This window comes from Calypte anna, chromosome 12 (assembly GCF_003957555.1).
Source record: "Calypte anna isolate BGI_N300 chromosome 12, bCalAnn1_v1.p, whole genome shotgun sequence".
NCBI classification, from domain to species: Eukaryota; Metazoa; Chordata; class Aves; order Apodiformes; family Trochilidae; genus Calypte; species Calypte anna.
Genome location: NC_044258.1, coordinates 2,792,352 through 2,864,440, shown reverse-complemented (window position 1 = coordinate 2,864,440; position 72,089 = coordinate 2,792,352). Strand labels below are relative to the sequence as shown.

The following is a 72,089-nucleotide window of genomic DNA, read 5'->3' as shown; positions in this document are numbered from 1 at the left end:
TGGTTTTTCATCTGTATTCTGTCTGAGGCAAGTGAGTACATTCAGAGAACCATAGAAAGCTATTCACAGTACATAAGTTCTCAAATCATGAACATTAAAGACACTTTAAAGTGTTAGCTTCCAACATTAAGGAAAAGTTTAAGTAAATTGCATGTGACATGTCCCTATTTTTTTTCGAGAGCAAAGTGTTGCCTCACTTGACTCTAAAAATGCACTTCTTGGAATAGAAAGCTAAACCGAGGAGGTTTTGTTTATCATATATGTAAAAAGTATATCACGTTTCTGTCTTTCTTGCACTCTCTTCAACTAGAAGAAAACAGAAGGAAAAGCCTTGATTGAAGGTTAAATGGCATCTATCCTCTCACTGTTGCACCAAATTATTTCTTATGTGCTTAATGCACTTACTTTGAATCTGAAGCCTGGAGGTTTAACTTTGGATGTCTTGAAATAAAAGTACTCTTTGGTGATGAAAAAAGCATTTGCCTTCAGGTTGGGAAAAACTTAAAGTAACGTCATCTTGGCATGATTAGAGCTCACATGTACTGCTGACCCAGGGGCATGAATCAACAGGCAAGAGGCAGCACACACAATAAATTCATTCTCTTGCTTTGGAGAATGCAGTTGTAGCAAGGTGAAAATCCCTCCAACAAGAATAATAAAGGTCATAATTATTAAGAAACCCAAGGATAGAAATATTTGGGAGTGTCACTACAGTACTTACAGTATTCAGGGCCTGGTGTGTGCGCATGAGATTAAAAGAACTTACTTTTAATCAATACAAAATCAGAGGCCATCCTGAGGAGTGAAACTTAGTTTAAGGAAATGATACTATGCTTATAGGCTTGCAGAGTTTGCACTTCAATATGCAGTAGAGTTAACCCATGTATGTCTGAAGTATCAGGCTTTTAAAGTAGAGAATCTACATCCCCATGCTGGTTATTAAAGGTGGTCAGGTCAGCCTTCCCAGCTTTTGAAGAAGGGACCATCTTTTTTGTGCTACATAGCATGAACACCTTGGCCCTCTACCTGGCCAGGCTAATTCATGAAGTAGTAACACTTATTTTCACAGAAGAACTGAATTCTTGTATTGATTTCTAGCCTTGATTCTGTTAATGTATTGAAAACACACTGATTTTCTACTCTTACTACTTTTCTCTTCCTTCCCCTTTCTTCCCATCCCATCAGTTTCTAGCAAGTGCTGGAAAAGCTGGAGATGGGGTGAGGGTGGGTCCTTGACTTTCAAATACCCACTCTACAGCTGTGCAGGTGTGTGAGGTCTCCCAGAAACACTGACTTTCATGTGTCAACTCACATGGACTTTCCTGTATCTAATTTCGGTCTCTGTGTGTTTGTGTGTTTCCTCCTCTGTGTGTGCTTAAGATATGGGCAGATCTCCACCACAGATGCTGTAGCATCCACAGGGAAGTTGCAGAAGTGTTCCCATAGCACAAAAGTGCCCAGGAAGCCCTGAGGGTTGGGAGGGCTGGAGCAGAGAGCCCGGCTCTCTGCTGGACTTCAGGCACCTGCAGACTCCAGATGATTGCTCAAAAGCCATCACAGATCTTGCATAATTACCAGCAGTGCTGGCACAGGGGCCAAGAGAGGCGTCAGCAGGTTCAGCAGGACCTGTTCTCGCTGTAACACAGGCTGATCCTGCCTTCATGAACTTGGCAATTAGCAGCATCACGTCTGCAGGGCCTGGGGCTGCCTCTCTTGGCAGCTTTCTCACCCATTGGTTACTCCACATTTCTCAGCTTTGTCTTCTACAAAACTCCCTTGAACCAGGGACTGAATCGTAGCAGGTCAGGTTGGAAAGGACCTCAAGCACCCTCTGGACCAAGCCTTCTGATATTGTTGAGATGTCTCAGCACCCCATCGAGCTGAGACTTAAACTTTTCCAAAGTGGGGGAATCCACCCCTTCGCCTGGGAGACCATTCCAGTGTCTGACTGTCCTCATGGGGAAGAAATTTTCCTCTTGTGTCCAATTGGAATCTCCCCAGGAGCACCTTGTGCCCATTGCCTCTCCTCTTGTCCATGGGACTCCTTGTACACAGGGAGTCTCCATCTGCTCTGTAGCCCCCTTTAAGTACTGGAACATCAGAATAAGGTCTCCTCTGAGCCTTCTCTGCTCAGGGCTGTACAAACCCAGTCTTCTCAGCCTCAGCTGCAAGGCTTTTCCCTAGACAAAGAGCATCTAATCTTTTTAGGCTCTTTTAAGGGCATGATGTGATACAAACTCCCCAAGTCATGACACCAAATGGTTTTAGAGTTTGTTTTTGGACTGAGAAGTGCTGTCCAGAAAAATGCAATTCTTGCTGGTCCAACTGAGGAATGACTGCAGGATCCCACCTACAATGACACCATGTACACATGGTGGTCATGTACACAGATCTGCACAGTGCCTTCACCAGATGTATGGTTTTCTGCTCAGTGATTTGGAATTGGCCTCAATTTATTTATAGAAGCACCTAAATGATAACTTCTAGAACTTCCTTAAACACAGTTTAAGGATGTCTTACTGGCAACTTTACAATTAAGAAAACACATCACTCCCTTGATCTGCTCTTTTAAAATTCAGAAGCTGGCCTTCCTTGCAGAAGAATAGTTGGAATAAATATGTTGTTGGGTTTTTTTAATAAATCTCTGTAGCTTTTTACATCCCTACCTTTCAACAAACTGGAATAGGCCATCCTCCAGGTACATTTGTGTAAAGCCAGTGAAGGTGATAGTCCAGTGTTTTTTGTTATAAAATATGTTCTTCTACAGTTTGTCCTTTGTGTTTGGAAAGCCAACAGTGAAACTAAAACAGAGGCAGCCTGGATAGTGAAGGAATGATGGTTCAGCAGAAAACTTCACAAGATGCAACAGACGAGAACAGTAATACTGATCCTTCCTAAGCCAGACTTAAAATTTCCAAAACAAGTGGTCCTGCTATGGCCAGCTGTGAGGCTTGAAATATTTTTAAAACTCTGGTACTATTTCTCTAGCAATATTGCCTTAGTTAATCTCCACTGCAAATACTTTATATACTTCATTTTGAGACTAAATGGGCTGCAGGAAGAAGTTTTACCATGCTTTGTCCTGGAGGATCAATGTGGAAGAAAATGCACAGCCCCATTAATGGGGCCGAATATGAATTGGAATTAGGTTTGTTAGCATTCTGTCTGCTCCTTCCTCACTGGGCTCCTCTTCTGTTAACTCCAAGTGCAGAGATACGGGCAAACATGATGCAGGAACATCTCAGTAGAGAAGTCACCTAATGGCTTGCTAGCTCCAGCTCTGCTGCCAAATGCAGACTTCAGACTTCAAATGCTGTGTAAGTCTGTGGACATGGGATCTCCAGAGACCTCACCAAGCTCCAAGTCAAAGAGGGAAAAAGAAATACCAATTAGGTGTTCTCTAAATATTTTGTATGGGTTAAAGCTAAAGTAACCTCTGCACATTTGCACATGTGGATTGTCTAGAGACTTTTTGCAAAGGCATAAGTGAGCTGAAGTTAATTAGCAGTAATTTAACGTGAGTTTGACTCAAGCCTTGCAATGCATTTCATATGTTGAAAAGGGAGTAAGTCTTGAATCTTCTGGGGGAGAAATATAACACTGAAGGAGAGGGATCCTCAGATTTTATCCCTATAGATGAAATATCTTCACTGTAACAAATAATGCCCTCTTCAGAGAAAAATGCAACAGTAGCTGTGTAGTCCCCCCATAAACAGTATGGTTAATTTCCATGTATATATTATACTGTGGGCAGTTTTGTCATAAAAACCTGTCTCACCTGTCTTTGTCTTGTAACACATTTGGCCTTAGCAGAACCATGTGCTGAGCTCCATTCTCTGGTGGAGACACCACAAAGTGTTGGTTTTTACATCTTCATCTCAGCTCTGTGCATGCAGTTGGCTGTGAGAGCATCTGCCAAGCTATAGAGCCACTCAAATGTAAGCTGGCTCCTTATCTGGCTAGGCTTCAAGCATGCTTGTTTCCAAAGTATATTAATTTCTAAAGTCAGATTTTTAGCCCTGTGTGTTGAGGTTCTATCCTTTGGAATTTCTGAACCCTTTCCAAAAATTTCAACCCCACCTCAATTTCAAGCTACCAGGAGTGGATTTTGTTTCCTCTGCAGTTTCCTGCAAGCTCACACTGATGTTAGCAGCCTGGCCATTCTTCCTGCAAGAATTTAATTCTGCAGGTATAGCAGAGGAGTCCTCTTCTTGCAGGTGCAGTTGGCTGTCTAAGTTCATGTTAAATTGCCATCTTTGAAAGATATCTAAACTCCTTGCTCTTGGAGACCGTATGAAATAAGCCCTGGATATCAAAGTCCTGGGTGGCCACCGGGGCTCTGTCTTCTCCTTTAGAAATGTTGTGTTTGTTTCAGTAGGATTTGTTTGGCTCTCAGCAGCTGAAGGAAACCTTAGAGAAGTGTGTACAGTTACCCTTGGCTAGATATGTAAAAATAAAAATATGCTTCTGATTTGCATTCAGTGGGACTGTACAATGAGTGAGCAGCACCCAAAGCAGCTTGTGGTGCCTTAATTGGAGCAGATCAAATGCATGTTTTCAGCTAGTAGCAAGAATGAGCTGATGCAGAGCTTTCTCTTCAGAAATCTCTTGGTTTTGTAACTTATCCAAGAGTCTTTAGAGTGATTTCTTCAATATAGTGTCACAGAGAGCTTCCTCACCCAGTAATTGCTAATGGTGATGTACCATCCTATGGCACAGAAGGCCCCTGCAAAGGAGACACATTTCAGGGATGTGACACTAGTGCAGGGCATAGAAATGACAATGGCCTGTAAAATCGAGATTCAAAATAAATCTCTTTAACACAGAAGCTTTCTGCTACCTTTAACTAGAATGACTACATCAGGTAGAACCTGAGCACATATCCTGTTTATACACAATAGCACCTTGTGTATTTTTTCAGCATTTTTATTTGAGCACTTGGAAGATTAATGGCATATCTCTGTCTCTGTGAGGGTTAGGAACAGGGAATAAGCTATAGAAATAAATAGCAGAGTTGTGGAGAGAAGGTGGAGTTTGGTGGTCTGCTTCTGGTTCTGTTTGCGTAGCCCATTGGGCTTGTACATGGGACTCTCACTGCTTTTTCTGCAGACCTTTGACACGAGAAGTGCTTCTTGTCATGGAGACAAATCTCCTCTGCCCCCATCTCTGCCAAATACAAAAAATTGCCAGCAGGTGGCATGCAGAGGGTGCTATTTTTGATGGCTTTTTGCTTTGGTGGGGTTCTGCCTGAACAGCAGAATAAAATCAGAAATAGGGGCTCAGAAGATCATGAGATGCTCTCTTTGCTGCAAGAATGGTGATTACTGCTTCGTCGTTAATTGGAGCAACAGAGCTTCCTTACTTCTGCCTCCAACATAGTGCTACAAACCATTTTTTGCATTTTGGGGCTTCCATCCCAGAGCTGAGGAGCCTGAGGAGCTGTCAAGGCTCTCCAGGGCTGGATTGCTGTGTGATGGCTGGCGAGAATGACAGCAAATACAAGGCACTTTGTTTCGGGATGCCATTCCAAATTTTTCTGTGACAACAGGTCAACAGGCTGGCTCACTGCCATTGGGAAACTCCATCTGGATGAAAGCAATACTATTTTTTGTCTGTAGCTTTATTACAAATGTCTGGGTTTAAGAAACTGCTGCTTCTCCCACATTAGTGCTCTAGACAAATCTTGAGCTACCTTTGTGGCGAGGCCTAACAAACGCTGTCACTTTGACCTAATCCACTTTTCTGCACAGCTGTGCTAAAGTCACCTTTAGTTTTATCACATTTTAATGCAAAGAAGGCCGGAAGGGTGCTTGTTTGGATTGAAGAAGCTGTGACAATTCATCTGAATGGGAACTTCAGTAACTGGGAAGAAAAATGTGACAGGGAGCTTTATCACTGCATTGTACACAACAATCTGAAAATTATTGCTTCTTTAGGGGCCTATTCTCTTCCTGAGGCCAAGCACAGTCTATGCTAAGCAGCTAGACAGAACTGTGAATGGTTTGCCAGTCCTAAAGACAGATTTTAATTCTATTGTTTGTGGGTATCCCTGACTTTCCTAAGAGGATTCAAAGACGGGCTGCAGAATAAGGCAGCTGACAGAAGACTTTGACCAATCTTTAAAATTCAAATTGCAAAGAAGGCTTTCCCTAGTGCTCCAAAATTGGTCAAACTCCATGGATGTTTGCTTTCAAAATTTCTCCAGGTCATTCAAAATTAAATGAACTTGCAAAGCATGCTTTGTTTTGACTTTTAAAAAATTGTTTGCTTAACCACTGGTTTCTTTTAGCAGCAGTGAGGTAAGGAAAGCAGGAAGGTAAGATCTTTTTTTCTCTTTAAAACTGTGAATTTGCCGTAGTAAGAGAAGCTTTTCAGAAATCATATATATAAACATTTACCAAATATGGGCAAATATTTATACAGGCACAGGTTATGTTAATATCATTTTTTTAAATTTACTTCGAGTAAATTCCTAGCAAAGCCGGACAACTGCTTGAATGTTGAGGAGCTTTATTACAGCTTTGGATAAAGCTATTGGAAACTGAATATTCAAACTATTTGCAGAACAGCATTGAACAAAACCTTCTTGAGGCTGCAGAGTAGAACATCAGTACTGGGAAATAAGGGATTCAGTCTCCCAAGAGACAGCAGCCAGGGATCAGGGGGCTTATGGAAGTGCAGAGCTGCTTGACTGGGACTCTGCTCTCCCAGATCTGGGACCTGAACTGGCAAAGCTGGGCAGTGTCCTGAGCTGCTGCTCACTCCTGCAGCAAAAAGGGTCTCTCCAGGAACTCAGAACCTGCCTGCCCTGCTGGAAGATATTAAGTGAAAGTAACACAGGAGTTGCACATTTTCAGCTTGTGTTGTGAAACCTTAAAATACCCCTTCGGCATCAACATAAATGTACTTACCCAATACTAACTTCCTGCAGATGGAAAGACAGTGGGGATGCTTTATAACAATGCAGACAAATACATAGAGTTGTAATGTTCCTCCCTCTTAATGCAAGTGCAGGGAAGAAGACAGGAGGTCAAGGACCAAAAAAAGATCACTGTCCCTATGGCAGCTCAGCACTTGCTGGCGAAAAAATTACTGAAGGATAAGATTTGTGCAGTCCTTCCTCTCTCCTGCTCCTGGTTTCTACGGTTACAAACCATGGGGAATAGTGGTAGCACCAGAACCTGAATGGATTCTGGGAAATCCTGCTGTCAAACAGAATCATAGAATGGTTTGTGTTAAAAAGAACCTTAAGGATCCTCAAGATCCAACCCCCCTGCACAGACAGGGACACCTCCCACCAGACCAGATTGCACAAGGCTATAAAGGGTGGCATCAGCCCAGGCTTTTTCTGGTTACCACATTTGCTAGGAAATAAGCATGTATCTGATTCTGCCACTTTTCTTTAAAAAGAATATGCAGATTATACAGTGGCTGGCAGAGACTCTATTGTGAAAAGCTGGTTTAATTTTTTACAGGAACATCTGCAGTAGACAGTGGGCTGGCAATGACAGCCCTGGGGGACATTTCCTGCTCATCGGCAACTACCATGCAACCCAGCAGCTTCTTTTGCAGAAGAAACTCAGGGGGGTTGTTGTGTGGGTTGGGCAAGATGTTTCTGGAGAGAGGAGCTAAGCCTCTGGCTCCTGTTGAACAGCTCCAGGCCCACCACTCACCTCCTGCTCCTTGGACTTTTCCTCTTTGCACATCCAGATTGGAATGGAGTATTTCTGACTTGAGCAAAAACTTTTCTGTTCATGAGGACGGAGACCTACAGCAAATGGTGGCTGTGGAGGGGTCAAAATCTTGAAGTAGCCTCCCTGGGGCTGACTGATGACCTGGCTGTAGCATATCTGATTTCATCAAGCAGCAAAACTGCAGCAGAGCCTTGCATTGGAAATGTGCTGCTCCTGTCCTTCTCCTTGGGGCTGTGCCCAGGTGACAGCTCAGTGGCTCTGCCAAAGCAACCTGCACAGTGTGCCTCTTTTCTTCTGCACTTCAGACCTACCTAATATGTATGCTGAACTGCAAGACTGTTTTCAATATATTCCAATGCAATTAGAATTCTCTCTAACTACTATGATTCCTATGTCAGAAGTTGTCTGCAGTGCTGCGATTGCTTTTTCATAAATGCCTTTCAATGCTTTCCATTGAATCCTCTGCATCTTCTTACCACTTTCCCTAATATTTGCTCACTGCCTTTCTGAAACAGTGCATACTTAACTTTCTACCTCTTTCAAACCCCCCCCCCAAAAAAAAACACAAAACCAAAAAAAAAAAACTTGTCAGCTAATTACAAAAATAAAAGATCCTTCTCTTCCTCCTTCCATACCTGCCTGCCTCATGCTGACAGTCATTATACTGAGTGAGCTGTGGTCTGCTCCTGTACTCAGTGAGGCTCTAATGGATCTGGTCATGCCCACAATATCTCTACACTCAGACCACTGTCATGGGCTCCAGTGCAACATAATTAACCACAAAGTGAGTTATATGTACCAGGATGAAAATGTAATGAAAATCAAGGTCAGTCACCCTGTCGTAGGAGAGTAGGAGGGGTCTTCTGCCTGGGAGTCTGTATTGGGCTTCCCACTCTCTTTATAACTGCAGTTTTTAGCAGAATTATAACTTTTTTTAAAAAGTTTTATAGCTGTTGACTTACTATGAAGTAATGAGTGGTCTTCACACTAATTTTCAATCCAGTTTTTTTAAAAAATTATCTAGAGCCTGCTGGAGCTAGACTGCAGAAAAAGAAAGAAGAAAATTCTTCTAATTTATTACTAAAAAATATTCCAGCACTTGGGACTCATTTCCACAGTTCTAGGAATATATAGGGAATTTCTGGCAAATCCCATCAATTTACAGGAATCAGCTCTGAAACACTAAATCTTTGGGCAATGCCAGAGCTGCTGTTCTGGAAAGTCTTTCTAGGATTTCTCAAAAGCAGGACTTGGGGCATTTGGCCAAAACCGGGAGGATAACCTATGTTGCATCCAATGAGATTTGAGGTAGATTAGATAAGAGAAATATCTGTAGGTGCTTTATCAACAAGAAAACTTAATTAAATTAGAGATCATGATATTTTTATTCGTATTTTGTTAGGGGTTATGGTTTAGATTTCACGGTGTTAATATTATTGAAGCAAAAAAGCAGCCACTGTCTGATAGTTAAAATCAAACATATAAAAACATGTTATTCTTCAAATTACTAGTCCTGTCTTTAGGTAAGGCAATTATATTAATGAAGACAGGTGATGGGGTCTAAAAATCCCACTGGAACACCAGAAGCAATTATCTTGCTTTGGGTGAGGCAAAATTAATTTTTTGCCTAGCAGCTGAAATACCCTCAATCCTACATTCCATGCAATTACAAATTGATGACCCAGAAACTCATCCTCTGAGGGTGGGAGGAGACCATCCTTAGTGTCAGAAAAGACTGTGTTAGCTACTGCTGTTTTAACAATGAAAAATTCAAAAGCAGGAAGAGAGGTAACTTGCAGAGCTGTGGTGAAACCCCTCTGCAGAGCTGCCATAAACCAATTCTTACCTGCCAGGGCTGAGGGGGGCTGAGGCCTTGCTGGTTTTCTGCAAAGCTTGTGCAGTTCCTCTGCAAGATCTGCTTTGTGCTGGCTGGTGTGTGAAACTGGCACACTCAGCTTTCCTGAAATCCTGGCAATATTGTACCACTGCATGTGTGTCTGCACACTGCCACACACCTAAGATGTGCTCTGATGGGCTGAATGAGCTTTCTTTGGAAGATAACTGCATACTGGTGAATACTTTCAATCACTGGACCTATACACACATGTGGTTGTGTATTGTCTCTTTGTCTCTTGCTTCTGAACTACTTTTTAATTATGGGTCTCTCTTTCTTTTCATAGTGTTTATACACTCTCACTTGCTATAGATTCTTCCTCCAGCAGATTAAAGTGATGTCTCACCTTCATTGGCTATGGCTGGAGGGGAGCACAGAAGAAAACTTTTAACTTTTTGCCTTTTCTCTCCATTTGCAGTTCTAAGAGGGTCTTCTGCAACAAACTGCAGAGGTTGGCCTGTTTGAGACCATACAGCAATGCAAGAGGCTTCTTATCTGAAACATGATTTAAAGTAGTAACTGCTAGCAGGAGTCAGAAAACCCATACAGTAACAGCCTGGCTTGCTCTGAGCTGTCAGTTTTTTTGACTTGCTTGCTGCCTCCATATGTGCAACCTGTGCTCTGATGTGTTTTATTTCTTCCTGGATTTGTACATGACACACTTGGGGATGAGCTCTGCCCACAGCTACCCTTGTGCTGCTCCACTCTCTCCACTCTACTCCTCTAGCAGTACAAATGGGGGCAAAACTTGGATCTCCTGTTCAAGCTTGCATAGCAGTTTAGTTGCAAAATACAAGCTAGAAATAAAATCCCACTCACTTCCTTAAAGCTGGGAGCTGCTTGGAGGGAAGTTCAGAGTTTGCTCATTACAGTGAGATGTGAGTTTTCTGTGCTTGGAATGCATTGCCTTTCAAAATAAGCATTTGTCTGTAGCATCATTCTGTCTGTGTATCTGGGGGTCACTAAGGCTTTTGAAGTTATTGGTGGAAATGCTGCAGAGCAGAGTTAGATGAAGTGCATCTGGATGGTTACAGAAGCCCCAAATTAATCAACAGGGCAGTAAGAGGAATGAACATTATCTGGGTCTTTAATGTGCTGTGTACAAGGACTGTAGTGAGCATCACCCTATACCCAATGCTACAGCCTTGGGTACAGCTACAGCCTCTCCTGTTTGCCTTTTTGTTTGCTTTCACTGGTGTGATAAGGACGCTATGAACAAAATTAAGCAGCCTGAATATAATAAAATGAGCTAGAGAATATTATGGAATTGTAAATTAGGATAGGTAAGGAGGAAAAGAGTTTAGTGTGGCTTGCAGAGTTCACTACTGTGCCCATGATGGCATTTTCAACCCTCTTCCTTCCTGGCAGATGAAGAACATAAGCAATTTCTCGGCTCATGGTTACAGTTCTCTTACTGTTAAAGAACTGCTCCACTCTGAGTTCTAGGCCAGTGTCTTTTCACCTCTCACAGTTTGTCTCACTAATTCTGCTCTACCTCCAGCATCTCCCTCCTTCATTGCCATACCACCAGAAAGAGCAAATTCACTTTGCTGATTGCTTCCTTTTCTCTGTCCAAGGTGGAAGGTTTTCTTCCTCCTTAAACTTCCCAGCTGTCTGCTGATGTATTCCCAATCCCAGCCAGCCAGATCCCCCTACTCTCTACCCAGGATCCAAAATCATAGCCTTACTTTGATCTTATCTGTTAAGCTTTTGCTTTTTGCTCTCTGAGCTTCCTTATTTATTCCATAGCATCCATATCAGCTGATTCTGCCTTTTCCCACCCACTTATGCACTGTTCATATTTCATACTTCCCCTTCTCCCTGTCTCCTTGCCACAGCAGGACACCCTTTTCTGTCAGGGTAAAGCAATCTAGATCTGACTTTCTTTGGCTTTGAAGTGCTTCCATGATATGCATTTTAGCAGGGCCAGTAGCAGCAGGCTGAGGGGTGATGGTTTAAAATTGAAAGAGGGGAGAGTCAGACTAGATATTAGGAAGACATTTTTTGCACTGAGGGTGGTGATACCCAGGTACAGGCTGCCCAAGGAGGTAGTGGATGCCTCATTCCTTGAAACATTAAAGGTGAGGTTGGATGGGGCTCTGAGCAACCTCATTGGGTTGTAGCTGTCCCTGCTTACTGCAGGGGTGGGATTCAGAGGTGACCTTTAAAGGCCTCTTCCAACCCAAACCACTCTGTCATTCTGATACTTTATTTTTCTGCAGAACTTCATTTTCAGGTTAGCAATCTAACAACTGAAGTGATCCAAAAGCTTATCTTTTTGGCCCAGTGTCACTGACACTTTCCTCCCAGACTCTGACTGCTGCTTTGGTGCCCCTTGGCACTTGGCTGCTCTTGGTTTGGGAAACACATGGCATGCACAAGCCTTTCCTTCCAGGATCCTCTTTCCTGCAGAGAGATCTTCTATAAAGTGCCAAGTTGCAGGTAGTTAAGTGTCTTAGCTAAGAACATTTACACTGTTGCTCATAAAGGTGGCACAAGCATGTCTCTGGCTGTTCAATTCCATGCTTCCATGCACTCACACCTGACTTTGGGATTTTGAGCTGTCCTGAGTGGAAGCTATGACCACATGTGTTTAGATAAACGAGGATGTTACCTGCATTCTAATATACACAAAAGCCTGTTGGCTTTGAGTTTTATTGTGGGAAATATTTTATACCATGTAAGCCTCTGTGTCAGTCTGTGGGAGCACTTTCTGAGTGAAATGTTCTCTGCACATGGATAGAACCATGGAACCAAACACATGGAACCAAACTCAGTAGCTGCTGGACTGGAGGATGCTCTTTTCTCATCCTTCATGTAACTGCAGAGTTCAGGGAAATACAGAAGTGTTTTTAAAAGAAATGAAGCTGTGATTGTGAACATTGCCTTTATTCCATCTTTGACACTTACAGATGAAAGTATGAAGCTGTTGTCTTTGAGGTGATCCTGGATATTATGAGTACAGCCCTGGGACCAGCCCTGGAAGGTAGCTCAGTAGTAATCAAGGAAGTTTTCAGAAAAATCTTTGCAGAACTATTTGAGACACCAAACATAAACTCTTTTCTGAATTGGCAAGGGGTTCCTGTGGCAAACTTCCATTCAGTGAGCCCTATTCTGATGAAATTGTGTAGCTCTGATGCTAATATCTATCAACTTACTTTAGTTCTGTATGCCTAATTTGAAAATAAGTAGCATGCTCTCCTGGTTGGAAATTTATGGTTGGAAATTTAGTTCCATATAGTATTTCTTACTCTTACACCAGTGATTCATGACCTGGAATCCATGAGCAAAAATTTTTCGACTCAATAAATAATGTAATACAGTTATCATTAAAAAAAAAAAAAGGCACAAAAATATATAGATAGATGCAAGTCATTGAAGGATAAATACAAACATTAACAGTTTTATTTTGTTTAATACGTTTAATACTTTTTACCATAGTTAAACCTTCTTACCACTAGCTGAACCTAATAGGTGAAACGGCCTATTATATGGTGTACTGACAGGCTGAGCTTTTAAAACTGTGAGTTCAGTGCTTTAACAAGCATTTTAATAGATACACAATTATTCAATCTCAGAAGGTACTCATCTTCTGTGCTTCTATTACCCTCTGGTTTAATTTTTTTAAGTACTGGTGTGAAACAGTATATTAATTTCAATATTAAGAATACAAACAAAGCATGCCTGCGGCTTCTCTAAAGAAAAATTCAAGTTTTTATGGATTCCATAAAAATAATTTTGAAATTTCAAATGATTTCAGATGTTTCAATTCTTACATAATTTCATTAAGTTCAGTTTTCTTTGTGTACTAAGAAACTGGAAAGAACCTGTTTGTTCAAGATACTCAGTCTTAAGTGGAGCCATATTGTACCTGTTGTGTCCTTTACAACAAGCAATTAGATTAATTTAAGATTATTTTAGTGGATTTCTCTATATAAAATAAATGAAAAATTAGTCTGATAAAGTCTAGTAAATGGGGCATGAAGAACAGGATAATATTCTTCTCTTTTGGCCCTCTTGGGCTGAATTGCTGTCACTACCCTCTCTGTGACAAGAGGCCAAATGAAATCTCTTGTATTAACCTCTTCTTTCTTTGGTTTGGTCTTTTTATTTTTAACTTTTGAACACTGGGAGCAAAGTGGTACCTGGGGAGTGGCGGTCTTGTTCGAGGGTTGGTGGAGTCGTTTTATTGGTTTGTTTTGTTTGTTTTTTTTCCTAGGGATCTGTCTGTCCCTGTGCTGCACTAACCAGAGATTACTATTCTGGAAAGCACAATTTAGGATGGCTGGGCTCGCACAAGTATCAGCTGACGAGGCTGTGTCATGTTTTATTTCAAAGAAGTAGCGGTAACAATGGCTGATAGTAATAACAGCACTGCTCCTTCCCCTGGGGAAAGGCACAGAATGCTATCTTGCCACAGGATCTCATTTCTTTTAAGCTTTGCACTAACCGCTGACATATCGCATAAATGCCTCCTTTATTACCTGCCAGTGATTGTCTTCTGTGTTGGGAACAGCCTCCGGAACCCACCTCCACATGCCAGCAAAGTGCTTCGCTTACTCCATGTGAATTTCTCTCTGTCTGGAGCTCCGGGAGGCCCCTCCATACACCTGAGCATCCTGACTACCTCGGGCAGCCTCAGTTACACTCCCTCTGAAAGGCCTTTGTTCAGGTGCCTCGGCGGGGCTGGGACCAGGAGCTGGCACAAGCCGGGGCTGTGTTTCTGTATTTGCCAAGTAAGTGATTTGCCATTTTAGTTAGGGGTTGGGTTTTTTAAGTTGTGTCCAGCTAGTAATATAGCCTGGCCACACATCTCTGCAAGGATCCTGGTTCTTATCTTTTCAGTTGCTTTTAAACAAAAGCAGCATTCAGTCACATCACTTCCCTTATCAGCTTGCTAGCAGATAAAATAGTTATTTTCCAAATTGCTTCTCTCTTTCCAGTTTTAAATAGACCTATATAGATACTTTTCAGTCATTTTAGTCCATAGATACTTGTTTCATGTAAACAAGAATACACGTTCTATTTTATGCAACTATTCACTCAAACTCCGTTTCCACTGGGGCAAAGCAGATTCTCTGTCTTTCATTATGTTATGTTTTAATCTCTTCTGTCCAGCCCTGCTTAAATTAAATGCAGGAGAGAAAGTAGCACACAAGTCAGAGTAACCATTTTTTCCTCAGCACACAAACCTCCTCAAACCAATATGTCACTGATAGACTTGGTAGATGGTGTCTTTTACCTTCAGTTTTTTTCCCTTTATTTCTCTGAAATGTACTGTTTTGAAAAGACTGGTAATTATTAAGTACTCTGAGTACAAAGAAGGGCTAAGCTCTTCAACAAATTGTGCTTTGGAGGTAAATATTTTGATCGATGGTAATAAATATAGCAACAGTGATAGCAAAGTGCTGCAGCTGTTAGCTTGTCCTGGTTGCTGCACTCCAGGCCATGCAGTTTTACAGCTTCTGCCCTAACACCACTCCTCCAGGTCTCCAAAGGTCTCCAAGTCCTTCACCTTCTTCAGGTTCTTCCAGCCAAGCCTGGACTCGGATCTGCCACTTTGCAGTTTTCCAGGCCCCTGGGAGATGAGCTGATGGTTCACCACAGGGGCTCAATTCCGATGCCTTTGGGGCTCCTACCAGCTTTGGGACTGTGTCAGTCCCTGTTGGTGGTTTGGTGTTATGCCTTCCAGACCCTGAGTCCCAGATCTGTCTGACAGGTACCTGAGCCCTGTGTTAGCAGGGCTGGAGCTGTGCAGTATTTTCTCTAGGCTGTAATTTTGCGTGAGCTGTAGGGCTCCAGATGGCAAACCATGCAACCTAAACAGTGAGGTTTCACAGAGAGAATGCATTGTTCAAATTCTACTTTTTAACATCCTGGGACAAAGCTCTCAAGGACTTATTTTTCTCTCAACATTATATCCATTTTAACTCCCTGTATAATCACTTCCTGATAAAATTAGGACCAAAGATGCACTTGTATGCTATAGTTTCAACTACATAAATATCTACTTCACTTCTGTTGCCACTGCTCAAGCTGTTTAAACAACTAACATGGAATAGCCCTGGGAAAGTATAATAATGCAAACTTAGAATGGGGGTGAGGGAAATTGTCTTATTTTCTTTTCTTCAGAAACATGAATTTACTTCCCACATTTGTTTGCTTTAGTTTGCTGATTTGCCAAGTGCACGGATCCAGTAGACCAGGGCGCACCCAAGACATTTGCCTGGATGGTTTTCTTTCCTTTTACATTGCTCTTCAGATCCTGTTGCATAAATTAACACATCATTTGCCCACATTTGGTAATAGAGGGTCAGTGGTGAAACATGGTTTCATTCTCTCTTGTGCTTGTGTTGAATCTATACTGAGTGTTGTTGGGTAGCAAGTGGGGCTCCAAGGGTGATGAGTTTCATCAGAGAGTAACAGTGTTTTCTGGTTGTGTTGGGTGTGAAACCATCTCTGTTTGCTCACAACTGTGCTAGCAGAGTGTTCTAAAGTCTGCAGTTTCTATTCTTGTTGGGTAGTTTCATAAACCATTATTTAAAATGTTTGTATGCTCTTAGCAAATCCCTGTTTTGCACTGACCAGCCAGTAAGCTCTTTATTTGGTGCAAGCTGTGTGAAGAGTAAATACCACGAATTATCTCTGCAGTATGGGAATTGTTCCATCCCTCAGTCTGTGCAGAAATAGAGGTGAGTAGAAAGGATAAGGGATGGTAAGTCCAAAGGCAGCCATAGCAGGGAAGTTTTGGTTCAGTGATTAAAGAGAGGAGCTGAGTGTCAGCATTTCTGACTGGTGAACTAAACCACACTGTTGGAAAAGATTATGAAGATCTGCTTGTTTTACCTAAATTTCTGTTAATTTGCACTCTGAAGTGCACATCAAGGGTAGCTGATTTTTATGCAGCTGACTTTTATTGTTCCAATCCTAGTCGGTACTTTGCATTTATAATTGTTGTTCACTGCTATGAATGTTGTCAGCAAAGCCATTTGAAATGACTGCAAAGAAGCAGTCCCTTAGCTGGGGGAGGCATTGAGCACTGAGCCTTTGGTTGGCTTGCAGGGGAGGATGAAGAGCTGGAAGATTAGAGTGTCTGTCCCTTTCTACTTTCAAAACAAATTCTCATTCAGCAGTGGCTAAAGCTGGTGGACAGATGGCTTCAAGAAGCCCTTTAACTAATACGTGTTGCCAGCCCTACATCCTCTCCTCTGTTAAACATTTCATTCATTATGCAGTTTCACGAAACGGGGAGAGCCAGCTCTTTCTGCCAGTGTCACCCCTTCACAGAACTCTTCCTTCGTTCCAAAGAGCTGTCAAGAGGCGTTTTTCTTGGAAAGGGGCAGCAGCCTCAGCCTGGCTATAATCAGTTACTGAAGAGGAAGGGCCTTGCATTCAGCCAGAGCACCAGAGGTTGCTGAAATAGAATTTAAAATGGGAAGAAATAAGAGGAAAGAAATTCTCAAAGCATGTCAGGGAGTTGTTTACCTCAAACAGCTTCCTTAGGTGGAGTGTGTGGCACAGATTCCATGTATGAATCCAGCTCAGTGTGCACAAAGAGAGTGCCTCAGGTGCAACATAGGTTATCAAGGGAAAAGAGAAATGAAAATAACACTGCAGCTTTTCCAGCCTACAAGAGCTTCTTAATGGCTTTGAGTAATTAGACACTGCAGAGCAAAAGTGGCTATTTTTCATTCCACGGCCCATTTTAATTCAGCTCAAAGTCACCTGTTGGTAAAAGAGGAGCAGAGAAAGAACCACCTGTTGGTTCTGCTTCTGTCAAGTATCAGAATTGCTTCCCTTAAAAATGCGAGGAATGAGAGCTCCTCTGGGGAGTGGGATCTTGGGATCTTGGCCCTTGCAAGCTGCCAGGCTGTGGGACTGAGGGCACAGCCCTGCCAGGGCAGAGCTCACTACACTCCAGTTCCTGCCTCACCGGGCACGGCCATGGCCACGGCACCTGGGCACTGGTGCAAGACCTTCAGGGTGCTCTGCTTAGCTTGCATGCTACCTGCATGATATTGTGCTGGATTGTAAAGCATTTGGGAAAAGTCATTTAAACTGAAGGGCCAAAAAACCACTATTTTTCTGGCTTATTCAAGTATAAATAACCATATGGTCAGACCAGCAGAGGGGCTATGGAAGGAGCAGGTAGGTGGGAAAGTCACTGTGCTCACCAAGGTTGTGTGAGGTCACCTACAGGACAGAAAAAGTCTTGGCTTTACCCCAGAAAGAACTGAGAGCTGTATTTCCTCTCATATGTTCTTTGTCCTTTCCCATATTCCTATACCTGCAAGGTTGGTGTGGTTTGGACTTTCTTTATAGCCCGATGGCCATGCTTTCTTTCTTGTAACTGGCAGAGAAACAGCTGGGAAGGGAAGAAAAAAACATAGTCTGAGTTCTGAATTTCTTTGTATTTGATCTGTTTGCTATTATATTTGCTATTTAATATAAAATATTTTTAGGATAAGTTCAGCTATTCAGAGTAAATGGAAATTAAAACGAACAGGAAACATTTTTCATTTCAAAGCACATCTCAAACTCTTTTAAATCCAAGGAATTTAAAGCATCCTCATTTTCTGGCTGCCTAGTATGAAGAGAAATGATAGGAATTTTCCTCAGTCATAAGATTTCCTTAAGTTGCAGGAATTTTTTAAGTGTTTACAAATCCAAGTCAGTTAAAAGCTGCTCACATGAGAGCTCTAAACAGTTTGATATCACTAGGGCACAGATTGTGGATTATGTGAGAAGTAGTTCAGCAGATTAATTTTTACTCAGTCATGACTTGCAATTAAATTCAACAAAATTTTGACTGGTGTGATTCTGCAGGAAGAATGAATGTATTGTCTTTGAGACTTTTTTGCTTTGCTGGTGTGAGGACTTCCCTTCTAGTGATCAGCATTTGGTCACTGAGCACCAGACTCATGCTTCTGTATGTTTCATGAAACATAAAACTTAAATCTAAGGCTTCACTCATTTTAGAGGGAGATGCATGTACATATATCCTTCACTGAAAAAACAAATTTATCCATATTACATGAATGTTTTAATGGAAGCATGCAAAATATGACCAACTCCTTGTCCCAAAAAGCATAAGCCTTGTGTAGTGTTTGTATGCTCATGAAGTGAGTAGCCAAATTGTCCAAACAACCTGTTCATCACAAAGAAGGGCAAGCCTGCCCAAAAGTGTTCTGATCAAGCAATCTGTGTACATCAGCACCAGAAGGTTAGAGTCCAGCAGAGTGATTTGAACAGATCAGTCACCAAAGAGCTGTTCTCTGCCCAGTCCTCTAAGGAGGGAAACTGCAGAGCTTTTGGAAAGAGTTTTGGGAGGCAGAGATGTCGGTAGAGAAAGTTCAGAAGGAAGCTTCAGAGGGAGAACCTGAGGTACTCCGAGGGGACTCCAACATCTTGTATGTGACCTGGGGTAATCTTTCCAGCAGCAAGAGAACAAGAAGAACTTGAGGCAACCCATAACCCCGCACCAGGACTGCTGGTAGCACGATGCTGACCTGCCAGACCCTTGGCCTGAGCCTCAATCCCTCTCCCATGGGAAAGGGAAGTATTATAATTCATAAAATCATATCTGTCTGTGATTAGAGTGTTTTGGTATCCAAACCCATTTACTCTTCATACTTTAATTTGGTCTTAAACAGTGACAAGACAGAAGTGACAAATGTACATAGTAATTCCCTGGATAGTGGAAGCAGCACCTTGGACATCCCTCAGCTGCTATTATGATTTTGATTTGATTTATTTTGACTTCAGCAGAACTAGTAAGGATGTGCTGTGGGGAAAATCTGAAGATATTTAAAGCATTTAAAAAAAGAGGTAGCAACCCATTGAAATTCAAGAAAGATCACTCTATTTTGTCACAAGCTGCAGTGTTGTCTTTTCTCTCTGCTGGAACTCAAAATTGTCAGTTTGATCCATGAAGCTGGAATGTATCCACTCCTCCTCTCCCTGACAATCTTCTGAGCTGCAAACCAGCTTAAGTCTGAGTGTAAGATGCAATATGAGGAGGAAGCAGAAGGATGTTCCTGTTATTGAAATGCAAGTGACCAGGGAGATCAAAAGACATTTCTAATGGTTTCAGAAGTGACAGTGAATGGGGAGGGATGTGGCAAAGAAGCCATTGGAAGGGGCAGTTCGAAAGGACCCAGTCATTCCCTGTTCCTGGATTAAATCAAAACAAATGAAAGGCTATGAAATCCAAGAAAAGACTGAAATGTTTAAATGGTGAAAGAAAATCTGTTCTGAGCCAAATCCTGCATTTCAAAACACCCTGACAGAATCTGAATTTACTTTAATTCGCAGCAGCATTAGTCAAGGATTTTATCTGTGTTTCAAAGGATGGCCTCAGAATTTGTGCTGAAATGGCTCACAAGGTTGAGTTTCAGGACAGATGCATAACTGTGACTTAACTATACCAACTTGGTCTGCAAAAATAGGCTTGGAAAATTCAAATTGCTTCTTTTGCTGTTTGAATATTTTGGCTGCTATGCTCAAACTCACAAGTGCAGGAGAGTTAAATGGAAGTTTTTTAGGCTTTCATTAGAGGTTCTATAAAATACATGGGTCTACATCACCCCAGCAAGAGCACTGGTCAGCTCATTGATCACTAATAAGAAAATGAGACTATGGCATATCTGTGTGACATGACATCCCAGAATTAAGTGGTCTAGTATGAGTCCCTTGCCAGCAATTACTAAACCATGTTTGGGTGAACACAAGGTCTTCCAGAATGAAAGCTCTGCACTTGGTCTTGGTGTAGCCATGGTTCTTCAGTGCTCATCACTTTAGCCCTTGTAGAAAACACAAACAATTTTCCCAGCAGTCATGTAGTAGTGGTGCAGTTGTCTGAGGAGGGGGGTTTGTTTCCAGGGAGTGCCTTTCTGCTAAAGGATTCTGTATCCTGAATAAGTAGTCCAAGAGAGGTCAGCTGGTCATGGTTATGTTGTGTGTGTCTCCACATCCTCACAGATGTACAGATCTTCCTTTTGTTTGCTTTATAGCAAAGCTTTCATTTAGAAATTGAAACACCCACCTTGCAAATCTGATTTGTCATGCTTTATAGCTTAGAGAATGAGACAGTGTGCTCCAAATCACAAATAGGCCCCCCACAACATGCAAACCTAAGCAGTATACTTGCCATGCAGTGACATTTGACTGTGTGAATTTTCATCTGTTCTGAGTATTACACGCTTTGATGTCTCACATTGTAATTTAGTCTCAAACACCAAGTATTTTGTAGGCATCTGGGGCTTGGGGTTAATTATTGTTACATCATTAAATGTAGCAGGGCATCATTTGATTGCCTTCTTTAGTTGCTCAGACTTGTGTGGGATTGCTGGGCACTTAGTTGACCTCAACTACCTGTGCTTGAATAACCAGCTGTAAGAATGAACTAGAGTTATTCCAAATAACACACTGAAGAAAGGATTAAAATGTGTTTTTCTCTCCAGTGTTGATATGAGTACTAATATTGATGGAAGAAAATTATCTCATTATGTTAGAATCTAATAGGAGGAAGTGCTCATTAGTGTACTTTATAATAGCTACTCTTGAAAGCTGAGGAATAATTGAGAGTGCAATGTACCTGTAAATATTCATTCATCAGCAAACCTACCAAGCTTGGACTTGGTTAGTTAGTGCTTTTTAATTGCCAAAGCCATAACTGAAGATAGAGGGCATCAATCTAAGCAATTACTTCAAAATACTATACTACTAATACCAGTCCAAGCAGGCAACACTCGTATTGTGACTGCTATGGAAAAGAAATGGAGATAGTCTAGAAAGAATTCAGGTTGCTTCAGTAGCCAAGAAAGTGAAGAAGGGAACCAATATGCATGGGAGAAGGAGCTCTTGGGTTCTAGCAAGAATTCTGAGTGACAAGACGAGGGGCTTGTAGCTCAAGGATAGCTTCAGAACAGCACCTAGCCACAGTATTGCTTGCAGCTGCTTAAAATACAAATGTTCATGCTGTTACCTACAGCACATAACTTCGTGGGGTGCCAGCAAGGGAGTCTTGCACTGTATGCACCTCAATGAAGCCAGCAGATACCTTTTTCCCTCTCTTAGCTGTGGTCTAGAAATGGCTTGGCTCTGAACACTTGGGCAGACCCTCTGATGTTCTATTAATTGCCTGTTTTTAAGACCTCTCTGTCCTACTGGTTGCTGTATGCTCCTCTTCACCTTTAGCAACTGTGAGAAAAGGGAAAATGAGTTGGATAACTCTTCCCCAACAGGCATGTTGGTGCCTGTGTTCATAAACTGCCACAATTTTGCCCTTCCCATGCATAGGGTTAAAGGGAAACTTCACCTCTTCTGGGTCTTACTGGACCTAAGTACCATGTTTACTGGCATCAAAATCCAACCTAGCACATTTAAAACCAGAATATTTTCCTTAACGATACAGACTTGATCAAAAATATTTCTAGAAATTCATTTTAGAAATTAATAAAAAATTCTTCACAGAAAGAGTGGTGAAATACTGGAACAGGTTGCCTAGGGAGATGGTGGAGTTGGTGTCCCTAGGAATATTAAAAAATGAGTAGATGTGGCTCTTTGGGAGATGATTTAGTGATTAAAGGGGGGTAAGACTGATAGTTGGTCTTGATCTTGAAGGCCCTTTCTAACCATGATGATTCTATGATTCTATTTTGCTCTCTGTTTTCCAGAGGGCGAACCTTGCTCTCAGCAGGTTTTTTCTTCGTAGTCTGTTCTGTGTGTCTTTAAACAAGATAAATGATATGGAACTTGTTCCACTTTAGCAGGAGCAAGAAGTTTTCTGCATCTTCTTTCTTTTCATGGCAGGTATCAGAGAGGCTTCATCACCACTACACACATTGTCCCCTTGAACCAAGACAGAAGTAACATATTTCTGACACATGGCTGGTAATTCTTCCTGATGTGGTTCCTCAGGGGGTTACTGCAGAGAGCTTGGGTGTGCTTTGCTAACACAGCCACAAGCAGCCAACCTGTTCCTGCTGATGACTGACACCAACGAGTTTTTGAGTGTTATGGCAAAGGTTTCTTGGCATCAAGCACTGGGTGTTGAGATGTGTGTAGATGTGTGGCAGAAAACTGGGTTTTGAGTACAAAATGCAACTCTACTTAATGCTTCCAAAATACAAGAGGAGATGGGTTTCCTGGGTTTTCTTGGTGACTCAGCTGTATTTCGTGTTCTTGGAGACAAAAAATTCATGTCCCCAGTCCCTTGCTTTTGTTAGTGGTCTTTATTTATCCAATAGTCCCACTGGATCTGGTCAGCCAGAGCACATTTTATGTGGCGCTTTTGTCCACAAACCCTTTCAGAGGATTTGAAATTGATAGCAGCAATAATTGTTACTACAGAGTGCATCTAATTTTGAAAGCATTTTGCTGTACTACCTGTCCTAATGCAGCATTAATGTCTTCATTGCTGCTGGGCTTTCAGGGCATCTGTAATGCAGGGCCTGACTAAAACAGAATCTAAGAAACCTTCTCCCAGGAAAGTGCTTGCTGGCTGCATTTCCCTAAGAGAACATCCAAGGTGCCTTTGTAACGTAACCCTGTATTAACAAGAGGAATGGAGTCAAAGGCAAGTATTGCAAGACACTGAGGTTAACCAATATGCCACTTAAATATAACTGTAGTTTGTGTTATCTGTAACTGAAGAAGGTCATGGGATGTCTCATTTGCAGTGGGAGTCTGCAGTGCCAACAAATTAGCATCCAAAGCCCTGGCTCGGCATACAGAGCAGGGCAAGAGCTGCAGCCTCGGGAAACTTCTCAGGAGAGGAACGAGCTCTCTCAAGCTTGTGATCTTCCTGTCATTTATTACAAGAACCTTGCTCTTGTTGCCAGCCCTAATGTGCTTGAGAAACTCTCAGCTGAGCCTTAGAAAACAGAGGGCAGAGCTGGCAGGGCCAGGCAGCCCTGGGAGCCCCCCTGAAGCCACCATCTCAGTGGAGCAGCAGCTCTGGGGCCAGCAGACATCCTGCCTATTTCTGCCAGAAGGATGAGGGAAGCAACAATGGGATAAGCCCGGAAGAAAAAGGACTTCTGAGAGAGCAGAAAAGAAAACCAATTCACTTTGAGAGCAATGAATTTGAGTGCTTTTGCCCTTTCTTAACAAGTCTGGCTAAGAAGGAGAAAAAAGGGAGAAAGCAAAGTCTCCTGCTTCTCCCCCTCCCCCTTGCAAAATCCTACATGCCCTTTTGGCTGAGATCCATCATTCACTTAATGTGTCCTGCTGAAATCAATTCATGTGTCAGGATTTGTAGAGCTAGAACAAAATTTGTTTGCTGATCCCATCCACAGATCACTCAAGAGGATTCATAAAGGTTAGAAAAAACGAAAAAAAAAAAAAAAGCAAAACCACATTCAATTTACTGGGTAATGTAATGCATTAGAAAATGACAGATTCCAGTAGGGAGGAGAAAAATTCAGCTTGTACAAACCAGGTGGTCAAAGTCCACGAGCACCTTGAAGCACATGAAATTACATGAAAGGGGATTTGTCTCCTTTTGCAGTGGATAAAACTGCCCATTTCAGAGTGAAGAACTGAGGCTGAGCAAGATGCCAGGCCTTGAGGAGTCACCTTCCTTGTGGCCAGCTTGAGGGGACAGCCCAGGGGCTGCAGAGGAGCAGCAGAGAGCTGGGGCTGGACAGAGAGCTGGAGGGGCAGCCCACATGAGGAGCTCAGGAGTTGTGTGCTCTGGTGGTCTGAGCCCAGGCAGCTCCATCTCCCTGTGGGATTTGGGGATGCTCCTGTCTCCAGATTTCTCCTGGGGCACCTGTGGAAGGACTGTCCCATTACATAGCTCTACCAGAGCAGGTGGGGAACTTTGAAGTGGCTCTTGTTTCAGGATTCCCTAGCATCTGCCTGCACTGACACATTCAACTAATGTAAAAGATGCCAGCATAAAACTAACCTTTTGTGTTGCAAAACTTGAAGGGGGGGGATAAGTGGTAAAGAGAGAGACAAGGAGTCCAAATGACCATAACTGTCTGCTAAGGAGAAGTTCTCAGGACAGAGGCAGGAGCTGACTTGGCCACAACAGGTTGTGTTGTCTGCTAACATTCTGAGATAGATCACTTCATGCTGTTGAAACAGGTACGAGTAGTACTTTGCTGTTTTAATTAAAATAAAATTAAATGCATTAAATAGAAAGAACCTTTCTCCAATCTCTAAAAGGGATTGCTATAAAAGTTAGGAAGCACAGTACTCAGGAATGGGTAAGGTTGGCTGCCACCACCCCTCTGGCTTTCCCAGGTTCACGCAGATTTGTACAGAATATTTGACTGGGTATTAGCATTGTATTTATTGTAGCTGCAGATCACGTAGACTGCCCTGACCTGCTGAGGGACTGCTGAGATCTCTGCCAGCATCACTGTGTGCAATTCCTCTGGTAAATAGTGGGGCATGATGTCACACTTCTTGGTGAGTTGTAAATATCACCAATCAATTCCTGTGACTGAATCCTGTGACCTTGGGTGTAATCCATGACAGTGCTGACTTTAATGTATTTTTCTAGCCTTAGCAGAAGAAATACTTTTAGCTGCCCTTTCCCATTAACTTCCCATCCCACTAATAAAATACTCAGAGAAATATATTCACCATTTCTGCCAAATTTAACCAGAAAGAGGGCTGACTAAGGAATATTAAATGTTGAGGAATATTAAATGTTGCCTATTGACTAATCTTACTTTTCAGCCTAGGGTCACTTGACCACAGTTTCAAGCTTTAATTTAAGGGGTATTTGTCTTTATGCCTAAAGCAGCACAGAATTCATGATCTCTGTTTCTATTGTGAGTCTCCTCCAGCTTGAAAACATCCTTATTCAAACCCAGAGACTCCTTCCTGCCTCTCCTCCCCTCCACCAAACTTGCATACAGACACTTCTGATAATGATGGGCATTTGTTTCCACTTGATCATCTCCTAAAGCAGGGAAGATACAGAGTAAATACTTTCAAGAGTAATTTTTTAAAATAGGTTTTTGAATGGAAGAATGACTGAGGACAGGACAAAATAACTGCCAGGATATTTGCACTCAGAGTTTTTTTCTGGATACTGGAGACAGAGGGTTCCAGTGATGGAGGCCCACATCCCATTAACTGCATTGTCTCCACACTGTAGATTGTGGGTCAGAAATGTGTGCAGAGCAGCTGACCTGACTCAGGGCTACTGAGCTCTGACATGATCTCAGTTCCCACCCCACACCCCCTGTGGTTGAAGTAAGGGTCCTGATCTGCCAAACTCTCTCTTGTCTTTCTGGAATGACATGAGAAATCACTGCATAGTTGTTTTTTGTCTAGACTTCTGGTAGGAATATAGCAGGAGCAGATGCAGCCCCCATAAGGATGCTGCACTTGCAGTTCTGGGCTTCACCTGCCCTGCTGCCTACAGCAGGAATCCCCATTGCTCCATAACATCTTGGTGAACACTGGAGATTGCAAACTCATCTTTCATCTTTCCCTTTACTTAAGCATCTCCAGGCCTCCCAGCAATTTCATAATTTAATTTCAAGTGTCTTAACACTGTAGATTTCAGCAGATCCTTCAGGCTCTGTTTTGTGCTTTGAAGGTGATGGGCAAATCTGCAATCCTGAGGCTCTCTCTCCTGAGTGATGTAGGCATGTGAGTGGCAAGGAACTGCAGGCAAAGGCTGATGAAGTTGTTGCAAGTTTGTCCCCGAGAATCTGAGCTTCAAATAAATAGTACATGCCAGCTGTAATTTAAATTAAATCAATATTCAGTTAAAAAATAAATAGAAAGCTTTTTAGATTGGTGATGTAAAGGAATGTTGGTTCAAGGAAGTAATTACATATTATGCAGAAAAAGTCAATTTAAGTTCTCAATAATTTACTTAAGTGATTTACTTGACTGATGTGTTGTCTTGACCCAGTAGGGCAGAGGAACAGACACTAAGTTATGGCATAGTTCCAGCAAAAACAGCCGTTGTTACTGTCCAACATAAATCATTAGCTACTGTCTTGTTCCAGGTGTACACAGGTGCTATTTTAAAAGGGGAAAAAAAAAAGAAAAGAAAAAAAAGGTATAAATTTTATGTTTGTAAACATAACTCTGTCAAAACTAATCCTGTTTCTGGCAGATGAAGATGTTATCCATACCTCTTGGTAAGGCAATACACATTTTCAGGAAATAAAGATTGTAATATATAATTAGCTGGAAATGGCAGTCCACAGGGAAGCAGGGAAACGTGCTGGGTTTTCCCTGGATAGCTGAGAGGGAAACTTTCGCAGGCCCCTTTGCCAGCCCTGCAGACAGCCCTGGGCACAGCTGGAGTGGTGGCTGCTGGGGTGGGATAGCAGTGTCCAAGCACCAGGACAACTCCAGGATGAGCCAGCACAGCCACCCCTGAGCTCAGGACAGGAGCTGGGGCTTCTTGAGGGATGGGCTTTGGATTTTCCCCAGATTCCACAGCATATGTACCAGCAAATGGATCCTCAGCAAATGGATCACCATTTCCATTTGTAGTCATAGTGACTCCTGCCTCGCTGTACCTGTGATCCACAGACTTCTTTTAAAAATTACCTTTTGTGCCATGTTCTGTCTTTAATGTTGAGAGTGAACTTTAGCCTCTGAAAAGTTGAAACCCTGAGCAAATCTCCAGGGCTTGGGGTAGATGTGCTGAGCTGCTGGACTGGATGGAGTCTAAAGGGACAGTGCCACGTGCTCATTCCAAATAGGTGTGAGCCCAGCTGAAATCTGAATGGGATCTGCTGCTCAGTTACACCAGAGCATCTGCTGGGATTCCGGGGTAAAGTTAGGAAGGTGCAAGCCAACATGTTGAAAAGATTCAAGAAACTCATTTGTCACCAGTTACACCCATTCCCTATTTTATCCTGAGCACTGGGCAGTGCTCAGAGGAGCAGTCTCAGATGTGGGCAGCAGGTATGAAGTCCTGCAGCCAGCTGTCTCTGAAACGTTTTACATTGGCACTTCAGATGCTCTGATTCCACTGTGAACTAAAACACACACACAAACAAACAAACAAACAAACAACCCACAAAAAAATTAAAATTAACTGATTAAGTAATTAATTAAAGAGCCCCAGATTGCTTCCCAATTGTACTCCCTAAAAATCAATATTGCACTGGAATATAATTTGACTGGTGCTAATTCAGCATTTGAACTGGTAGCTGTGATCTCTCTTTAATGCCCACAGACTGAAGATTGATGGCTCTAGGAAGAATCTCAGGAAGAAACAGAAAGCTCAGGAGAGAGGAGGAAGACCAGACATTGGGCACTTGTGCAGACTGGTGGTAAGCAGCAAAGGAGAAGTGCATTTTTCATTTGAAAAATACAATTTTGCAATCATAGTGTGAAAATGCCTGTTCAATTAATAACTAAGTTAGGGCACAGATGACCCTGTCAGCCACTTTGGGGCAGGGACACTGCCAAGTGTTTAGGATGTAGCAAAAATGCATATATTCTTCCAGTAATCAGTAACTTGCAATTTCTCAAGATGGGTTTGTAACTAAATCATTAGATTAACATTTGGGACCTATTTACCACGACAGAATAACAATGCACCTATGATGTATTGTGGGCCGGGTTTAGATTTCTAGCTCCAATGGTAAGTGTTATTGATAAATTTGTGGTTAAATTAACATGATAGCCCTGAAATAGGAGTAGTATTTGGTGTTTTACTGATGAGAATAGGTGCTGAAATTAGTTCTCAAGGAATTATCCTAAACTTCAGTCCTTTCAGGTCTTCCGTCTTTTCATAAAGCTTATAAATACCACAGAAAGGGCTTATGTCATTAGACTTTCAGTGTTATAAACATTTAATGAAGTCAAATTTGAAGTACAACACGTAAAATCAATCTGAACTTGCTGGGGAGACAAAGGGAAGAAAATTGTTTGAGGTGTTTGGAAAACAAATTAAGAATAATATTCACTTTACTTTGAGATGGAGTAAAAATTATGACCAAGACAGATAGACCCATTCTGTTTCAAAGGGAAGCACAGATGGGGAGCAGGGGAAACATCTCTCTGATGCTCTGATGCTGCCCAACATATATTACCACCAGCACCAGTGGCAGGCAGCCCAGCATGAATCACTTGGGAGATGACAAGCAGCACTTTCCTAGAAACTCGAGGAATTTCACTTCAAACATTGCAGGACACATCTTGCTTAGGTAGTTACTTTAGCAGCTGGAGATTTCAGTGCTTTGAACCATATATCTGCCCTACACCAACCACGGTGGATGTCTCAGGAGGACATTCACCTGCTCCCAGCCTTACTCCTGGTTCCTCAGGCCCTGTTTGGCTATCAAACCCGATGCTGTGTTTCTTGGCTGGAGGACAAAGCTGTTCCTCCTACAAGCACCTGCAGATGCTTTCCTGTTGTTGGCTTTCTAAGCAATGGGTTCTCTCACCTTCTGCTGAAGTGGGAGCAATGGACTTTACTGGCAGCCAGCTCAGTTCCTAGCCTGCTTTAATAGTGTCCAGTGTCTCCTCCAAGTACTAAGTGGGAAGAAAAGAAATAAAGAAAAATAAATACAACCCTTTTAGCAAAGGTTTACTGTGTAACAGGAAAAGCAAAGGGGCAGTGGACATGTTAAAATGCTGCAGACAACAAGCTGCTCAGAGGAAAGCGTGTTTGTTCTTCCTTTTGAAAACTCATTATTTATTTTCTTTATTCTTCAGGCCTAATGTCTCACTAATGAATTCCAGGGGGATTTTTGAATCATGATGATATCATGGGTTAAACCCCTTCTCTACTTTCTGAATGTAAATTCTTTTTGACATTCTTACTCATTGCAGAGCATTGACTTTTTCCCTGCAACAAAACCAAACACTGTTTCGTTTTGCATAGTTAACATTTTGCTAATGGGTAGCCAAGATTCTCTCAGCAGCTCAACAACATTTTCTCAAGCACATTGGCGTTGTTGTAGCAACTGGTGGCTGATCTGTGAATAAAGCAGATGTCATTGTGGCAGGAGAGAGAATAATGCATCACCCGGCCACTACCAAGTCCTGCCCAAACAAGTCATCAAAATGACAACTTTCGGGTGCAGTTGTTAATTAACATCTGCATCTCACCTTATCTCATCTCGTTGTTGTATAAACCCATGTTGTGTTTATAAATGTTAAGAATTTCTCAGCCCCTCACCATGGCCCTTCTCATGGAGGAAGTGCAGCGAGGATGTGCTCAGGCTCTGACAGTTCGCCAGCTTCCTTTTAGGCTTTGATTGGCTTTGCACTTCCATCCAAGTTAGTCTGGCCTAAATAAACACAATATATATTCTGGGAAGTTTTTTCTCTTTACTGTTTCATCTGAATTCACATCATGTGGCTTGTAACTGAAGATGGGCAAGCATCAAAATATTCTGACTGGTACCCAAGCTGAGTACAAATAGAGTGACAGAAGCAGAAAAATGGCCTTTCTAACTTCTGAGAAAAGCTTTAATCCATTTATTATAGTTTTTTGGATTCCATTCTAACTCTCACAATTTGTACTTTGCTGGTACAACCTGCTGACCTACGTGAGTCACCTCAAAGCTGCCTCTTTCGGTGGCAGAAAATACAGTGTGGTTTAGCATTGTCCTATTAAAAACTTCCCATTAGAATATTTTGAACTTTTTTCCATGCTTTCAGTGACAAAACATCCCAGCAGCTTGTCCCAGCTCTATAGAGACCCTCAGATTTTGCCTTGAGTTTCCATTGCCAGACAAGCATTTGTTCATCTGTGGAGCTGCTGTCCTCACCTTCTGCCTTCCAAAGCCCACACTCTGCTGCCTCCTTTGCCTCTCATCTTTGTTAAGCATTTGACTTAAGGAGGCAAAACGAGACCAGGTTTCTGCACTGGTTCTTGACTCATATGTAATGCGGTCCCTGTGTTAATTACGGGGTGCTGAGCTTTTTAATGAAGGTGAGGAGTCTCCTCACTCCAGCTCTGCACAGCACAACCTGCTACATGCAGTGATTACATTTCCAAAACCAGTAAGATTTGGTTAGGCATTTTATAAAAGGCAGCAACTCAGACATGGCTCAGAGTCCCTGAAACTGGATGGCAAAGGCTGCAGAAGTGGGGCCACAGTCTCACCTCTCACAGACTGGACACCCCTCTCCTGCTTTGTGTCTCCTGATTTCCCCTCTGTTGCTGGGGATAACAGGGGCTGACTGGGGCCAGGCTCAGTGCAGGATATTGCTACAACTTGATACCACAGCATTGTAGAAGGCCAAAAGGAGTTGTCCTGATTTCTTAGGAAGAAGAAATGAAAAAAAAAAAAATTGTTAGAAAAGATGTATCTTCCAGCCCTGTGCAATGACTTTATGCAATACTTGTACTGCATCTTCTCTGTCCTTTAACTTCTTTCTCAAGATGTAAGGTATTCAATATCCTCTGTAGTTTAAAACAGTTCAGATTTTAAAATTTTAAAAATCAGCTGTAAGTGGACAAATATGTTGTCCATAGTGCCCCTGTGCATAGTGTTCCATGGCCCCTGTGCAAAAGAAAAATTACTGGGAAAGAATTTAAATGTGAGAAACAACTCACAAAACAGGTTTCTTGCTGATTCAATGGAACAGAAGTTTTGATTTGGCTTGAGCTGTCAAACAACCAGGCAGCCTCCAATCTGCCCTTCAGGCCAAGCCCTTTCTGTGTGCCCAGGGAGGCTCAGCAGTACCTTCCATGCACTGAGGTTTTCAGGGATTTCCCCCCCTATGTTTTTTCTTCCTCTGTTTTTCAAATAATTTCTGGGCTGTACCCTGACATTAGCTATATTCTACCTTTCTTTGTCTGTCTCTTAATTAGCCTAGTTCTTGACTGATGAACTGCTTTTCTCTGACCATGCTAAAAAGCAGTTTGATGGATTTTGGTGGAAATTACTTTCCTGCAAGATAGTGTTGCCATCACTTGGAGAATCTCTGTGCTTCACTGCTCAAAATGAGTCGCAGTGTGTGCCAGTGAAAAGTAACCCTTGGGGCAGTAGCAGAAACCTCTCTAATGGATTTCAATTTAATTTATTCTTTAAGTTCTATGGGGCCAGAAAATTTTTAGGGATTTTTGTCATTGAAGTGCTCAGAGTGTTATGGATTTTATGGCTTCTTGTTGTGTAAATAATAAAGGGATTTCAGGATAAAAGGAAAAATGTCAGAAAGGATCCAGGAAGGAATCCACCCAGCTACTTCGTCAAAACTTACAAGTTAAAGCAGTGCATGCTGACATCATGTGAGTGAAGCCAGCTTAGTAACACTGCGAGAAGGCACAGTAATGCCTGGAAAAAGGTTGTGTACAATGAGTAAATGTGATTAAGTGGGACTGTTAAGCAGTACCTATGGTACAGATGGTCTGAAGGCCCATTGAAATTGATGAGTCTGCCTGAGGAAGAACAAAATTCAGCAGTGACTCTCTACAGATATTGCTACAATTTTATATGCAAGGCCAGTAGTGAACACCTCATAACTGTTTTAAAAAACTCGCAGTGCAGCTTTCTTAAGAATATTAAAAAGGTGAGTTAGGAGGACATGGTGTAGGTGACTGGAGTAGTTCCATCTTTCTGGGGCAGGTGTGAAATGTAAAGATATGCTGTGAGAGGATGAATGGTTTGGAACACAACCCCACACATAGACCAGAGATCAAGGCACACAAAGACCTCAGTGACTGGGAATGGAGCAGAGAGCTTGTGCTCTACACCCTACAGAGCTGGAACTCCAATCGTTGGAGGCAGTCAAAGAAGAACATTGACACTGCAGGCAGGAATGCCAGAAGAGATGGGAAAGGCAAGCACTGCAGTAACAGAAAGTTGTGCACAATGTTTTGTTCCAAAGAAAAATGTCTGTATGTTCTTATAAATCAGGTTTGCACAGGGCTTTGTGTGATTTCTGTCAGGCTTGTGATTTAGTGCTTGTGACTTGTTTAGGACAGCCCCACAGAATCAGTTGTGGGTCTGGTGCAGTGCAGTATATGCAGTGTGTATTTTGGTACAGGGAAAGGATGCAAGCTGGCCTTGGAAACACAAAAACTAGGGTAATGTTTTCTGTGATAAGAGAGTTTGGCTGTGTGTAACTAATTATAGATATATGGGACACTTTTTATACCATCCTTATTACCTCATTTTTGAGGTTTTTTATGTGTGTGCACACAATCCTGGGAACATTTCTCACAGCTAAATAGAGTCTCATCTTCTCTGAAAGATATCTGATCTCTTTATAGAGCATCATCTTTCCTAACAGGAATGTAATGAAGTGACTTTGCTAACAAAAATACAAGGTCAAGGTGAAGAATTACATGACCATGATGGCACTAATAGAATGATAGAATTTTCAGGGTTGGAAGGGACAGGTGTCCCTTTGGTCAGGGACACCTCTCACCAGATCAGGTTGCTCAGAGCCCTATCCACCCTGGCCTTAAAAACTTCCAGGGATGGATGGGGCTTCCAGCACTTCTCTGGGCAACTTGTGCCAGGGTCTCACTTCTTCCTAACTTCCAGTCTAAATCTCCCCAGCTCTAGTTTGAATCCATTCCCCCATGTCCTATCACTACCTGACATCCTAAAAGTAAAGTCCCTAAAAAGGGACTTTAATAGTAAATACATATTTTGCTAAGCTTAGAAGTGTGATTTTTTGGGACTTGCTTCCGGCCTCCCAATTGCAAATTACATGATATGTGATATTGGTAAATTTATGAACATGTAATAACACCAAAATGTAAACACTAGTAATTTCACAGAACTATAAAACATTAAAAGAAGCCTTAAGGGGTTTACAGCATCACCTCTGGTATCACAAAGTTGTGATATCCTTCTTCAAACACCTGCACTCCTTTAGATCCAAGTACATCTTTCATCATTTTTACTTAATCATATGTGTATTTCCAGAGGAAGAATTCCCTTAACTTGTGTTCAAGATTAAAATACCCACCTTTGAGGAATTACTGGTGTGATTTTAACCAGAAATATGTGAATTGGAAGAGCAAATTAGGTCAGTTGCCATGGTGACAAATATCCCAGATAACCATCATTTTGGAATCAAGATGAGCTTCATCACCTGAAGTTCATGAAATTCCTGCACTTTGTTCAATTTGGGACAGTTTTGGAACACTTAAGTCTGACTCATACTGTACCTGTGCCAATTGACAGCAGTTGTATCAGTCAGATTTGGACAGCCCTGCTAAGCCAAGTTGGTCCCTGGGGCTGTGGTTTAGTCCTGCTACCAAGAGCAGAGCTGGAGAGCTTCTTGTTCAGTGACTTCTTGGGGTGCCTTGTTGGGAGCAAGGTGCTGCATTACTTAATACACTCATTTTGAACATTCACTGTGCATGTTTCTTGGTATCTGTTATAGTGATAGGTGTAAAAATGTCAGATATACTCATGCTGAAACTTAATTTGAAAATGTGTACTGTGACTGCAGTCTGTGATGTTTCAGAATTCAACAAAAAATTGATCTTTAAGCATGGTCAGTTAAAAGCAGCTTCGTAATCCACAAGATAGTTCATTAAGAGCCTCGTGTAATACAGTACATGTACACTATTTTCCTTTTCTAAGTAAATCTGTACCCTTACAATAACTTTACCAAAGGAGCCACTTAAAAGTACATTTTCAGGATGTCTTCAGTTTAATTATCACTGTTGAAAGACATATATCCATTAGGTTTGTGCATACATGGCAAGAAAACTCAATCATCAACTGACTTGTGTTTATTTAGATACTCTGAGTACTCAGGCCAACTGTGTTCAGGTTGGTTGTCCTTGTGCCAAATCCTTAAACCTTGCTTAGGCATCCCAAGGCAGAACTGCTTCATTTCCATGAATCACGGTGCCCCTATCAAATAAGGAAGTGAGATTTCATAAATAACAGCTTTCCAACTTGCAATTATGCTGATTATCTCATGCTTCCTATTTCTCTTACTCTTCCTGCTCCTTCAATGTATGTTTTCTTTAAAAGCCTCAGCAATCGAGCGCTTCCTTTGCTTAGCAGAGATGAAAAGATAAATTTCCTTTGGAGCTCAGGATTGTTCTGCAGTTGTGTGCATTTCACTCCCGCCATGTGGTTCTTCACCAAGTCAAAACAGAGCTCTTCTATCCACGAGCACAAATAACAGACTGTTGTTGGGGGGAGGAACATCTACCAAATTGTAAATCTTTCTCCTGTTTATTCTTCCTGCCATTGCAGACCATTCTGAGACCGAGCAATCAACTCTAGGCTCATGGTGGATTTGGATGGGCCAGATTCCTCCTATCTAAGGTGACACAGCTAAATTTCCAAATACTTTCTAGCTGAATACAGCATTGGGTTTTCCTTGCTCTTGAATTTCTAGTCCCCAAACTGGTGTTCCAGATCCCAATCAAATTGGCATTTTCTCTCATTAATGCATAGATCACCAGCAGTCCTGTAAAATATAGGGAAAACGGGTACCAAATTCATTTCATTGTGCATCCAGTTCTTTATTATTGTGAGTAAAACTGTTTAACGATATTTGTCCTTCAATAATTAATCTGCTAGCTGTACATTGCACATCACTGCATACTGAAATATACAGGAAGCAGGAGTTTTACAGATTACTTTTCTATGGTAAAAACATGCTGCAAAAGTAATAGTTTGTAGAATAACTCTAATCAGTGAAGAAAACACACTTTTGACTATGATATGGTATCCACTAAGTAAAAAACCAAAACAAACTGGGGGAGGGAAGGGCAGGGGAAGGGGTCAGATTCCAAAATTAAATGTTAGCTCTGAATTATTTGACCATAATATACATCCATACTGTGTGTAGTTCATTGTATTTTAAATCTTATCAGTTCTTGAAGTGTGGAATTTAGAAGAACTAAAAGCAGTGACTCAATTAGCCCCAAAATTGCTTTTCTGTTGCTTCATATTGACATTTCATAAGGTAGAAAGTAAATTATGTTAATAATTTTCCTTTGCTCTCTCCTGCTGGTGTCTGAATTGTATGAAAAATCTACTCTGTGTTAAGTGGCAGGTCTGCAAGGAAACAGTGAGTTTAATCCTAATGATTCATTGCTGGATTCAGGTACTGTGTGGGTTTGTGCTCTTACACCAGTAATGTACATACAACAAGTGAGTTAAAAACAACCATGCCACAGCCAGACAGGTCTGAAAAGGTTGGGTTGTTTGAGTGGAGCTTTGCAACATCTTTTGTGAGGCTTAGGTTGTTCTCAGAAAACTTTCTCTGTTTTTGCCTTGGAATCCATCCTGGACACCAATGGCCACAGGGCCACCACCTGCTCCTTGCAGTGCTCTCTGTTCCCCACAGGAGTTAGGGGTGGATGGTGGTCCCTTCACTGCTGCCCCTCTCAGAGTCTTTAAAGCCAAGAGATCCTATGGTCTGGTAGCAGGGATGACTCTGGTCTGTCCCAGACAGAGCACTCAATATTATCAGTAGTGCTGGGACATGGTTTTCACACTGGTTTGGTTTTTACCCAGTGAAAATTAACATGAAATTAGAATATTTCTTTCCTCAGTCACAAACAAGTGAAGTAGGAGGAACAGACTGATTCTAAAAGCAGAGGAATATTTACCACTCAAATATCTGAAGAAATTAGCAGTGAGAAAAAGGGAATACCATAAAGGGAACACAAAATGGCTTAGCTGGGCTCTGAAAAACAAGTGAGTGGTCTTTTAAATTGCCTAGATGGGTTTTTTCTGGATTTTTTTGAGCTCTCTGGCCTTTTGGGGGGAAAGAAGAATGTAAATGCCAAAAAAGAGCTGGACAAAAAGTAAGCTTTGTGTCCTATCTATGAGAATCAGATGATGTGTGTCATGCTAGTTTTTACAGTCATAGTCTACAGTCTCCCACTGATTAAAATCCAATTTGACAGTAACACAATATAGAGGTTTAACTGACAGCACACACAGCACATTTGCTGGTCATATCACCACAATTTAATGACTGACGCATGTGGGAAGCGAATTCAGATTTTTTTTTTTTTTTCTTGAATGGGATAAATGAGCATTCAGTTAATACCAATCATGAATTCAAGCCATGTGACAAAATTGATGCTACATACCCTGTTCTTGTTTTGCATATTCTGCAAATTGAACTGCAGGAAAAAAAGCCAGTTTGTACACACATCCGGAGAGAAAGTTCATTCCGCTCTCTGACACAGCCACCAGTTGCAGAATGTACCCAGCTTGCTGCTGGTGTGTCCACAGACTAATTACCCTTTCTCTGTTAAATAGCCTAAGAACTACAAATTGTATGCCTGTTTTGAGAAAAAGTACAGGTTGAACAAGCAGACGTAGTATAAATAAAATATTTATATAAAAATAGTCTCATACAAAATATACTCTCTTATCCTATGGTTGATTTTTCCAAAAGATGGAAGTTTGTCTGGATTTTCTTAATTTTAGGCATATTCCAAACAGGATTTTATTAATGCTTCTTTCTCTAATTGAAAAAAAAATGTAGAGGAAAAAAACCAGAAAAACTGGTAAAGATTTGTAACCACTACCGTGTGACTTTTGTTCCAGACAACTAGCAGCAAACAGGAGGAAAAAAATAAAAACAATAATTAAAAAATCAAACAAAAAAACCCCAAAAAAACCAACAGTGTGTGTTTATGTACATATATATAAAGATGCCAGCTTTTGTACTTAAACATCTAGTCCTGTAGAACAAATCCTGCAAGTCCAACTAACAGAAATATCCTAGTTAAGAATAATATATACAGCTCCAGTTTTCCCTTGCTGTTTCTACAAAATTATTCCACAAAGCCAGCTATCTACTTTAGTTGCAGAATAGTTCCCAAAATGTTGGTAGAGTTCTTTTTAATTAAATAAATTAATATTAGTTTTATTTGAATAAATTGTTAAATATTGCTATTATTATGCCCAAGTGTCCCAAATCCCTGTGCTAAAATCTGCAGCACACACACACACGCAAAATAGGCAGATAAAGCAGTGTCCACAGAAAGTGTCACCACTCTGCTGTGACAATGTTCCACTCGCTGTAGCAAACAGTGTGGAGTGGAAGGATGGGTGAGACCCACAGAAGCTTTTCACCAGTGTACAGAAGCCTAAATCTACATCATTCCCATGGGCAAGTCACTCTGGGGCCCGCCCATCCCAGCAGGAGCAAAGTCCTTTGGTGAGGATTCCTCCCCTACCCCTGGACACTGAAGCTTTTGCTCTGCTCCAAGCCCAGAGTCAGTGCGTGCTCAGAGCTCTCTCCACAAGTGCTGTCCCTTCCCAAGGCAGTCCCTGTTTCTTGCTTTAGAGGCACAAATCAGCTGAGATGATCTTTTTCTCCCTGTTTCATATGTCTAGCAGCTGGGGGTGGGATTGGTGTAGTTGTGTTTCTTGCCTGACTTTCATAAAGAGTCTGAACTGCTTCTCCACCTGAGCATCAAAACAAGAGGCGAAACGAGAGGGCTCCAATCCTCAGCCTTTCCGTGGGGAGAGCAGGTCCCTCCTACAGCCCTCTGTAGGGATCTTGGGTGCATGTGCAAAGGTATTGGTGGCCAGAGAGGTGTCACCCTGCCCAGGCCCCCGCTCACTTACAGGTGTACACCTCTGTCCTTTCGCTGCACGTGTTGCATTTCACATAGCAGCACCAGTGGAACTTGCAGTTGCACTGCCAGACTCTGGAGTACTGGTGGGTGTTGTAACCTCGGCCACAGCACATCAGGTCGCAGCCATTGGACTGCTGGGCTGTCTTGTTGCACATCCTCCCCTGCGTCCCCACGCTGCCAGTGATGGGGTCTTCTTCACAATAATTGGGAGATTTCTCTATGTACACCAGATCTGTATCCATGGGTTTGCGGTAGGAAAGGGGCTTCTTTATCTTGAGGAAGGTCGGGCGCTTGTTGCGACTCGCTCTCACGGGTTCCACCTGGACGGCTTCGTTGTATTTGTCCTTCAGGATGTAGCCGAGATCCCGGAATTTTGGCAGGGTTGTCCAGCATGTTTTTGTGGTACAGGATCCCGAGACCCCGTGGCACTTGCACTCCAACTTCATGTTTTCTTCCAGAATCTGTATTTGGAAGAACAAAGAATGATGCATCAACACAAGCCAACACCCACTCTTAAAACACCGTGGGTTCATTTGATGCACGTTGAGTGACAGTCAAGGATGGGTTTGGTCTCCAGCATGAGTGGCCACCAGATAGAATCCAAATTCCCACCAAAGCTGTGGGTTTGTTTACCTGGTGATGCTGTTTTCCCCTCACCAATGTCACCCGAGTTCTGCCCTCAAAGCTAATTTCCCATTTGCACTTCAAGTTAAGCTGGAAAGATAACTTTGCCCAAAAATAAAGAGGCCCTCCTTAACCACAGCTTTTCTTCATATCCATTTGAAATGTGTATAGTGCTTCAGACTTGTCTGCTGTTGCAAATTTTGGTACATGGCAGTGAAATTAGGGATTCTACATGAGATGTCACATGCAGAATGCTTTGAAAGTTCAGCGATAGGGACTAGAACTTGGGTTTTGTAAACGGAGGTTCAAAAATAAACTGCATTTCAGTTCTTGCACCTGAAAATGAGATAAGCTGGTGCAAGGTGCGAATATTAAGATACACTCTATCAGTGATTATCCTCCTGGTGGTCTATGATTAACTAACAGTGGAGACTGGATGAATATTTATTCATACAGGCATCATCTGTTCTAAATGTTACAAGTTAATGCTCCAGTTTGGAAATGTATTATTTTGATATACTGTAATCTTCAGTTCTACATACTTTCTGGAGGGTTTGAAGTGTTTTGCCTCCTCTCATGTGCCAGTGGAGCATACAAAATGCCCCAGAGACCTTGCAAAATAACAAGGTCTGTCTTAGAGCATAACAGGTAAGGGTAAAGCTGAGGGATTGGTTTAATGATTTGTCATCAATTCTTGTTTAAAATTTCCTGCCTCCTTAGTAATGTAAAATTGTGTCAACATCACGGCTTGCTCCACCCTGTCTCACATGTGCCTTTTCTTTGCAGAGATTTCTCATTCTTATGTCACTACTTTCCTTCAGAAGACAACAAGCTTCATTTTTCCCTCAACCTCCACATCCCTTTAAGCTTCATCCTTGTATCTTTGTGCTCCTGCAGTTTGTTTATCAACCCAGTCTTTGCAAATAGCAGTGGAGACCAGTTTAGTTCCTGCTGTCCATCCTCAGCCCTATGACTGACCTGACCTAGCAGCTACATTTGGCTAATACTAGAAAACACACCTCATTCCAGCCATTCATTTGCCACTGATATTTGCTTGAAAGAGACCAGACTAAATTTGATGACTGTGTTCTGCCTAACCTGGCCAATGCCAGCAGTGGAAAGCCCAGCCAGAGGGATTATCTGGGTTCAGGGAGTGGCCACAGCATTTCCCCCCTGAGAATCCCCCGCTGATCTGGGCAGCCCCAAAGGCTGGAGGGAGCTCAGTGATAGGGAAATTTGCATTAACCCTTTGCATTAACCTCCCCTCCCACTGCAGTTCTGGATGTTTGGAAAACTTACCCTGCAGACCCCATCACCAGCTGCTGCTGAAGATGCAGCCTGTCCTGGAGGAGCCTGGGCTGGCTCCAAAGCAAACAAAAAATGTGTGTGTTAGGCCTACAGGTCCAAAATCCCCACATAAACTGGGGGTGGCCAGGAGAAAGAGCACATCTGCAGCTGTGCAGCCAGCAAAGGGTAATCAGTGCCCCAGTACTGGCTCCCTCCTGCTCCTGGCAACCTTCAAACAAGTCATTTAAAGACTGCACCGAGCAGCTTTTTATTCTCCTACCTTTTGGTCTGGAGGCTGTTCCCGTGTCACCTGAGCACAGTAAATGCTCTTGCCTAACCCTGTGGTAGTTCGTGGCTGCTTCTTTACTCATTGTTTTTCCTCTGTTCCTTTTCAGTGAAGACAGGGATTTCAAAGGCATTAAAATATCCTTATTTTTTTGTTTTAGTCGGTGAGTAAAGTGTCAGCATGAGTGGGCTGAAGACAGGACTAAAACCCCTAGAAAGTATAGGTCCAAGAGCTGGGCAGATGTGAATTTAACACATATTAGGTCACGTGTTACACTACCGTATTTAAATTTGGTTTCCTTGCAAACTATCTAATGAATGCCCTAAAACTCAGATGGGAAAAACTTTTCTTTTTAGATCTAGATCTTAACTTGCAGTTCTGCTCAAGAGTTGGCTTACATTTTGCATTATCTTGTTATCTTGAGTTTCTCTCTCAGCCACTGCATACTTCTTTGATTGCTCACTCATTCATAATGTAGCACATGTAGAAGATAGATGAGGAGAGGGAAAAGTAGTTAGTTATAGCACAGAAACCGGAAAAATAACATAAATTATTTTAGCCTCATTTGTACCTTTTTAAAAGCTCTCCATTTTTAATTTGAAACTAGCCAGGGATACATTTCTCAGCTCCAATTCAGTCACTGTTCTTGTTCAAGTGGCTGGCCTTGCATCCTGGTACCATATTCAAACTTTCAACAAAATATTTCTACCTCGCCTTCCATCAGGCTCTGCCAAACTGACTTGAAACATTGCTGCAAAATGCTTGGTGTAATCTACCCAGGTAGGGCTTTTTCCCTGAAGTGTAATTAAATAGCCTAAATTGCCTGTTGGTTTATTTCATTACCATTTACAGCCAGCAGATTCTGAGTCGTTCCAGAGAAAAGAGCTGAGCAAGTGGCTGGAGCAGCTCAGCAAGTGGGCTGCCTCATGTCCTGCGTGGGGCTCCCACCCCAGGGGACACAATGCCAGCCAGAAGGAGTTCCTTGTTTCCTGCTCCCAGCAGAGGCTGGGCATGAGTGGTTAGGACAGAAAGGTCTGGTTCTGTCTGGACACAAGAGATTTGAGCAATACCAATTGAGCCCGAGTCCTTCTTAGACAACCAAAAAAGGCGTGGAGTGGGGTGGGAGGAGGCAGAAGGATGAGTGTGAGGTTTGTCTTTTAATGCTGTGCCACATCTATTGTCCTTTTATACAGACAGCACTCCCTAAGATTTCCTGGAGAACCCTCCCCTTGCTCTTCAGACTTTCTGGGGGTGTGTTTCCCATAGGCAGCACTAAAATTGCCAAATTTGAGTCCACTGTACTCTGCAATTGAACCTCCTGGTTCTGCCTTTCCTAACTCAGCGTTCCTACCTTTGACTCATGAACCCTTTTGCTGGGGCTGGTCCTGTCCACATCTCCTCCTTGCTGGTGCTGTCATTCAATGAGGTGTTTTGCAAATTCAGCCAGAGATGAATTGACTCTACAAAGCCTTTGGAAAATAGGCTACATGTAGCTTGAACTGTTTATCCTCAGCAAAAGGGAAAGCCTCAGTGGTGGTTTGATAGTTACATTGTCCTGTAATGTCAGGTGCTTGGGCTCTTTGTTTGGCATTAAAAAATGTGGACGGTGGTATTTTAATACTGCTACATTATCCTGGTATCCTCTAGAATAAATGTCTTTATAAATCCAAGGTAACAATTGAAAATAGAAGGAAGAAAATACAAATAGGGACAGGAGTCCGCAGTCCCTCTGTGAGCCAAAAGAAGTGCTATACCTCTTAAAAATGTGGTCTGTGTCAGAAACCAGAAAATATTCTTCACCTTTCTAGATCAGGATTTGTTTTTTTAAAGGTATTATCCAGGAGGTCACACTTTTTACGTTAGATTAAAACTTTATATATGTCATAGACAGAGTTCTCCTAAAATGTATGAGCCTGAAGTGTGCAAAATTTAAATCTTAGATCTTCTGTTCCTTACCAAATGACCATATCCAGCTCGATCAGGCAGGGAAAGTAAATCTGTATGCTCCAATGAGTGCTCTGAACTGGATTAAACACGAACAAAGAGCTGGAGTTCTTTTAGCTTTGTCCACTTTTTCTTTGAGCTCCCACAGTAAACTGTCAGTACTTGTTTTTTTCTCTCTCTCCCCCTTACCATTAGCCTCTGGGAAATAGTTTGTGTGAAGAGAACTTGTGCTGGCTCTCTCTAGTGATGTTATCTTGAGACATAGTACCTTTGGGCACTGCCATAAGGAACTTAACATGTTTTTAGTTTGCCTTTAGTTTTCCAGAGAACACGTTCCAGAGAGGGTGATGCAGGGTGGAAAGCTGGGGAGCTCTGCAGCTTAGGAGCTGCATGGGCTGGGACCAGCACCCTGACCCTGCAGAGAGACCTGGCAGTGGGAGAGTGGCTGGGGGATGGCTGAGCCAACAGCCCTGGCTTCCAGTGAAACCAGCAGAAATTGTTCACTGGTGTGCCTTGGTGCTGGAGTGGCATTTGCTTATGATTTTCTTACCCTAGGGATGGGGTGGGAAAGGTGCTGTGGGTTCTCAGGTTGGAGCAGATGCTCAGAAACAGTGGGCACTGGGCTGTCTCAGCTCAGTGTCTCTGTTACCCAAGTTAGTCAGTGGTTTGTGCCTCCTCAGGCTTCCAGCATCTGAAATCATCTGGCTTTTTCAAAACGTATCTGCCAGGGCAGCCTGGGAGCCCACCTGCACACTCACGTGGGGTCAGGTACTGCACAGCCCTGGGTTTGGTCACCAAAAAGCTGAAGCACTTGATGTCAAAGCTGTCCTGAAGGACTTCCAACATGAGACACAATGACCAGAGCACCTCCAGTGCATCTCCTTCCCCAGCAGTGTTTCCCACAGACACTAAATCCTACCCCACAGTCACTGCATTGCCAACACCATGGGGCTGGGACCAGGACCCTTCAGCACACCCCGAGGTAACCCAGACCCCTGAATGCAAGGCAGATGTAATGGCTGAGATAACAGACACTGATTCCTATCCCACCAAGGCCACAATCTTTCCTAATTTTGTCTGACATCAGATCATCTGGGTCAGGAAATACCTGTCTCCTCCATGTGACAGTACATATACCTTTACTGCAGGACAAAGAAAACCCAAGTATTGGATGAACAAGAGTAGATTTTTCCCTCTGGAGAAGAACGTAGCAGGGCCTGGGCGAGTGGTCACCACATTTCTGTGGGCTGGAGAGGCCAACGGGCAGCTGCAAACCTGCCCAAGTCAGCTTGTGGCAAATGAGGATTTATGATTTGTATTCCTTTCAGAGGCACTTACAGCTGTAAGGCAAAGCTCCTCAGGCTTCAGGAATAATGTTAGATATCTGTCTTTTGCTTTTGAAGAAGCATTCATTGAGTATTCCAGTAAGCAAATATAATAAAGCTATGTCACATTTAGTATTTCACCAGATTAACTTATTTGAGAATTCAGTCAAGCCTACTGCAACTGGCAGGAGGGTGTGGGCATTGGTAAGGGAGGTGCGTGTAGGGGTAAGATTGATTTGGCAAGCAGTAAAAGGACTATGTCCAATTGAAATGACCAGGGAATGACTCTGCCACATGCTGTATTCAACTGTGTCAGTAATCTCAAAAAGATACTGCTGTTAAAGTAATTGGTAGGATTGTCCTAACACCAGAGCTCTGAAACTTGAGGGAAGCAGAAATAATTCTTGGTGCTTTTTCACTGAAAACGAAAATGAACCTGAGAGAGCACTAAAGAGAAACACTGCTGTGTGTGACAAACCCTATGACATCCCTGAGAACTGTGAGAAACAGCAGAATTAAAAGTGCCCAAATGCAACTTTAAATAATGCATATTAAGACAGAGAAGATTATTTCCCATCAGTGGATGTTCACTAACTCTGGTAACAGAGCTGTTGTGAAATGTATTCTGTAGAATCCCAGCACATTTTGGCATTGATACCCTATGACAAACCAGCTGTGGGTGAGTCTGGAACAGGCCACGTCCCATACCAAGGGTGACTCGTTCCAGTCTTTCCTACCACTTGAACAGATGATGAAGACCATGTTAAACATAGTCAAACTATTTTTTTCTCAAGTTTTTGATTGGTAATTATGTGCAAAATAATAATATCTGAACTATCAAATCAATTAATCTACTGAGTCCTGACTACCCCAGCATTTCTCTTGATCCTGGCAGGCTGCACCATTTTTCTCATTACAATAATTTTTTTTAATTTCAAATACAAAACGACTGGGAAATCCCCACAGCATGTGACCTACATCAATCAAATCAGCACTGCACTTGCCTCAGAAGAGATTTCTTAAGAAAATCAGGCAACATAGGGGTCTGAGTGCTGATTATAAAGACAGTCAAGTGAATGCTAGAAACATCACAGATGAGTGGTATTTCCCAATACCAACATCTATCTTTAACAACAAATATCCTCTCTTAAAGAGCTGAAACACTTTTTACAGATTCCAACTCATGACACCCTTAAAATGAAGACTTCAAAAATTTTGCACTCCCAGAAGTTTAACCTTTGGGCACTATTTCTGACCTTTTTCCATGAGGCCACAAGGCAGGAGGTTCCTTACATTTCTTATATGCACTTTACATTTTCATAGTTATTTTTATATTTTCCACCCTGGAATATTAGTTGCCCTTTTGTTCATCTTTATAAAAATATTGACCATACACAGCACTTATCAGCTAAATGCAGCATCTATTTCCACAACTTAACAAATGAGCGAAGAAAAAAATTACACTTTTGGTATGGTCACCTGTTCTGCTCTTTTCCTGGGTAAGTTGTGTTCTTTAAATCAGAGGACAGAAGACCTTGTACCCCTCATTCAGTGATTAGCACTGTGCAGAACAGGAAATGAACACAGAAATCTGAGAGCAAGGCCATTAAAATCTGAAAGAAATGCAGAAAAAATATTTTCTATTACACATTTTTCTTATATTTCTGATAACCTTCCTGACTTGCCATGTACTAAGTCAATTTATCACTCCTGGGACCGAAGAACAGAAAAGCAGTAGGAAAGAAATGTCACAGGATGCCTTCCTAATTGTTATTTTTGAGGAATAGTTGGACGTGAAATAAAAAGGACAGCTGTTTTGTAAAGAAAAGAGATTTAATGAGGCAGATTCTCACACAATGCTCTCCACAAGTTAAATGATAAGGCATAAGCCTTGCCTTTTTTCAAACTGAAGGAACTGCTCTGTGAAATAAAGCCAGGTGTCCTAATACTTCACATTTCTGAGACTGAGATGGCCTCCTAGGACATCTTACATCCCCCCCATAGGAGCTCTGAGGATAAACCTCTGTCAAAGCCCTCTCAGGTTTGCAAAAGCAGCAATGAAAGTGGGTTGCCTGCATGTGGCTCATACCCTGTCTCTAGCTCACTCAGTCCTCAGTCCTTCTCTCTGACAGTTCTGCACATCTGATCATGGCCTCTGAAAGCCAAATAAATTTTTATTTATTATCTTCATCAAGATACTGCTTGCAGAGATAGTGGGCATGATGTGGCAACACCTGATGTTAACAGGTCCACAAAATGTGGGACAGATTTGAGGTAGAAATCCAGAGCCAGCCCCTCCTGGGAGCAGCTCTCATGCCAGGTATTCTCCTCTTCTCCCTCACCCCCTCCCTTTTCCATCACATCTGATAAGAATTGCAAGCTAGCCTGTGGGATTCCTTGAGTTCTTACATCTCTCATGAATACATTCCAGTTTTCCCCAGAGAGAAAGTACTTGCACCCTCCTTTCACTCTCTCTGGACATCAAAATGTAAATCGAAACCATTAGCTCACGAGCTGGAACTGGGAGCTCCAGGTTGAGTTTCATGTCATCTTAAGGGACGTAGTCAGTGACAAAGTTTTCTGTGTAATATCAAATACCACACCTCTTACCCACCTTCCTCCTCTTGGCAGAAAGTCCTGCTTTAAAAGTTTTTCTCAACCACAAATTACCAAACTAATGTTTGGGTCAGTTTTATATCATGAAATAGAGTGTAAACGGCACCTTCCTGCTGCAGCAGTGACAAACAGACTGAGATAAGGGCTGGGCTGGGACTTTCTGCTTTCTGAGTTGCTAGTGAAAATAGCTTGGTACTTGAAAGGTGGCCTGGAAGTTTCTCAAGGAGCTGCTGCTCCTTTGACGGCTTCTGGGGACATCTATCTGCAAGACTGCTCTGACGGGACCTCTTTTTTTCTGGATATCTTTATGTAAAAGCAATACAAATATTGTAACGGGGAAAAATGGAAATAATTTGAAAACATAACTGACAATATGTTTGATAAACTACTTGTTTTTAAAGAATAACTCTTAGGAGACCCATTATCACCTAGATTAGACTGGATCAATGCAGTGCCAAGTAAGTGTCATCATGGAGGAAGTTTCAAGATCAGTCATAAAAAGGAACTTGGAAAAAAATAGTTCTGAAAAAACTCTGGTTTCTTTTAACATGATTTTATCCACTATTATTGGATTATAGCTGAACAGTATTCAAGACATTCAAAATACTATTTTTATGTTCTATATGTGCTTAAGTTAAAGTGTGATTTCCTTGCCCCTTACCCAAATGGGATTGTGAGATTAAAGGAAAATTTATCTAAGATCACTCTTTGCTTCTGTCCAAGCAAAACTGACACTGTGGATATGATGGATTTAAGCTTGTGAAATACTGAATAGTCTTGCTGTCCAGGCACACTGTACAATGAAGCTAGAATAGCCTGGGGAGGGGGATGGTGCTACAGAATCCTAGACAGTGTTGCTGTATTTTCTAGTTTACCCTCTTATCGCTACCTCAAGTTTCTGCAGTTTTTCTTCCTCTCCAAAAAGATAAATGGATAGCATGTTCATGCCAGAAGGGAATAAAAGATGATGATTAGGGTAGTTTTGAAAATGAAGAAACAACATATTGTTCACTGACAATTTCTAAAGAAAGTGAGACGGCAGTTTTTCTGGATTTGGACCTGCTACCAACATAACATTGCTTCTTAGATCATATCTACCTTCCATTCATCATGGTCACAAATTAAAAATCACCCAAAATACTGATGCTTTTAGTATGGGCCTCTCTAAAATCGTGATCTGTGTGGTATTTTGCCATAAATTATAAAGATTAAGGCAAAGTGTATGAACACACTTTGTTAAAAACACCTCGTTCCCTAATCTGTGCTTCAATGTAGGAGCTCAGTCCTGCAGTCAATTTATGGATCAGAGTAATGAAGTCAGTGAAGCCTTAACTGAATGATGTCTGCTGACCTGGACCTCTTCAAAGTCAATAGAATTCTTCCACCATCCTATGTCCCATGTGCCTGGCTTTAGTTTTGATCTTGGGACAGTGATCTTCATCGATGCTCTGGGCTTCTAAATGTCAATGCATGGAGCTGCCATTAAAACATTGGATAGAGTGGGGGCTTTTTAAACAACCAAGCAAGCAATTCATTGTTCCTGTAGTTCCTATTTTAGCATGCTGGTTTTGAAGAATTTGGAAATAGTCCCAGGCAAGGTGAACTAAACCTTATTTACGTTCCTCAATTTGGGACCACAATGAGTTAAAGTCTTGGGGGTTATTCAGTGCCCTTCACTTTGGGCAGTGTCATGGAGCCTGAGTCATTCTTCACATTTAAAAAAAAAAAAAAAAGGAGAGAACACAGGAAATGACACAACTGGAATCCACCTCTTCACAGCAAATGTACACAGAGAGAAGAATGGTGCAGGGTTGACTCATTCCCACTGAACTTCATCCTCCATGTAACTCTCCCCACTGGTAGTGAAGCACTGGAATGAAGAAATGCTGGCATTGGACGACAAGGAGTTGGGAGCAGCCAGGTAGAGCATTCTGACAAATGCTTCTACTGTCAGAGAAAGTTTCCAAAGAGCGATAGAAACCAAAAAATGGTCTTACTCCTTCCAGACGACTTATCAGGAAACACCTCTCGTGCTAAACTAATAAAGCCAGGTACAGGCAGGAGTACTTGTTGCAAAATAATATCAGTTCATATTGCTTCCAAACATTTTTAACCAATAGCCACACACGTTAATTATAGGTTCATTTAGCTGCATACCAAACCAGGAGAGTTAACCCTTAGGTACCTGGCAAATAGTACTATCCAAAGCATATTTCTCATGCTGAAAAACGTGTATAAATTTTAGTTCTCTAAGCCAGCAGTTTTAGTAAACAAAGTATGTTTTTCCTTCCTGTCACGCTTTTTGAGTGATTTCAAAATCTTCCTACATTAATTTTTCAGTACAAACTTTAAAAAAAATGCAGTATTTCTTAGTTTAACTTCTTTATTAACTCCTTTGGTCTGGAAAGAACCAGCAGGTATCTTCATATTTGATCTGCAGAGAGACATTTTTAAGCTTCAGTCCTAATAGCTAAAATACTTTTTTCAGAAGCTGGTGAATGACAGTGGAGGTGTCCCCATTGCCTGCTCTGCCTACCTATTGTTTCGTCAGCTGGGAAGAGCACCTGAGCCATCCCAAACTCCTTCCCATTCCATTCATTCACTCTGTTTTTCAAGCACATTGCCAAGGATGGTTGTACCCTGGGTGGGAAATAACCCCACTGGCACGAGGAGCAGCACCTGCCCAGGAAAATGATACCTATTCTTGTCATTTTTAAGTGAAATTTCCCATTACTCCTCCAGCTAATCAGCATGCAATTAATGCAGTTATCATAAGGCAGAAATCTGATCACAATAACACATTTTGTTTTGTGAACAGTTTCCCCACACTTTATGTTTACCATTCAAAATTTCCACATTATCAGGAAGTTCCATGATTTTGGCGTTAATTGTAATATTCCTCTGAGAAAATTATTCCACAAAGATGACTTTCAAATTCAGTTTTATACATAAGCATTCCCCCCCTCCAGTTGCAGATGGGACAATAGATCCCCACTTCCATGTTTTCAAATAGCTTCCACTTATCAGAGAAGGCAGAGCCTATCTCTGTAACCTGGCAGCTGCCAGATCAGCATGCCCGTCTCCAGGCCAAGAATTTTAACAAGGATTTTCTGGCCTGTTGCCAATGAAAATTTCTTCCTATGCAGAAGAAAGTGGAATTTCCTAATTTTATCTGTAATGCATAGTAGAGTCTAAGCAAACCTCTTTGGCTTGCTCTCTTGCTTACCTGCTAATTCAGTTTTTTTCCTTTCCATCCTAACAGGTATTTTAAGCAAGAGTTAAAGCTTTAGTTTGATCAGTGAGCAATCACATAGTAACAGAAATCCTCTTTTGAGGTTTGCTGTATTTATACATGTCATTCCCCTCAGTCAGCTTACCCCCCAGACCAGACATAGCTGTTGTTCTTTGCTAATAGATCTACCTGTTTACTACTTACAGATTAGCTAAGCAGCAGCATCTAACAATACCACTAATAGTTCCCCTTAATAAGCCATGTATAAATGAGTCTTGATATCAAGATATATGTTCTTCACAAAGGTTTAACCCATTGCTCTGGGTCTTCAGTTCAGAAGGTGATAGGATGTCTGTAACAGTAACTTCTAAAAAGCACTTTCACCAGCATATAAACCCATTAATAGAAGAAAATATATGTCTGTAGCACCCATTTAATGTATTAATCAGGTAGTAATTTTACAAATCTTACTTTCAGAAGAACATTAATATAAAGTATAACTCTTTTAAACAGAATTACAAAAAAAAAAAAAAATCTTCTTGCCAAGATATTCCTTAGCATAGTTATTTAAATGGATAATTTTCTGGAAATTATTTTAAGACTTTAATTACATCTTGTAGCCTATATTTGCTCCAACTACAGCAAGGCAGACCTCTCAAGTTGATTTTCTGAGGAAACAAAGCCTAAATACTCACTTGATGTCTGGCTCACTCCTGCCCTCCTATCTTTCCACATCCCATCACTAAAGGCTGCACTTTTTCAGTAAATTCAGCCAAATATGACAAAGGGGAGGCATTTTGAAGGAACTTCTGTGACATAAAAGGCCACAGGGAAGATACAGATCATATAAATCTGAGGCAGCAGGCTAAACACTGGTGTTGTCAGAGCCCCAGCAATTCATGAGCAGTTTGGCAGCCCCTGAAAAACGTTTGCAGGACATCATCCCCACTGTCTCATTGCTTATGTTTTCTGGAGCTTTCCTTTTTTAACCAAGGTCTTAATCCATGTCTTTTGAAAGTATATACCTAACTCCTTACTGAACTTCTGTATTTACAAGTTATTGTGCCATCTCCATAGTTTTATGACTGACAGATTTCTATAATCAGAGATAAAAGTATGTGCTCTGACTCAACTAAAATCTGATGTGGGAATAGTCCTCTAGGAGAATACATGGTTCTACTCAGAATTGTGGAGGGTCATACTTAGTATAATAAGATCTAGAATCATTAAGGCAGATGCAGTTTCTTGGTGTAGGCCACCAGCTAATGTCACCAGGAGAACCCATGGCTGAAGCATGAGCAAGGGGTGGTGGCTCAGCTCTGATGCAGGCTCTGTCTACACCAACACTTTCCTTCTGCTTGTCCCAGGGGACCAAGTGCAGCTCATGAGGAGCAGCTCACTTTGAGAAGGCTCAGGGTAATTTCAACAAGCAGTTCTATTGCAAATTAATACTACTGCCTTTGGGCACTGTTTGGGCACGCAGAGCCAAGCATCCTCTCTGCAATTCCCTGGGACCCTTGTCCTTTAGTAAATACATTCTTGCAGCACCCAAATAAGCCTTGTCTGTGTCCTTGAACTAAAAGGTTGTTCTCCATTTAATTGATTTTTTAATTGTTTACTTCAAAATACCTGAAAATTCTCTCCATTGAAGGAAAAGCCTGTTCCATTTGTACAGCAAATGCAGTTACTGCCTTTAGTGAGTGTTCAAGGCTTTGTGACTTCAGAGGTTTCTGTCAGCAACTGTCTAAGAAAGTATCTGAACCAAATCTTGGTTTAACTTTCATCTTTACCAAAAACCCTGTCACATTTTGCTCCAAATGTCTCTACTTAGCCCAGGTAACCAAGTTCATCTTCCTGACATATCATTGCATGGTTCTTGGAAATGTTCCTGGAGCTACTTTCAGCTCAGTCTCCAGGAGTCTGAGTGACTGTAGCTGTCCAGTTTCTGTCCCCATTGACAGAGCCCAGTGGGAGAGATTCCAGCACACAGACCTGGAGCTATGGAATGGCTGGGAATACTTTGTCAGATGTGTGATGTGAGCCTGCACAGTGCAAGAGCTCCAGCAGGACTCGGGGTACAAACACTGCCTGGTTCTCAGTCAATAGCCTGGTCTAACCATTAGCTCCCTCCTGACTTGGCCAACTCTTCTGTTGAGTTTTGCTAATATTGCTCCATTATGGAGACACAAGTGTCTATTTTCATGCAAGGAAATCAGCCTTTGATTTGTAAACCTATGCTTGAAGTGTGACAAGTGTCAGCTGGGGAATACAGGAGGAGGAGAACTGTGCTCATCAGCTATTTCTGAAAATATCAAATCTGTACTTTGGCAGGATCCAAACATTTTGGGTTCTGATTTCATTTCTCAATAAAACAATAATTTTGGGGGGTTAATAGAAAGAATGCAAGGCAAACCAGGCATGCCTACACATCAGAGTTAAGGCTAGTAGGTACTATTTTTTCTCTTTCTTACAACTTCTATTACACCATCAGCCTAAGTTTTACAATACCCAAACAAAGCACAGATTTACTTTGAAGTGATAAGGCTTTGTGATAGCTGCATTTCAATATATTTCAATCCAGTAATGTTTGCTTAGAAAGGAGGGCTTTAGTTCTCTGACATGAGAGCCACTGAATACTCAGGATGCCATCCAAAGGTGCTGAGAACATTGGAAGATCCAGTAGTCTCCACAGCCACTATTTCTGGCTAGATGATTCTCCCCTCTGTGTACTGAATGACAAGTGTATGCCCTGTGGGAAATGATGTTAACTGTCCAAAAACAATGGCTGAATTAAAATAGAAAATGTCCAAAAATGTATGACCCAGCTCATGGCTTTGCTGAGCAAATTAATCATTACACCAAGCATCTTATTATTTCAGTTATAAAAGGTACATGATATTAAATTTGGAATTTGAGATCTTTGTTATTTATTAACAGACCTGGCCCTCAGTCTCAGCTATCTTTGAGAGCAGCATGACAGATTGTCAGCTCTAGTAATCATATACATGAAATGCATGTTTTGCTCATAATGCCAGAATCCTCTAAAATTGCAACCACGGGTAAGTGATAGCATTTATCATGCCCTAATCTTCAGCGTAAATCAGGAATTCAGTTTTCAGCCACATAAGATATAGGAGGGAGTTGAAAGCAAAAAAACAAGTAGGACCATGTATCACAGTCTCTGACTAGCTGAAAGTGGAGAACAAGTGGAATGAAAATTCATTCTTGTGGATTACAGTTCTTGTGCAGTCCAATTCCCTCTCATAATTTAGAGTAACATTAATGTTCCCTTTATCTTTTCTCTGGGCTGTTGAAAAGATGCAGAGCTTGTCTGTCAAGTTTGGACTTGTTTTAAGACTATTATCCAAAAAACAAACAACAACAAAAAAGTAGGAAAGCCATAAAATAGAACCTTTCAAATACCAACAAAATACTGTCAGGGTGCCCGGGATGTAGGTATTTTTTCACACCTAGGAATTTTTTTCCCACTGCAGCAATAGGCATGGAGTTTTTGGAAGAACTTGGCTGTGTTCTGTGGGCCCATCAACTTCAAGGGGAGTTTGCCCATTCAGTGAGTGAGTTTGCCTCCAAACTCAGTGCTTGGCCTTTCTGGAAACCCTGCTGCCCCCCAGTCAATGTGTGGTGACAAAGCTGCCAGGGAAGACTTTGCTGCCCCTCATTTTTGAGTTGCTTTGAGCCCAGCTGTGGTGCCAGCCTTTGAGCAGGAAGGGTTGGGTGGGACAGGACTGGGGTTTCCCAGGACAATGTGCTGTAACTGGACTAGGTCTGTGGGTGGGAACTTCTTCTCTTTGCCTCTACCTTACAGTCGTGTCAGTCTGAGATTCATCAGAAGCATTTTTTACATATTTGTCTGGTCACAGTGAGGCACAAGCCAAATATATAAACCTTCTCCATCTGCCTGCTTTAATCTAGCAAATATATTGTACAGCTTGATTAAGCAAGCCAGCTACCAGGACCCTCTCTATAGGCAGATGTGGTGCACCTAACACCAGATTTTCCAGATGTTACATGACATTTTAGCAGTGGAACTGATTTTTTTCTTGTTAAGAGTATTATTGCTTTGTGAGTGGAAGTGCTGTGTATTGCTTTGACTGAAGATTATTCTCCTGGAGTGTCAGCAGGGTTAGCTCATTGCTGTGTTATTCAGCTGGGCCCCTCCTTTGCCCTGTGCTGGATCCACACCTCCAGCCACCTCCTCTGTCCTGTTTGCTGCTGCCACTATCAGCAAGGGGCACCCACCTCTCAGCAGCTCCCACTGAGCTCCCACCTTCCCACAGGAATGGAGGCTTTTTCCTGAGCTCTTCTCAGACAGGCAAGAAACCTTGGAAAGGGCTCAGTCAGATGTGTGTTGCAGGTGCAGCACTGGGCTAAGCCTTGAGTGCCCAACACATCTGCTGGGGATGGTAAGTGAGGGAGCAGCAAGGGGAAGCACCAACAAGTGCTGCTGGGTGTGCTTCCCTCCTCAGGATCCCCCACAAGAGTTTGTAACTAGAAGCAGAAAGTTACTCCTGAAAAATGCTTCCCAACTTCAAGCCATTCTCCATCAGGAATGTACCATAGCTGTGATCATTTCACAAGCTGTTAGTGTCTACCAGGAAAGAGGAAAATCATTCACCAGCTTTGTACTTAAGAGACAGCCCTAACATTAAGAACTAGAAGCTTTTGAATAGAAAAATCAGGAACATTTCTGTGCCCCTGCCGAAAGGGAGAAAAAAAAATAAATTAAAACCCATTGGAAGATGTTAAGGGCAGCTGCAAGGGTACCTTTAAATCCTGAACTCCTAGAAACATGTGGCTGTATTGCTGATACTATAATATCACTTGATTGCTGGTGCCAGGACTATCAGGGCAGCCTCACCCACCTCTGCTCTGCTCAGAGCTGGTCTCCTAGACTCTCTGGAGTCTATGGTAATTTCAGCAACTCCAGACACAGTCGAGCTTTATTCTGGTGTGTGTATGCCATTATAGACATTCTTTCTGGCAGAGATGAGAGACAGCTGAGTACAGGAGTACATGGTTTTGGTTGTATTAGCCAGTTGTGCTGTATGCTGCAATTGCTTAGGGCCAGATTCTATCCAGTGCAAACGTGGGGAGGAAACTTCTGGCTCCACTCTGGGCCCTATGTCCTCCTGGCACAGCAACTGTGCCCTCCTAGCACTGCACTTGCCAGGTAGTGTGCATCCAGGAGCATCTTCTGGGAGCATAGCTCCTACCAGATACTGCTGGGATCTCCGTGGGAGGTCGTGGTCCTCCTCAGTCCTGCAAGCCCACAGCCCTGGCCTCCTTGTCCATGCCTCTGAACTGCTGCAAACAGGAGTGCTGCCATGTTTTCACATACTTTAAGATTTAGTCCAGGCAGAAGTATTAAATCTCCAGAATTTCATGCCTAAATTCAGAAAAATTATAAATGTTAAATTGTTTGGCACTGCCTTGTCTCTTCTAGATGCTTACAACCTCGCAAGTCATTCCTCTGCAGGAAGTTGTGCTCTGTGCTGCTCCTCACAGGCTGGTGGGCTATTTAAAATCAAAGGTATCTCCAATGAAGCAGAAATAGCTGTCTCCTCTGGAAGACAGCTAAATTCTTGCAGCACTGTGGTGATTGCATGCTGTGCAAGAACTAGAAGAAGTTCAGCAGAGTTCTCTGGCAGCAATCCCCTTATGAGGTCAGAGATGACCCAAGTGTGGGCTTCACAGAACAACCTGGGACAGCTCCTCAACTCCATGCTTTCCAAATTCTGGTCTTTCACTTCAACATTATTACAGTTTTCCCTAAAGGATAAAATCCTAAACACTTCATTCTATTATGATCGTTGCATGATCTGCTTCAGAAACACCTCCTGTTTTCCCCCAGCTCTGCTTGCAGGTCTGTTGGGCACAGACCCCATGCTCCAGCAGCCTTGGGGCTGGAAGGAAATCCTGAGGTGCTACTGACTCCGAGGATGAAGATACATTGCAAAGTTAGTACACCCAGGTGTACCTTCAGAGAGCAATACGAAATAAAAATCCACCTTCATGTGCTCTTGAACTGCAAAAAGCTTCTAATGCAGCCTGTGCCCATGATTTATAACAATGACTCATAATATTGCATTATACTGAATATGATGTAACGCTGATGCACGATGCCATTCGTGGAATTTCAATGTCACAGAGAAAAAGAGAGAGAGGAGAGAGCTATCTGGTCATGTACCTTGCCATGCTGTCAAAACAAAAAGTTTACAGCCAAAATATGTAGAACCCTTCAGTACTTAATTATTTTTACCTCCTTTTTTTTTTTTTTTTTTTTTTTTTTTATTAAATCTTGCTAGTTTTTAGCAGGATCACCTGAGAATAACATATTTATTTTCTGGAGCATAAGTATCTCTCAGATATACATTATTGTGTTACTTAGAGTAATTTAATTCACTTTGTACTTGGGAAGACAAATACGCTAGCAGACAATTTCAGCCTTGCAATTATAACCCCTCACATGGAAGTTTGCAAGGCAAATCAGGATTTGCCTCTAAATTAATTCAAGTTTTATCTCTCTTTTCTGTCCCAGCTGTTATGAATTCTCCTCCTGTTCTCCCTGTCCTGTTTGCTTCTTCCTGCAGTGAATCAGCATTTCAGGAAATACTAATTCAAAGAGAAAAGACACCCTAAACTCTGTTTCTGGAGGCCAGAAATAGCTGCTCTCCAAAAGGTCTGACAAATGATGCGAGGCTTCTCGGGCAGCTTGGGGCCAGTTTTGTAGGGTGTATGTGACCCCTGCTTTGAACTCTGCCCCTGCCCCTCCAAGCAGCCTGGGAACTTTGAAGCTGTGTCTGTGCTGCAGAACAGAGTCCTGCTGGTTTGTACAAAGACAGAGAAGCCAAGAGTTGGAGCCCTGTCCTTGACCTGTGATGAAAGCTGCTCCTGGCTCCATCCCAGCAGTGCAGGCACCACAGGTGCCCCTTCTGCAGGGACTGGATCCCAGCAGAGCAGTTTGGAAGGTATCCCAAGAACCATCTGGTCCAACCAACCCTTGTGATATTATTGTCTATATGAGATGTCTCAGCACCTCCTTGGGCTGAGACTTAAACCTTTCCAAAGTGGGGGAATCCATTCCAGTGTCTGACTGTTCTCATGGGGAAGAAATTTTCCTCTTGTGTCCAATTGGAATCTCCCCAGGAGCACCTTGTGCCCATTGCTCCTCCTCTTGTCCATGGGACTCCTTGTACACAAGGAGTCTCCATCTGCTCTGTAGCCCCCCTTTAAGTACTGGAACACCAGAATAAGGTCTCCTCTGAACCTTCTCTGCTCAGGGCTGAGCAAACCCAGTCTTCTCAGCCTCAAAAACCTCATTGGTTTGCAGTGTGGGAGCTGCTGGAAATGGGGACATTTCAGCCACACTGGGCTGGGGTAGGAGCATCATCTTCTCATGGCATCTGGGCTGTGCACACAAGGATCACTGAAGGGCCAGACTATCCAGGATGTTCAGGGAAGGGAATAGCAACAGGGATGTTCTCCACCTATGACCTCTAAAATCCTCCATGTCTTACACAGTCAAGTTTTATTTGCTTCTAGAAAGAACTGGCAGATGCTTCTACTATTGCTCTGACAGAGTAAGTTCAGAGACATGTGTCTAGTTAGAAAAAGACTTGGAGAAGGTGGAAAGTCTTGAACTGACGTTTCCAAAGAGTCTGGAGCAGGTTATCTGGTTCTCTGGTTGGTCTATCCCATGCCATCCCACTTCTGCTAAGTTTCCCTGGTAAGCCCAGCAGGCCTACCTGCTGCAGGGCACTCAGCTCTTCCTTGCCAAGACCAAGCAAGTGAATTTACAGTGAATCTCAAGAAGACAAGGGCTTAATATATGTATGGTTTACTAGAGTGCACCCAAATCACCTGCAGCTGGTGTCATCCTAAAAAAAGGACATTTTCACAGGTCCTTTGTGAGTGCTGGGAGAGTGAGCGTGGTACACAGGGCTGGTTTGTGTTGCAAGACCAAAGAAGCAGCAGGGACTGACTTCTGAACAATACAGCTGTGTCTACAGGTGAAGATAACAAATCAATAAAAATTGAACATCTAGCTTATTTTTAGGAGCCCAGTAGGTGCTAGTCTGTATCCTAGGTGCATAAATATAATCAGAAAACTAGCCATAGGCAAGTAAAACTAGACAAGAATCTGCAGCCCAAAGGAAAGCCACCAAGGAGTGTGGAGGCTGATAAGATCCATATTGCTCCAAAAGGGAGAGTACCACCTCAAAACAAGACAGTCTTTGTTGTGAAAGGGTTAGGTTGTGAGAGACCCAGCTTGCCAAATATTCTAATGGCCTCCCTCTGCCAATTGTCTTTAAATACTGTGATCTTTCACACAAGAGCAAAGCCTGAAAGGAATCTCTCTAGCAAAATATAATTTGCTCATTCTCTACAGGATGGTGGAGTAACATGCCTCTTCTCAGTCCTGCTCCTCTTTCTTTCCCCTGAAGATTTCAGAGATTTGTTCAAACAAAGATCAGTCATTTTGCTCTGTAAGGGATGCAGGAAGAAGCATAGAAGTATCTCTAGATCAGAACAGTTCCCAAGCCTGCTGGAGAAATGGCAGATGGCCAGAGATAATACACACCACTGTTCTCCCAGAACAATGTGTAGAGCTGAATCCTCCAGGCAGAATCTTTTAGGACAGTAAATTGTGCACATATAGGTGAGAAATACAAGAGACTCATGTCCCCAAGGGAAGACTGTTGAACACTTTGCCTTTCCACAGGCCAGATCCAGTACTGGTGTCCCTCCTTCCTCTACCCTCTGTCCACACCTGGGTGATAACAGATCTTAGAAATGCAACTTTTTTTTTTTTTCCCTATATATTTTAGCTCTGTAATTGAAACAATTTTCTAAGACAACAGCCAGTTCCATCTCTGTTGGACATTCTCTGTAGGCTGGTTTGTCATTACTTGGGAATATTTACTCCCAGCACAGACTGAATAAAAGCAGAACTTTCAGGGAAGCAGCTTTCCCACAAAAAAATCATAGAATACTAGGGGTTGGAAGGGACCTCTGGAGATCCCCCAGTCCAACCCCCTGTCCCAGCAGAATCTCCCAGGGCAGGACACACAGAACACATCCAGGGGGTTGGAAAGGCTCCAGAGAAGGAGACTCCAGCACCTCTCTGGGCAGCCTGGGCCAGGGCTCCCTCACCCTCACACTCAAGGAGTTTCTCCTCATGCTGAGGTGGAAATTCCTGTGTTCCAGCTTCAACCAATTATTCCCTGGGCACCACTGAACAGAGATTGTCCCCTTCACACTGTCACCCACCCCTCAGATACTTACAGACATTCATAAGTTCCCTTCTCAGCCTTTTCTCAGAGGTGACGCTGCTCTGCTGGTTTTTATTTCAGTAGGAGCTTTGTGGTTTATCAGGCTTTTCACTATGTGTCAAGCACTAAAGACACTGAATTTCAGATCATTTTATTAGCAAATATTAATGGTTACTCCTCAAGTTGGTCTCAGAAATCAGTGCTAGTTTTGCTAGTGCTTTGAAGTACCATGTTTGTACTAGAGAGCCAGACATAAGCATTTGGGATACTAGGCAGAGTAAAAACTAGGGGGAGAATCTGACCTATAAAAGTACTATAGTAGTATTAAATGAAAGAAAAGTTGGGCTTTTTGTTTGGGATGGAAAGGGCTTTTATTCAATGCCATCAGCTTGGCTCCAGCGTAAGTGGAGATGTTGCAAAGCCTACAGTTAATTACCCCAACAAAACCAGTATGCACAAATTAACTGCTGTTCCTAACTGCCTTCTCCTCTTTGCTTCTTAGTCAAACTAACACAATGCTGAAATAAGTCCTGATGCCCAGGAGCACTATCAGAAACAAGGGAGATGAGAGAGCAAGAGGATGTGCGTAGCTGTGCAGGACGTGATGGGGAACTCCCGCAGGGAAAGCAGAGACTGGCTGTGGGGAGCACACAGACATCCCCTGGATATTCCCAACTGGAATCAGAACCCCTTCTGGGGATTGCAGGGGTCTGAGGAGCAGGTATCAGGCTGGGTCTTGCATCTCCCACAGCCGCCATTCACAGCCCCAAAGAGTGCAGCCAACAGCAAAGGCAGCAAACCTGGAGCAGTCAATACCCAAGATTCCCAGGAAAGTTCTGTGCTGGATGCTGCTGGATTCCTGCCTTTCCCAGCACTGGTTCTGCAGGAGATGCTTTCAGCTACTTGGTCACAAAGAACAGGGAGGGGACAGGAACCCTGATGTGCAAAATGACAAACTAAATCCATATCAGAGTGTGACAGTGAGTCAGCCTGTGGTCTATTTGCTGAACTCTTTTTCTCCTTGTAGAGGTAGTCCTGCTACAAAGAGCAAGGTTTAAACAGTTGGGTGAAAAAGATCCCTTTTCAAATGAGTGAGATGTTCATGTCTGAACCTGACGAGGATCCCATTCACCCACCCAGGAGCTGTTTTTTATCACAAGTACCATTTGATTTGCCAGCTACAATGTTTGTTTGTTTTTCTCTTTTTACAGCTGTAAAGAGTAGCATTTAGACAAATATTTGATGCACAGATGGCCCAACAAGCTCATATAACTTGCAAAGGTGCCTGCTTGTCTACCATAACATGAGGCTGTGGTTGTCATGCCCTGCATGTGATGGGACCCCCTCTCCCCCCCCCAGGCTGTACACAGTGCCCCGGGGAGGGCAGGGGTACTCACCTTCCTCCCAGCCTCATTGTTGTGCAGGTTCATCAGTGTCCTGGCATTTTGCTTGATTTCCCGTGCGTCCACAAACACTTTGGCGAATCCTATTCCGTATCTGATGTCAGCCGAGCAGCCTCCCCACTTCCAGCCTTCCTCTTTGTGGTATTGTCCCTGTTTTTCCTTGTCACAGCCACAGTCACTGAGGTTGCCCTGTGTACAGGCTGCTGTGATGGCGTGTGCCACGCCAGCAGCGATGATCGCGTAGGTGAATGCTGCTTCCCTGCTACCTGGAATAAAAACAGATCCATAAATACATGGCATAATATGGGGACGTGGCTTGGGAAAAGGTAGGCAAGTTCCTGAAGTGCCAACCTGAGACAGCTATTATTAGAAGTGCTGTAAGTCTGCAGGCGTAAGCATCTCTCTGCTCTTCTGAGTATTGATTTTTGTGGATGCTCGGTCTCTAAAATGATAGCTGTCCAAAAGGTGGTGGGAAATAAAGTAGTATTTAGAATAGCTTGGGTTGGAAGAGACCTTAAAGGGTGTCTGGTTCCAATTCCCCTGCATGGTCAGGGACACCTCCCCCAGCACAGGTTGCTCCAAGCCTCATCCAACTGGCCTGAGACACTGTCAGTATTTGTTAATGGGCAACTTCATGCCCCTTTATTAGCAATATTCCTATTGATACTGCTGTGAGCTATGCTTATTGAGGAGCTTGTAGGTCCTCCTCCAGTTTTTCCTCAACAATGTCATCATTATTTTAAGTACAACACTATGAAAAATGCACTGAGAAATAAGGGAGAGCGCAATAAAAATCCCACACTCTCCCCCCAGCGATGTGTTACACATTTCTGAAGCAGCAAAAGTGGAATAGCATAAAAAAATTTCAGGTTGAAATTTGAATCTGGTTCTATTTTTCCTTTGGCTGGGTGATTTCTGATCTAGCACAAGTTGTTTTCAAGATCTAGAGTAAAAAACTCTGGGAGATAATTTTAATCTAACACTAAAGACTAAGCAGATCTATTTCTCCTTAGAGGGGAACAAAATTCAATGCAGAGGGTATAAAACTAGCAGAACCAGGATCCAACATCAAGCTTGATCATAAAATATATTTCCACAAACTATGCTGCTTTATAAGGTTTTCTTTGGGTGAGGGGAGAAAGTTTTAACAGCTTTTTAAAACTCCATGTTAGGAGATTACAAGGTAAGCAAACTAAGGGTCTGGAGAAATTGATCCAGGAAGGAAGTGCCTTTGCACTTGTGCAGTATTTATAAAGTGTCACAGGCTTGTCAGGTCTGCATCAAACTATCCCTGTTTTCCATAAATGATTCACTTTCTTAAGATTCATTTGCCTGTCTGGGTCACAGAAATGTAGGGGCAGGCTCAACTTCTTTTGAGCCTCTTCTGTGACAGTGCTTTAGGTGCCAAAATACTGTCACAGGGGCTTTGTAACCAGATGGGATAACATGAGAACGTGTGTTTTCTTGACACTTTTAAATAACAAATACTACTGCCCTACCTCTGATTTCAGCAGAAATCCCTGGAGGATCTCAGAGGGAAGCAGTGCTGCAAGGAGGAACACCCAGACAGCTGCTCCCTGCAGACAGCAGTTTGCTTCCTCTGAGCTTCTGCTGATGCTCTGGATCAGGCTGAGCAGGAAGAGTCCTTCCATATTCAGTCTCATCTCAAAATACAAGCAGGATGAAAGGCACAACCTCATCACTTCTGGATTCCCAAAGATGAACAGTTCAGAAAATGACCTGATATGATTTGGGCAAACCTGACATGTGGGAGAATAATTGGGTCCTTATTTTGCTTTCTTTCTTGCTTACTTTTCAGCCTACACTTTTTATGTGCATCTGACATCCAACTTAGACCTGTGCCTCACTATCCCTCTCAAAGAAAGTGAGCAAAGCAGAAGATATGATACAGAACACAGGGTAAGGAAAGAACATAGCTAGCAGCAATACCTCACACCATGTGGGACACAAAGCCCATGTTGGCTAATGACCAGAATTAGCAAAAGACTTGTTTTCCAGCAAAAAACAGGTAGTTGGTATGCTGGTGGTGATGTCAAGGATACCCCTCTTCTGTGTACCTCAAAGGGTGTGGAAAACCCTAATCTGCAGTCATGACCTCTAGCTGGTTAGCAAGTTAGGAGCTGGAAGAGTAAAGTGCTGTGTTTTCAGCAGTGAGGTCAGAAAAGACCCTTGGAAAGAGTTTAAATGAAATGTTCTCACTGACATGAGTTACTCAGACTGTCTCTTGAACAATTTTCTGAACCATTCACTAGAAACAATGGGTGGAGACCCATTAAGTCTTCTTTTAGTCTCCCACTGAATCCATTCTTGAAAAAACTGGACTTGAATCTGTGATTTTTTTTTAATGTGTTTGTAAAAAAAAAGGTTAAAAATTATTTTAAAATTGCATACAGTGAACAGATCAGTTGAGATTTGTGCAAATCATGATCCCAGATGGGTCAATTTAAGAGGGTTTTATGGAGGCTTTTCCAGCCTGTAACTCACACAGGTGGACATAAAAAAACATATATGGTGTGTAAACTGGCCAAAGGAAGAATGGCAGCTGCCTGAGAACCTGCGGTTGTGGAGCAAGGTGTAGAGTCAGTGCACAAGAGTCACTGCACAAGAGTCAGTGCACAGGAGTCAGTGCACAGGAACTGTAAGCAGATAGCTTGGCATCCAGGGCTTCCTGCAGCTCCACCCTGCTGATGGGTGGAACTTTCATCCTTCAAAGCACTGGGGTCCTGTCTTTGGACCCTTTTGGGCAGTGTCCCTTTGCCCCTGCTGGGAAGCAGGTGACAATCCCAAGCTGTCAACCACTGCCATAGCGTCAGATGTCACATAGAGAGGTGCTCAAATTGTCACAGGTATTACCAGCCCAGGTAGCTCTCTGAACACTAAGCAGAACTAGAGCCAACTCCTTCATCCTCTTCATTCTGATTTTCATTTAGCTAACTTGATATTTTTGAAGTTTAATCTTAAAATTTGAGCAGTCTGTAAAAAGCTTCATTCACATTGACTAGAAGTGGGAACCTAGTTTTAAAAAGAAGCACAATACTTTTTTGTTGCATGGGAAACAGAACCTAAACGTGCCAGATACAGAGGTAATTTACTTGCAGAAGTCAGTAGGTGCTCAGCAGTTTGGTACTTTGGGATCTAAATATGTTTCTGAATAGCTTGGCCCACCCTACCAGCATCCCTCATAAACTGACTAAGCTGTGAAATAAAAAAGACAAATTTCTGTTTATCTCACTGGAAAACATGGGTTGTGTTTTCTGCTATTTAAAGCCAAAGGGTCAGAGAGGGAGTTATCTGCAGTGACACGAGCTGAAATATGATTGTGAAAATATAAAGATGGAAAACACAACACACCTTGCCAATTATGTGCCACAGCCAGCATTGCTTCGCATCACTCTACAGAGGTCATAACTCATAGCTAGGAAAAATGAAGAACAGAACTCATCTGCTGCCTACTTAGGGGTTTTCCTCTTTGGTAGACTATGTCTGGTCTTGCAATTTTTAAATTTATTTATCTTTCTTTAAGCTAGCTTTTGTGATTAACAAAAATGGTACCTTAAAAAAATCATTGAAGGATCTGTCTCCTATTTTTCTTACCCTCTCTGTAATCATTCTAAGTGTTGACTACAAAATATTGCACTGATTTGAAATGAAAATGACAATTCCCTATGAATCAGCAGCCTGCTCTTCACAAAGATCAGAACCAATAAATAGAATCAGTAGAGTTGCTCTAAGAGGCATATGAGTCTTGCAGGTGGGGGGGAGTTCAGTCACTGCCCACTTCTGCAGGTTCAAGTTTTTTCATCAGCACCTGAAATTCTTGGAGAGGGAACACTTCAGGTGTAGTGATTATTTTTGAAACTATCATTTTTAAACGTAAAAAAATACAACTCAAGGCACATAAATTACAAAAATCCTAGCCAGTCTTTCAGAGTTTGAACAGCATTTTTCCCTTTTCAGATGGCTCTGATCCCTCCACTGCTTCCTCACCTCAGAGCCTACACGCTGACCTCCCATGGGAGAAAGCTCTCCCACCCTTTAATGAACTGTAAGCTCTTCTGTTTCCCTGGAACATGTACTCACAAGACACATCTGAAGGCAGGTATGAAAACCTTCTGATGGAAATTCCAACTGCAGTGACCTTCGGCAATGTTTTATCTTATAGTGATAGTCCCTGCTGAGAAAGATTGACTTTTTTTTGGCATAATGGAGCATGCTGGGCTTTGGGTGTTCAGGCCATGTTTCAGCCCGGTCTCTGTTTTCCCTGCAAATAACTGTTCTCATGCGAGATACTGACCACTTATTCATTTTAGGGGCTGGAAAATTAGCACAGAAGTGCAAATTCTGACCTCACATGAATAGATAGCGAGACTCCTGTTAATTACAACATTGCTTTTCTGTGTAGCTCGGGGGTTTTGTAGCATCAGTGATTCAGAAAACAGAGTATTTCGCAGTCTGTTTTCTAAATATCAACTACACCTAATGGAGCAACAGCACTTAGGACCTAGTTTCCCACAGACTTGTGTTGGTCTGCATTGCAATCCATGCAATGTAGAAAGAGCAAGCATTTTCATTATGACTGACAGTGCTTGTTTCCCTGATCTGTTACTCTGTAATTCAACAAATCAGACTTTAAAACCTGACACAAGAGACTACACTAGTATGTAAAATCAAAAAGCTCTAGAAAATGGCAGAAGATGAAAGCCTCTCTTGAACACGGGATGTTGTTAGAAGCGTTTGCCTTTAACACAGTGACAAAATGAAGTTTTACTCTATTATTTTTCTGTTGACTCTAACAGACCCAGTAGGAGAATGAGATAGGTCTTGTACTGCTTTGCATACTACCAGAAGAGAAAACTGATAGCTAGTGAACCAGCTAGAGTTTGGCTTGCAGGGTAATTGTAATTTTTTTCAGCTTTCAGCTTTCCTTAGTGATGTGAGTAATGGTGGATGGATGAAGGTATCAATGTGACTATATGAAAACATTTTTCAGTGTAAAACAAACTAAAGAATCGGTGCATTTTAATAAGACCAGGATGAAAACTTGGTTTCAAACCAGTTCTGTTGTAAAGCTCTTCAGAGTCTACTAGGTTTTCAGAGCCCTGGGCTAATTCTTTCCATCCTCTGCCAGGCAGGGTCTGTAACAGCTTCTGTTGTGCCTTTCATGTCATAGATCTGTGCTAAAATGAGATTCCACTTTGTAGAGATGCAGCCAAATAGTCTGTATTATTTTAACTAGGAAAGTTTCATGTAATAGTGGCAGTGCTACTGAGTTTTGACAAAAGGACATGGATTTGTATTTTTCCCCTGTGATGCCAATATGATGCTGTCCTCTAGATACCATGAAATGTACACATCCCCCAGTGCAATTATTTGAGATGGTTACTCCTTGGCTTGTGATTGCCACAAACAGCAAAGCTGCTGGGCACTGCCTGCTCACAAGGACCACACTGCAAAATGGGCCACGAAGCCTGTGCCATAGCATCTGCTCTTGCTATGACCCAAATCTGATTTTCAGAGTCTCTCAAAGGCATCCCTAGTTGCTCAGATCTTTAGGCTTGAACCACATTTCCCCTGAAGAGAAGTGGGCAGGAGCCTTTTGACCTATCCTGCTGTAGAACTTTGGTTTTGTTTGTGGCCGTTTTCAGGAACAGAACTGCTGACCACTGTTACAAATACTGTTTGTTTTTAAAAGTGTCCATAACTGCAGCATTGCATCATCTCCATGGTTATTTTAAAAATTCTCTTTGTGACTTTACATTATTTATAAGGTGATTACAGAACCATCTAGAAAAAAAATCCTTGTGTTGATCTTGACTGCGACTTTATCATTTCCTGTCACAACTGGACTGAGCCCTCAGCTGCTGTAAACTGATGTCACTTTTACTCTGTTATTTCTCTTCATGTTACTGGCACCATTGTCACCAACTGTCATGATAAGATATCCACAGGAGGGAAGAATCTCTTTTGAAAGACAAAGTAGATAAAATGACTGAAGAAACGGAGAGTATGTGCTGCACACTGGCTGGAAGTGAGCTTGAACGAGTTGGAAACTCAGTCTGTGATCACAAATATGCTGCATGGGAGCACTGATGAATGTAAATGGTTGCTAACTGTAACTCTACAACTAAATTAGCACTGGAAGATAGATCATATGTGAATTTGTTAAAATGCAGCCGCATGCATACTACAGATTAGAACGGGAACATTTTGTCTGATGCTTTCCTTCTACAGACTTCAAATTGTGTCACCAATTTGAAGGCTGCTGTTTTAAAAATAGAAGAGAAGCAGAGAGGGGGAGAGTGCCAGGGTCCCTCAGCTGCACATGGCAGAGCTTCAAGAAGAACTTAAGCCTCTTGAATCATCTCGCAGAGTCAACACGAGAATTTAAATAATTTGCGTAAGTTTGCATAACATCCACAACATGGTGAAGGTGAAAGCAAGGGAACCTGGATGTGAAGAGATTTAGCTTGGTGTGCCATCAGAATCAGGGGCTGGGAAATAGTTCACAAGACTCTGTGGTATCCAAGGGAACTTATTTGTATGGGCTAACACATGCAGATCCTATTAGCATAAGAGTTACTTCAGCACATCCTCCTGCATTGATAGGAGCCTTTGCTTGCTGCCCAGCAGTGCAGCGCCGAGGCCAGGCACGTTCCTGTCATTCTGAAGTCATCTCCTAATCATAGAGAGAGTGCATCAGAGCAGCTCAGGGGCAGAGCAAAGCCTCTCATCCAGCAGCAGGATGAGGTCATGTGTGGCCTGTAAGATGAAGGTGCCCCGTGTGCTTCCAAGGTAATAACTGAGAGGGATGCAACTGGCCGAGAAGGATAATCAGTCTCTGAATGCTATAAAAGGTACCAATGTATGATTTGCTGTTGGAATAGTAGTTTGTCAAAGAGCTGAAAATCTAGAGCTGTGGTTGCTAATTAAAAAGCTCCAAGGATCTTTGCCCAGATGTTAACCTGACTTGCTTTTGTTTAGGGCTCATCTCCTCTTTGGGGCCACAAAATTTGATTTATGGCTTTATGGCAGAGAGGTTTTACCTTTTAACTGGAGGAAAGTATTAGCCTTTAGAGAAATCTCTGACTGGTAACCCAGAGCACACTCTGACAGAGAGAACTTAGGGGAAGAGAGAGAAATGTAGGGAACAGATGATTTTCCCTTACAGCCACAGAAAGACAAGCTGTGTCAGACATTCTAGGTCTCTGTACATACTCACAGGGAAGAAGTGGAAGAACAAGGAGAGGAGAGGAGCAGGAGTGATTACAGTATATTATCCCATGGGGCTTGGGGGCCTGAGTATTTGTGTCCTTGAGACACCATGCATGTCTTGTGCACCAGTAAAATTCACCACTGAAGATTTCAAACCTGTGGGATGTTTATCAAAGTTTATTTTCAAATGTAAAGGTATAACCTTTTTAAATTTGAAGGGTTTGGTCATTCTTTAGACGAGTTTTGTAATTCAGATGCCATTTAAAACCCCACTGTGTTCTGAAACCAATGATGAATTTGCCCTATCCATCTTAGCCTTGTAATGGATAGATAGAACATATTAAGAGTTATCACCTTAAAGACAGATCAAAGTCTACTTCCTTTAATATTGACTTTCTTTAAAAGGACCTAAATATAACCTGCTAGCTAAATAATTCAGTTTGGGAAAGAGGGGAGGAACTGAGTGCATGTTTATACAACAAACCACAATAACTCTGCAGTTTTGTGATTTGTTGGAGAAGAAGCAGCCCTTATCACCTTTTCTGTTTAAGGAAATGTTACTCTGAGACTAAATGAGCCCAAACCTGTCAGCCATCCAAATGGACTCATCACTGACATAACTGGCAAACCCTTGCATGGATCACTGACAGGAACAACTCAGCTCAAGGAACAGAAACAATGGGCTAATCTGAATAAATGGTCCATTTCCAGATGTTTCACTGTGTCATGCAGGTTGGTTTTTACATTCCCTACTTGACTCCCTGTGTTTGATTATCAAAGGTGTTAAAAGATCAGTAACTCACAAAGGGCTTTCAGATTTAGTTGTCTTGTTCTCTTTCTGTTCTTTCCATAGATCCATAGATAGATAGAAAAGTTTTGGACAATGCGTATTTCAGCATGCACATGAGACAAAACATAGATTCAGTTAATGCCAGGGGTTCTTGGGAGTTCCAGAGCAGAGCAGCACTGCTGTATCTCTGCACTTCACTACAGTTCAAGGAGTGAGGTAAAAAGGCCATATCCTGCCATTTTTCTATGTATAACTAAATGGTGCCTGGAGCCAGTCCAATCCAGAGGGTTTCCCAACAAGCTAGAAGCCAAGCACGGGTGCTAGATGAATGCTTGGGGTTCTTCTATCTCCTGTCCTTGGTCACTTCTGTGCTCATGAAACATCCATCTTTCCTATCACACTAAGCATTGTTGGACTGGCTTTCTGGTTTTTTGCATCTACATTTGAGATGATGAGGAAGCAGAAGTGACCTGAAGACTGAAACCACACTCCTCAACTCCAACTTCTGGATGCAGAATGCCATCCTGTCAGTGATAAGCTTCTGGTGATGGCTCTAAAAATGGCTATATCTGTATTTGGAAAAGACTTTTCCTTTACCCTTAGTATTTTAAGTGCTGTGGAATCACCAAATACTGAGTAAGTTCTACTACTGTGTGTTTTGCAGTACAGGCGTATGGGAGCTTCAACTCAGCTCTGTTTCCAGTGATATTTATGCTTGTCACTAGTAATGCCTGTTTTAGTTAAGAATTTCTATATATTTTGTACTGTTATGTGGAAAAAAAAAATGGAAGCTGGAACTAGGATCTTCAGCCTGTTGATTGGAAGAGTCCATTTGGAAATGCCCTGACACCTCAAATGGGAACACACCCCTTCTTCCTGGTGGGAGAGATGGCACTAAGATATAGCTGCTACAGAATAACTTTTATGTGGTGGAAATCTCTCATAATGAGATCTATTGCTGGACCTTAATCCCACCGAGTACAGACATCAGGACAGTAAACTGCAACCTAGAAGTGTAATTCTAACCCTCCTCAGTATTCAGCCTCTGACCACTACCCTAACCAGAAGCAAACACCTTTTTCACATCCTTGAGTACATGGATAAGTCTGCTGTCCTGTGCACACAGATGGGAAAACCTTCCCAAAAGGATTTGTGAGAGCAAGAGATGTGATGACTGCTGTGATGAAAGCTAAGGTGTGTGGCAGCCCCTTTCCTGCCCACATCTCCTGCTCATGACAGGTTCCCATCCAGAGTACCACAGATGCCAGTCATGTCCATGAAGACAACCACTGTGCCCAGGTCAAGAGGCTCAAGGCAGCATTCCTGCCCTGGCTGGCACAAGTTGTGTGAGCTGGCAGGTCTGTCCCAGCCCCAACAGCTCTGCCCCGTGACACTCCCCCTCCATGTGCCCCCCTTTGGGGTGATGTGGGTGGGATAAAGTCAGTAGTGAGCAGAGAGGCAACATACCCACTTTCAGCTCCTTCCCAAAGACGGTCCTCTCTCCCAAGGCAGAGCAATTCCAGCGCCCGTTGCGAAACTGGAACTGGCACTCATTGATGCCCATCTGGGACCCTTCCCCGATGACGATGATCGCGTCCGGTCTGCTCTGGCAGATCGCCCGCTGCCGGGGGGCAAGCCCTGGGATCTTGTTACAGATGATGCTGGCTCCTAGGGCTACCACAGAGGAAAAACCCCTGCAATGACAAGACACGGGGGGTGGCTGAGGGGAGGCTCCTTACAGAGGTGGCCGCAGCACCCTGCTGCCTACCCGGGGCTTTGGCAAGTGCCCCTGGAAAACACCCGCCTCTTTCCCCCACCACTTCTCTCTCCTTCTCTCCGCAGCAGAGATAAGGAGCACGTGGGCTCCTGCCAAAACGGGACCCAACTTCCTCATTCGTAAATTAAAGCACATGCAGCGGCGTTGCGTGCCTGGGCCACGCACAGGGAGGGTTTTCCCTCTCCCGTTGAGCAGGTAGAGGAAGAGAGGAACGGAGGGAAGGCGGATAACTCAGGCTCTCTGCCCCGGCCTGCGCCTCCTTCCCCCGCCGCCGGGCGCACCTGGCCGGGCCGAACCAGGGATGCTGCGGGACCGGACAGCCACTTCCCGACCTGGTCCTCCCGGTGCCGCTCCTCCGGCTGCAGCCGCCGAGGAATTCCCGAGCGGGGAAGCGGAGCCCGCTCCGCGCTGCGGCAGGTAGCGGGGGAGCGGGGCGGGGGCGGCCGCGACAACGCCCGCGCCGGAGACCGGGGGCAGAGGGGACGGCTGCTGCGGGAAGTCCCCCGCGTATCCCCGGCCTCGGGCATCGCCGGGGCCGCCAGCTCGCTCCGCCAGAGGCTGCGCCCACGAGGGTCGCTCAAAGGTGCGGGGGCTCTACCTGTCTCTTAAGAAATAATCCCGATCGCCACCATCCTCATTTCTTTTTGAGACTTCCCGAGTTAAATAGTAACAGGTCTGGACAGGTTAGGTTGGGAGCGAGAGAGAGCGCAATTGTTATAAAAGAAAGGGGAAAAAAAAGAAAAAGGAAAAGAAAAAGAAAAAAATAAAATAAAAAAAAAAGTTACTTACCCGATCTTGATGTACACAATCCCCAGGCTCAGAAAGATGTGGAAGATCCAGCGCCTTGTTTTCCTGTTCATATTCCTTGCTTGCCGTGTCTCAACCCAACGTGCGAAAGGGTGTCACCGGGGTGAGGGCAGGGGGGCCGGAGGGGCAGCCCCCGCCGGGGTGAGGGCAGGGCGGCCCAAGGCAGCCGCCGTCGCAGTCAGGGCAGCGCGGCCCCGGGCAGCCCCCGGCCCCTGCCCGCCGGCCAGCCCCCGCGGGCACTCACCATGTCCGGGGGCTCCGCTCGGCCTCGCCCCTGCCCCGCTGGCTCTCGCTTCCCTCCCTCTCGGTTTTCTGTGACTGTCACACGTCGCGCGTTATTGCTGGCAATGGATGGGCTGCGGGATCTTCGTGAGCTCCAGCGGCTCTGGGCGCTCCCCCCAGGTTCAATGTCAACTATCTTCCTCTCTCAATTTTTTTCTTGTTTTTCTTTTTCTTTTTTCTTTTTTTTTTTTTTTTTTTTTTTTTTTCTTCTTGTTTTTCTTTTTTTTTTTTTCCCCTCCCTTTCTCTCTTCTTCAGCTACTTGGGCGTGTTCTCCAGAGGAGGGAGTTGTCCAGACGGGGGGGAAGAAAGGCGGGGGAGGTGGGAAGAAGGGTAACCAGAAATGGCAGACGGATCACCTGCCTGCACGGGGGCTCGCAGCGATCCTCCCGGGGCGGAGAGCGCGGCTTCTCCTGCGGGCACGGCCCGGGGGACAGCGGCAAGGGTTCCGGGGGGTGTCACCGGGGGATCCCCCCGGTGCTGGCCCCGGCCCGCCGGGCGGCATGGGGCACCCGGCGCTGCTCCCACCGGCCGGCACCGAGCAGGGGGATGAAGTTTGTATTCGGCGGTACCCGCCTCGCTCGCCGGGGCTGCAGAGCACCTGGAGCTGGTTTTATGCCTTTGCCCCGGCCCCGACGCTCCTCCCCTCGCTCTACCTCCCCGCCTGTAACGCGCTGCCGGGCTCCCTCCCGGGTGCCCACCCGAGGTGAACCGGGGCGGCGAGGTGAGCCCTGGGCGACCCGCAGCATCCCCGGGAGCAGCGGGGCAAATGCGGAGGGGCGGTCTCCCCCGGCAACCAAAAAGCTCCACGCTGCTCCAGAGCCCGGCCCTCTACCTGCCCCGAATCCGCCGTGCCCTCCCCGCTCGCTTTTTGTCCGACCCCTCTGATGACAAGGACAGGGAGGATGGGCTGCCCGCTGCCGAGGGTCGGACCCCGCCGGGGAGGCTAGGGGTCAGGCGGCCGCTCCGCTGAACCGCCTGCCCGGAGCGGTGTGGGGGGCGGCCCGGCAGAGAGGAGGAGCCCGGCGGTTCCTCGGTGCGGGGATTAATACGGATGTGGCGACTATTTTATTATCCACTTAAAATATTTCAAACAGGGAGGTTGCCTAAATGATAAC

At 43.0% G+C, this 72,089-nt stretch overlaps 1 protein-coding gene across 1 annotated transcript; it reads right to left on the bottom strand.

Annotated features, from left to right (window-relative positions):
- Positions 1-37,541: 37,541 nt before the first annotated feature.
- LOC103539608 (protein Wnt-7a) lies at positions 37,542-70,790 on the bottom strand. Its single transcript, XM_008506123.2, has 4 exons — positions 70,674-70,790; positions 69,575-69,801; positions 60,079-60,350; positions 37,542-38,535 (listed from the first exon to the last, which is right to left on the bottom strand). Exons 1-4 carry the CDS (start codon positions 70,742-70,744, stop codon positions 38,056-38,058), a joined length of 1,050 nt encoding a protein of 349 aa, XP_008504345.1. The 5' UTR covers positions 70,745-70,790; the 3' UTR covers positions 37,542-38,055.
- Between the last annotated feature and the right edge of the window lie 1,299 nt (positions 70,791-72,089).

Coding starts and splice junctions, on each gene's coding strand:
- LOC103539608 (XM_008506123.2), bottom strand. CDS start 70,744: ATGAACAGGAAAACAAGGCGCTGGATCTTCCACATCTTTCTGAGCCTG. Junction 69,802..70,673: donor ATTGTGTACATCAAGATCGG/GTAAGTAACTTT, acceptor TTGTCATTGCAG/GGGTTTTTCCTCTGTGGTAG. Junction 38,536..60,078: donor ACAATGAGGCTGGGAGGAAG/GTGAGTACCCCT, acceptor TTCCAAATACAG/ATTCTGGAAGAAAACATGAA.